Source organism: Theobroma cacao, chromosome 2 (genome assembly GCF_000208745.1).
Source record: "Theobroma cacao cultivar B97-61/B2 chromosome 2, Criollo_cocoa_genome_V2, whole genome shotgun sequence".
NCBI classification, from domain to species: Eukaryota; Viridiplantae; Streptophyta; class Magnoliopsida; order Malvales; family Malvaceae; genus Theobroma; species Theobroma cacao.
This window is the reverse complement of record NC_030851.1, coordinates 16,075,718-16,138,494: the sequence shown is the minus strand read 5'-3', so window position 1 is coordinate 16,138,494 and position 62,777 is coordinate 16,075,718. Positions and strand designations below refer to the sequence as shown.

The window sequence follows — 62,777 nt, the reverse complement described above, 5'->3', positions numbered from 1 at the left end:
CTGAGGTGGGCTTTTTGAGTGCACTTCACGTTAACCACCACGTGAAGTGAGACTCAGTCAACGCCAAGGAACGACTGCTTTTTTTTTCAAAATAAAGACAAGTTTTATGATTATATAAAATTTTTCACAACCTTGGCGGACTCTGTTGGATACCCCTGGTCCAGGTGTCTCCAAGTACAGGATTTGGCATGAGCCAAGTTTTGATAAATTCACGAGCCATATTGATTATTTGGTTGAAATGAATATTCGTGTTGTGAAAAATTTGCTGAAATGAATTATTTTTAATTGTCTCCCTTTACTCGCCTTTAGATTATTTAGATGGTGTTTGTTTACTCACTGAGATTTTATAATCTCACCCTTTTTTTTATCCTATCATTTCAGGCCAGGTTAGCTTGTAGATAGCAGACATCGTCGAGAACTATAGTTGGTCATACTACTTCAAAAACTGTAGGTTTACTATCTTTACTACTTTTGTTCATTTGTGGGCCTACGTAGCACTGTAAATTAAATTTCATTCTTTGGTTTTCCATATTATAGTTTGTATAAATATATTTAACTTTTACGCTACTAAAAATCATTTTCAAAATACTCTATAAATATTAATTTGTAAAAAAATAGAATATTTTGTCGAATATTTTTATTTTATTTAAATGGTTATAATTCCATTTTAAATCACGTTTTAGACATTCAAATTTAATTTTGAGTTCAAAATATGCACTTCTCGCTTAAGTACTACATTTTGGTCGAATTTGAAATTTTTGACGAAAAATGATGAAAATGCCCCTATGAAGTGAAATTTATTTTTTCACTGTTTTAAATCGAAAAAAGGCTTAAAAGCCTCTAAAATACGACATTTGGCAACGATTAACCACAGGGGAGATAAGAAACTGATACGAAAGCCTTACGAGGTCTCGATATGGTATTCGGGGGATGAGTGCCTATTGGGACATTGCGACGGTTGTCACGGACTCAAGGATGGTTCCGGGTCGTGACACTTAAAGGAAGGAATGTCCCCATTTCATGCATTGTAACGGTTTTTGATGGCATAAATGTAAAAGCTCGTTAGCTCTTTATAGGGGTTGAGCATTTGACGGATTGTTAGGGTGTCTCACTAGTCAAGGTATGTTTGTAGCTAACCATCTAAGGCTGCCCTAATGGCCTGACAATTGCGCATTGGTACTCTCAATCCCTTTGTACTTACTTTCAATATTAATAAAACATTTTTCTTTTATGTGAATACAACGGTTACATAAATGGTATTCACTATGTCCTATGATTTTGCTATTAATTTTTTATAAACTAACTCATGGTTATTATTAGTGTTTACTCAAATATAATCGAGTTCTTAGCTGACTTGTATGAAAGCGTCCACCCAAGCACTGCATGGGTTATTACGAACTCTAAGGGTACTAATGATGTGCCACTGAGGATAGTGGGCTCTTATTTAAATGGGAGAAGATGTCACGGTCCTAGTATAGAACCATGTGAATCTCACTTCGAAGAATATATGCTCCCAATAGGTAAAGCCATAGATCTCACATCGAAGAGAAACTCCTAAAGGAGAGCTAAAAGAGGATGTCATGGTCTTAAAGGGGAGCCATGAATCCCACATCGACTGGGCATTTAAGGGTTTACACTACCTTCAACCAGTGAGGTGCTTTTTGTGGGATAAAACTGTAAGACCAGTGGGCCAAAGTAAACAATATCTCACAGAGATTGGTATGGACCGTGACAGTTATCTCATTTCTCATTAAAAATATGTAAAAGTCAAGACAATTAATTAAATGATAGATTTTCTCACTTCCCTAATTACGTGACTAATAAATCTCAATTTTTTTATCACTTCCCAATTTCCACAATGCTATTAATTCTCAACTATGCCTCCTATTTCCAATCAATTAACGTAATATGTATTTAATGATCTCCAACAACTATTTTTTTCTTATATATAAAATCAATTTTTTTTTAATTTATAATATAAAAATTTAATTAAAAAATTTGCATTTCAAAAAGTTAGAAGAATAAAATTTTAATAAATTTTTTTTGCTTAATTTCAATAAAAAAATGTTTCATTTGAATATTTACCTCTAGGCCTTTGAGGTTATTAAACCAAATTCCCACAATACTATTAATTATTAACTATGTCTTTTATTTTCAATCAATTAATAGTAATATATGTTTAATGATCTTTAACAACTATTTTTTTTCTTATATATAAAACCAATTCTTTTTTTTTTCAATTTGTAATATAAAAATTTAATTAGACATTTTACACCTCTAAAAGGTAAAAAATAAAATTTTAATAAATTTTTATCTTAATTTTAATAAAAAAATGTTTCATTTGAATATTTCATTTTAAGTTTTTGAAGTTATTGCTTTTGATATGAATATGTTTTATAGCATTTTCATTGTGGATTTTATTGGTGAATTTGTTTTTAACTTGGGTAGCCAAGCTGAAAGCTGGTTTTGTAATTCGTCCACATCTGCAACAATTATGCCATTACAGGAAGTGAATGTCTGTCACTTATTCGTAAATTCTGTAGGTTTGAGGTCAAAAGTTATTGCTTCAGCACCAACTAATCGACTCAATTCTGTAGCTTTCTGGTCAAAAGTCATGTCATGTAATATTGTTCACGTGTATGTTGACATAAATTAGTTTAACAGAAGAATTAATAATGCAAGGATTTATTTTTATTACAAAAAAGAAATATGGGAAGAAAGAAAGATGGACCAATCACGAAATTGCTCGCAATTCAAATCACGTGGCATATTGCTTGCAATTCTGGAATTCTGGCATTTTCTGGAAAAAGAGAAAATTAAATTAAATTAAAAAGAGAGAGAGGAAAATCACAATCACTGTTCTAACCAAAAAGGAGTTCTCATTCTATATTTCGTTGGAAAGGGACGGACGATCCATAATGCCGCCACGTAGCTATTGCACTGACATCTGTCGAGAAGGCACGATGTCGACATGCATGTATATTTTGCCTTTACCTCATTTCTCGCTCTTTACAGATTCTCCTCCCCTCTCATCCTATTCCGTGCTTTCTTCTTTCGAAGACAGCTCAATCTTCCATCTCTTCTGAGCTTCATCGGCTATAGTATAAGTTTTCCCTTTTCTTTCTTCACCATCAGGACAGAGTAGTAGGTTGCAGAGAAAGATTGGAAAAAGCATGGCGGATTGGGGTCCGGTGGTGATAGCAGTGGTGCTTTTTGTGCTGTTAAGTCCAGGGTTGTTGTTTCAGTTGCCAGGAAGGAGCAAAGTGGTGGAGTTCGGGAACATGCAAACCAGTGGGATATCGATTCTTGTCCACACTATAATCTTCTTTGGACTTATCACCATCTTCCTCATCGCCATAGGTGTTCACATCTACACTGAATAGACACCCACTTAGATTTTGACCTTTCTCACTTGTCCATGTGGAATTTTCTCTTGTGATTTTGTGTATTAATTATTTCGTTTTAGGATCTCATCGTTTTTGCATCTTTGATTACCCCTCCGATTGCTTTGTGTATTCCTCCTGGTCCTGGGGAATTAATGTAATGATTTGATTCTCTTGGTTGTGATTTGTTCCTGTCAATACACTTTTTACCAGTCATAGAAATGATTGGACAAATAACAAAATTCTGCTTGTCTTGTGACTCTCGGTCGACTCTGCCCTTGCCTTGGCTTGGGTAAGATCGATGTCCAATTACCTGTGCTCTTGCCTGACTACCTAACATCAGATGTTTGTTTTCATTGTGTTAAGCTGACTAGAGTTGACCATTGATCGCTGTCGAGATCAAAGGGGTAAGGGGAGTTTCGTGTAAGACAGCAGGAGCAAAGGCCTATTTAATAGACACCTCACCTGTCCCATAAGATTCTTAAAACTGACACTGCAAACAAAACGAACAACGCAAACGAGTGGGTGAGGGCGAGGCGCAGTAGACAAAATTCGCATGAGCAGGCTGCCAAATTTGGGACACCTGGTACTTCAGATAGGAGGGTCTGTGCACTGCCGCGGCGGCCTAGGCCTGTCAGAGTGGTGAACTTCGTGCACAGCACACAACGAAATAAACCAACTAAAGACGAACGGGTCCCAACTCCCACGCACCATTCTCCACCGCTGCTATCGGGATAAACACTCGACACTATACTATACTAAAATATGACGCACCCAATATTTGGGCATGGGCATAAAGCTAAAAGGCAGTTGATTGTTTAATATGAATGCGCCACCAAACTTCCAAATACTGCCACTTGTACAATTGCAGATGTTCACAAAAACACGAGGATAACTTCCACGGGTAAAAATAAATAGAATAGAAAACATGGACGGCGGCACCGTTAGTTAAGTGAGAACTGCAAATCGACCGTGTCACTAGTAATTGCCCAGAATGGATTCATGCATCCATGCTCCTGATTAAGCCAAACTGGCTCCAACCACCCTTATCATTGAAGGAACCTGCCCCAAAACTACATCTATTATTTGGTCAAGATACCTTGCCATCCAAGAACACCAAGGTACTGTTCAACTTAACTGCTTTTCATTCTTTCTCCAAATTCCACCCCCCCCCCCCCCATTTTTTATTTTTTTTCTTTTATTCCACGTTCTTTTAGATTAAATATTGTGGCAATATGATTCCCTCAAACAAAGAAGAAAGAAACAGGGACTTACCCGATAGAAACTGAATATAGGAAAGAAATGGGAAACAACCCTCCCATTTCTTCTCGCAAATAAGAATACAATACACATGATCAGTTAAATCCTTCGACAAGTCACTACTTCTACTAGACAAAGAAGCCATATCCACATATTTCAGTAACATTTTGAAGCAAGAGTTATCCACATTCCCTGCATTAATAGTCGAAGAAACCTGGTGAATTCCCTTTCCCTGTTTGTAGCAACAGGCAGCACCATTCACAGGAACTCAAGTGCCACTGGATTCTCCAACACATTATCCAACCCTCTGTCTGAACCACTTTTCTCTTCATAAAAGTTTCCATGCTGCAATGTGAAATCATTTTAAATAAAATCAGCAATATATCAGCAATCTCATAAATGATACAAACATTTAATTGATTGAAGGAAACGAGGAAAAAAAATGCAGTCTGTGCGACAATGAACTACATGCTTCTTTTCATCACACAAGTAAATTAGCAGCTCAAACAAAAATCTACTTTTCTTGCCCAAGCTTTTGAAAACCTGTTGTATCATGCAAAACATAACTGATAACAAATGAATAGCGAAGAGCAGATATGTCAGATACAACGTAGTCCTTTAAGCTATTTTGCTGCAAAAAAAAGTTTTATTCATGCAAAGACATGAACCTACTAAAACCTTAACCAAATGTCATACTATTCAACCTGAAGCTTGATTTATCTCGAGTTAGATCCAAAGCTCAAATACAAACTCTGCCAACCTGTTTCAAAACTTCTGCCCAAATTTGATCAACAAAAAATGTTTAAACAAGTCACTGCTTATTATTGTCTTATTCCACCTATTGTCAAAGAAACCCACCAACTAACAATTTGACATATCTTGAACTTGCTAATGTCAATGAGTGTGCTAAAAAGATACTACAAAGATAATGCATTCATTACACTTTTAACCAAGGTAAAGAAAAAATGCAATGTTCTACAACAAAACTTAATATGAAACTATTTGATTAGGTTTCATTACACATTTGGCAGCCGAATTACAGTGAAACTGTCAACTTGTTACTTGAAAAAGAAAATTCAAAATTAAATACCTGAACTACACTTCCATCCATCAGTTTGCACATTTAACTAATTTCATTAGTCAAATGTCTAACATGGACAAATATAACCAATAAACATACACCACATGTACAAAAAAAAAAGCCAGGTCATTTTCTTTTAAAAAAAATATTTTGGAATTAAAAAATAAAAATCTGAAAAAGAAAAAAAATTCAAATGAAAGAACCATCAAAGAGAGAGAAAGAGAGAGAAAGAAAGAATGGGGGAGAAAGAGGAAAGGGGAGAGAAGAGTGCAAAAGGGAGTGGGAAGTGGAGGGGTTGACCGGCACCGGTGTGGGCAGATCAATGCTAATCTGCCAGCTTCAAGACAGATTGGCACTGATTTGCCTTGGAGCGGATAGGTTGGCACCAATCTGGCTCGCAACAGCCTCCCCCTCCCCCTTGCCTTCTCACTCACTCTTCCCTCCCCTCCCCTTCCCTCTCTTCCCAATTTCCCTCTTTTTCTGGTTTTTTTTTTTTACAATTTTTTAATTAAAATTTAAAAAATAAAAGGAAAAAGAAAAAATGATATGACTATTTTACACACAGAGCACATTCTGATTGGATGTTTTTGAACATGTCACTAACAGAGTTAACAAAGGTGCTACCTGCTTAAAGGAATAAAGGTTGGAGTACCTAATTAAGATACCAAATCAACAGTTTCACTACAGTTTGAGTACCAAATTTGTAATTAACCCTTGATTAATTTTCTAACATCTTTTCAGTCAAAACTAAATTTTCCAGCATCACAAGAAGAAGAATTCAGCATTTAATTGCATAAAAAGGTTCTGAAGAAGCATGTACCAAATATCAATGGATGAAGTTTAAAAAATAGGTCAAAGCGGAAGCATATTTTGATGAAGAGTAAACAATATATTTGAAAGCATTCTAAATATTCCCAATATAATATGAAGGAGAATAATCGGTCTCACTGGAGATTCCAGAATCCTGCCAATCATGTGATTTTGGCCAATGAAAGGTTGAGTTGCCTCTGACGGATAATTAAAATAACACCAAAAAGAGAGTTGTGCTTAAGCTCTTTTTTTTCTAGTTTCTTAATTTCCACAGGTAATCTGCAAATTCTGTTTTTCCATGTTTGATGCTTACCACTCACACTATAGTTCATCATTATTTGAGTAAAAATCAAGCAATGACCATGCATTCTAAAACATCTGATGCTAAATTTTAATGGAACAGGTGAACAACCATTTAGCTAAGGCTAATAAATCATATTTATTGCAAAGAAATGCAGGGAATGGAACAGAAGAGATTTAATTCCCGTTACCAGAAGAGATAACTAGGGGAAATATGAGATTTGATTCACACTAATCTATTTACAACTCTAAGATAAATTACATGCACTTTTTTGCATTATTTATTGATTCAGCTAAGATTATGAAAGAAACCCCCAATCTCCCAACCCGCAATTCCTAAAGTACATTGGTTTCATGGTTTTGAAATCAAAGTCACTTGTACCAAAAAGAAAAGAAAAAGTCGCTTAATAAAGGAATCCAATCACTTTGGAAATCAAAGACATGATAAAGGAGCCTAGGGTATGTTTTAGCTGAATAACTTTTCAGTTAATCGAAATAAAAGGAGAACCTACAATCAAACACTTTTTTTCTCCGTAGTTCTTCACAAATATCCAACACAACAACCAAAGAGATGACAATAGTATTAAAAAAAAAAAGACAATCAGAATATAACAAAAGAAATTTATCTCAAAGATTAAAGCACCAAATTAAGAAATCAAAGGTTAAAAGTCCTAATATAAGACAAAATTAAATGTAAAAGACACCATCAACACCAATATTTAAAAAGATAGCATTTGAGAAAATTAATAAAAAAAAAAAACAAATTACCAGGAATATCCTTTCGCGGCGAAGGAGGAGCCATGGCGTAACAAAGAATAGAACGACCTAACATGGAAACCGTGGAAACAATACCAGCAACGTAAAAAACCATGACCAAACAAAGAATCCAAGGCATCAACATGAACCCTATAAAAAAAGTAACCGATCCACACAGCATCAACGAAACCGATATCCCTAGCATCAGCCAAGCGAATCCCGCCGGCGATATCGTCGTCGACGTCGATGTCGACGGTGGATGAGGCCTCCTCGCCGGTGCCGGTGCCGGTGCCGGTGAATGGTCGGAGAAAGGCATCGGCGTCAGCGGCGATCGTAGAAGACTCAGAACCAGCGCCGACAGCTCGTAGAAAACCCTTGATTGTTGATCCTGATGTAGATGATTTTGCTGTTGTCTTCTCATTTTTTGTTTTCTCAAGAAAAAAATCCTACGGAAAATCAAAGATAGAAAATTGACTAAACCCTATAATCCGAAGAAAATGAAAAAGATTTCAGATAGTAATAGGATACTTTGGTGTTTTTTTTTCTTTTTTTGCTAGAAACGAGGCAAATGGATAAACTCGGGGACAGTTATCTAAACCGCTGTTTGATTGGAAAGGAATAAACAACTGGGGAGTTCTGACGGGCAAAGCTTTGTTTGTTTCTCAGGCAATTCTGGAGGGAAACCAAAAAGAAAGTGACGCGGCGGTGCTGTTATTCAGATTAATTGGATTTTTCGGAAACCGAAAATGGAAAGGTTTTGAAGCTTGGATTGAAAGAAAATTAGAATGGCATTGTTAATGATCACGCACGCACGCACGCACGATACCTTTTTCTTTTTCTATTTTTTTTTTAAGAAATTTGAGAATAATAATAAAAAAAGAACAGAGACTTTTCTAGACGAGGATAGGTCCAACCGTAATTTTGAGCGCGTGTGTTGAAAACTCTCAATGGATCAGGGCGGACGTGGAAGTCCAACGTGGGGACAGATGACGTGGACCTTATCTTTGAACTTTGCGGTGGTCAAGCAAATTGTTTAAGCGCGTGGGGCTGTGAATTACTGTAAATTGCTGCTTCTTTGGACAAGATTGTGTGATATCATCAAATAAGAAACTAATTTTGGGCAGGCATTACTTGGAGTCAAATTAGGTATTTTTAATTATTAAGTAAATTACCCAAAAAAGAAAAGGGTAAAACTAAAATTCAATCCATCTTTTATTTATTCTAGTTGTTTGCTATGCCTATAAACATAGAATAATTTTGATAATAATGTACACAGTTGTTGGGAAGGGAGACATGGAGTAATAATTTGATGACATGGTAGGATCTAAACGTAGAAGCAAAGAAAACGGTATGCCCCGCTGGAATTGAATTGTCAGGGATGACGTCTTACGTGTATCATGGACATGCCAATCTTTTAAGTCTCGCTGCTGAAATCATTTAAGACTAAAAAAAAATGAAAGCCTTGACTTTTTTTATCAGCAGTGGGCGATGGTAAGTCCTTGTTTGGTGATGTATGTGTTTTTTTTTTTTTTCTTTTGTAAAATTATAAAAATATTAATAAAAAAATATTTGGTAATTCTGTATTTGTTTGTTTTTAAAAAATTGGTGAAAAAAAAAAAAAAAAAACATGTTAAATCACTTCATTTCAACTAGGCCACTACCAAACCACCTATCTTTTTCCTTTTCTTTTTCTTTTTTTCCTTTTTTCAACGACAACACCTTAAATTCTTTTCTATTTTTTTTGTTTAATTCATTTGCTTTTCCATCTAAGGTGAGTTTCTTCGTATCTGATCTACTACAGGTGACTTTTTTCTTTTTCTCTCTTTTCATTCTAATTTATTTTACTTTTTGGGTTTGATTTATTTTTTAGGGAGACTTTAGACTCTTAATAGAATAATATTTCTTTTTTTTATGTCATTTTTTCTATGAATTATGATAGTTACGTTCATGTTTTCCTGTTAAATCTAAGCATTTAAGATAAAGACGAAATTAGAAATTTTTTAAATATTTTTATGTTTTTATTTTCTAAAATTTCTTGTAATAGAAATATTATCAAACGTGTTTTATTTTTTACTTTTTTAAGAAAATGACGAAATCAATATTTTTGTTTTTACTTTAAAAAAAAAACCTATGTTAGTGTTTGTTTGATCTAGTTTTTTTAGTTTATTTATCTTTTAAAAATAAAAATTAGGTTAAATAAGATTTCAAGAAACTTTTAAAAAATAGAAAGTAATTTTCTCTTCTTTTTTTTAAAAAAAAATAGTTTTTTTGGAGAATTTTTTTATTCTAAAAACATCTTCATCTATTAAAAATAATTTCAACATTATCCTCTAAAAAATGTCTTCATTTATTAAATATCAGTAATTTAAACCAAAATAAAAAATATCATCATTTATTAAATATTTAATAATTTTAATCAAAATTAAAACTTATATAAGTTATTTTACCAAACAGCTTATTTATAAAAAAACTTATAAAAATTAATTTATCAAATATTTTTAACTTAATTTTAAAAAATATTATTTTTTATAAAAATTTTACAATAGCTTTTAAACTAAAAAAAATCAAGTTAAAAGTGAATTTTATTAATTGGGATCTTCAACGTGATTTTGTCATTTAATATAATGCTATGATGCATTATATTATCATGGTCCTTTTTTGTTTAATAATTTGGTAGTAACATTATTTTATAGTGTATAATGATAACTTATGGGTTGATAATTAGACACGTCGTCTAAGCACAGGCACAGCTTTGAAATAATTATTAATTAAAAATGAAAAATAGTACTCAAAAGCATATGGGCCATATCATAATAGGGATTGGCATCAACAAATGTAGAGTGGAAAGCCCAGGCCTTTTCTTTTTCTGGTCAAAGTCCTAAAACCAGATGCCTTTGTTTATGAATCTCACCTCCAAAATTTAAGTTACCATTCCATACGTTTACTTAAATTTTATTTATTATAAAATATTTTTAAAAATATTTTAATTATTTAAAGAATATTTATTATTATAATAATATCTGGATCAGTTCGAATCAGACTTAAGTCTAAAACATTTATCCAAGGTCCAGCTATAGTTGGGCCCGCCCATGGACAAGTGTAGAGTGAAAGAGATATATCTTGTACATAGAAGGTGTTATGGATTGGATTTTACAACGGTAAAATATGGATGAATTTTAAGTATATAAATATGAATCTTTCACCGTATATATTTTTTAAATTGAGAACGTGGATTTGTGATTTCAAAGTTTAAAATTACACGAGATTAAGCTTAAATTCTAGCTCGTGACATTTGATATTAGAGTAAAATTAAATTTTCATTGATGTGAAAGTTTCATGAGATATACAAAAATCGAGATAAACTTAAAATAGTGTAAGAACCCCTCTTTTCTACGACTAAAAAGTCAATGCAACAAGAGTATTATATAATTTGATGAAATAAAATGTCACGAATCTCACATCAATAAAAAATAATTGAGTGAGTCTTGGATATATAAATATAGACCTTTCACCACCTATCAAGCATATCTTTAAGATTAAGAACGTGAATTTGAAATTTATAAATTTATTTAAACTTTATTTTTAGAATTTAAGGTAACATGATGTTAGTTTAAGTTTCGACGCATAACATAACGTAACATGCTACACTTATGAAATAAGCAAGGTTTTTTTTCTCTTTTATTGTCACTTAAATCATAGAATTTTGTTTTATTTTTTTTAATTTTTAAAAATAAGTAGAAAACAAAAAATAAAAAAAAATCAATAAAATAAAACCCAAATAAACTAATAAGATACAAAAAGCTTACTTGAGCATATATATGTTACGATAATTAACAACTGAGGTTAATAAATAGCAGTAATTGTATTCTTTTTATATAGAATTATTGTAATTGATCAAGTAGTTTCTTTTTATATAGAATTATTGTAATTGATCAAGTAGTTTATCATTTTAAATCAAATATGACTTTACTTTTACTTTATGGTAAAAGAAAATAGTATAGAGTAAGAATTAAATAAAAAATGTTGGTAAAGACAACAGGTTCGACTTAGATAAAGTGTATGTTTTATACATATAGAGACGCATTGGATATTGAGTTCCACAACCAGAAATGTGTTGGTAAAATACTCTTCCCATTTGTCTAAAAAGTATTGGAAATAGGAGAAATGCTAAACAACTATCCTTAATTCTACTATTTAATTACTTCACTTGTGGATATTATTTTGATGTTATCGAAGAAAATAACATCAGCGCTAAATGCGAAATAAATAGATTTACAGATGATTGGGGCGGTGGAGTTGCGAATTTTGAGGAAAAGAGGGCGAGAAAGTTAATGGGTGCATTGGTTAATGTGCTTGAGTGGCTGGAAGACCCAGCTGATCTCTGGCAAGAACCCCAAAAATGACAAAAGATTTGGGTTTAACTCAAAAGCAAAGGAACGGAAAGGGTCAAGTTTTGTTAAATTGTGCTATCGTGAAAGTGATTTCGGTTTAACAAGCTTTAAAAGGAAAACAAGAGAGGGCTAGATCCAAAACAATAGAGCCACAGTGACAGTGACAAGACATTCCCAGCTTTTTCAGATAATGCAACCTAGTGTGCTGTTTGGTTTCCATTGGATAACGCATTTGAACCTGAGCGGTTGCCGGTTGGTAGCGTCAGCGTGACCCTACCTTTCATAAAAGCGCCAAGTCATGCGCATCTTTACCTCTCTCTCTCTCCATAAGTCTAAACCGTGTATCCAAGGATATCCCATCATCTACTAACTTTATAGGAGCCCTACCAGTTTCCGAATTTTCTCGTCAATGCAAAACCAGCACTTTTTTTTTTTTTAAAAAAAGAGTTTCCTCAACTCGTCAAAACGGTGCTTTCCTCAATCCCACATGGCTCGAAATTAACCTGCCTTCTTACCAAAGGAAGGACACGTCAAGGGGTAAGATTCTACTTCTATTACCATCTACTTGTATTCTGTTTGGAACAATCTAGTACACATCGTGTTCCATTGTCCAGTGTGTGGGCACGCACGCAAGGATATAAATAGAATGATCTGGTACTACGATATGTGCACCGCTAGCTTCCACCTATGTTTTTACAACAATATTAGCAATAAATACGAATCGGATTACAACATCAGCCGGAAGAGACAGACACAGATGGGATTGCGTGGGAACATAAAAACTAATGGATTCACCCTGATAACATATAGGTTTAGCTGCACAAGTGACAGATATGCGAGCGAAATCCATGCAAAAAAAAAAAAAGACCGTATTTGAGAGTTTCTCGGATACTTATTACAAGCGGGTGGGAGTTGGACAGCATAAGGATCCAAGGTACTTGACCACAAGCTTATTACGGTGACATAATAATCTCTGCATGCTTTCGGTTGCTTACTTGGTGCTTAAAAGTTGACAGGCTCAGTGGCAGTAGCTCCATTGCACCTTAGAGCCAGGTCCATAGCCAACTAACATAATATTATTGCTATTGAAGCAAGCTAAGCGTTTGCTGCTGTCGCAGATTACCCAAATGTTGGTGATTGCTGAACCCTATCACCACTTCATTCCCCTCATCTTCATTCTTCTCCATTGCTGCACTCTGTAAGTCACAGGAAAACCATCCCAAAACTTGTTCAGTTTTTTTTGTTCTTCTAAATATTTGTTCGTCTGCTTTAATGAAAATTAAGTTGAGAAAGAATAGAGATTAGTTCTGGAAATCTTCTACCTCTCTTTCTAAAAGTTCATTTTCTGCTCTCAGCAACTTTTCCTGCGTGAAGAGGAATTGTCACGGATTAGAACAAACCGAATACAATGAAAATGGTGTTACTCCATGCTGCTAACAGACCTGCACAAACAAATATAATGCTGCTGTTAAAAGTATCAAAGGTAACGTAATTGTACTATGCTCTGTCTCACTATGACATCTTGTATTTTCTCTAGTTTATGGACTATTTTCTTCTCTTTTTAATTTTTTTTTTATTTCTTCACCTTCCTCCTTGCCTTACTTTAGTTCAGCTCCGTTCCTCTACAATTTTCATCAAATTGCTTGTCTGCAAAGACTTATGTCATCAGCTGTATCTATAATTCGGTGTTGACCATCCCTAGTGGATTCGATATGTTATAATCAAGAAGGCTGTGTGTTATTATATTAGGCAGAGCAACTACTTTTAACCATGTAAAACTCCTCCTGCAGAGCAATTACAGTACCAACTCAGTAGATATTTCAAGAGAACTAGGAGTGGCAGGGGAAACTTATAGTCAAATGGTTCTTTTAGTTGAGCAACAAGAATCAGTAGTGGCTTTTGACATTCAGAATCTCAGATTGCTATAGAGACTAGTCTTGCAACAAGTAACCAGAAAATTAATCCAAAGGGGATATGATTGTAGGTGTGTAACTGTTTAACCAAAGATAGTTTGGATTCATCCTGTTATAGAACTTCTGGGTTGCAAAAGTTGACAGCATGAAATTGTAGAACTACAAATCAGATTATCTATATGATACAGATTATGTGTTATGATGCTGTACAGTGTATAATGTTTGATATGGACATCTATCGGCAACAGACTTGGTACAAATTCTTTGGCAAGTCTTAGAATATGTAAGAACACATCCTCCAGGTTCAGATCTGCGGGGAGATTATAAGAACTTAGACAGCTGCATATGATGTAGCAGGTCACTATCTATTACATCTAATCTAGGTCCTATAGATCAAATCTATATTGACACTCTACACCAGGTGTGAAGCCAGGAATTTTGGCTTGGGGGTGGGATAAGAATAATTTGTTTAATTATAATTCAAAGAGAAGAAAACAATAGTAAAGAGAGTCTCTTCAATAAAAAAAATATGATAAAAAAATACCAAATTCAAATGAAATAAGTAGTAATTAGTTGTGTAAATCATATAAATACCTTTTTGGTAACTAAAATAAATGTTAAATAAAGTTTCAATCCTTTTAAAAAACTAAAAGTGGGGGTGATAGATAAAAAAAAAAGGAAAAGAAAAAAGTTGTGTGCATAGCATAATTGATTTTGTATGCAAAATATAGCAACTAAATTTTCTTAACTAATGTATTTTCTTTCGTTACTATTGATACAATAATTGATGTCAAAATATTATTTAATTCATTTAAAAGGTAACTTGTAATTTAAGCAATTAAATTTCAAGTATAATGATACTTACATAAAAAAAAGTTAAAAGAAATGAAATTTAGAACTACAATTGTTATCAAATTATAAAATTTATCAGATGGGAGGAGGAGCATGGTACAAATTTTTGTGGGGTCCCAAATTCAAAATATGCCCATTTCACTTTAGCAAACAAGGCATTAACCAGGTATTTCAAAAGCCAAGCCCCCCGCCGGCTTCGCCACTGTCCGCACCCCACCCCCCCTCCCTCTTTTTAAAGCAAATCTTAAAGTCCTTTTTGAGGATCTTGAAAATGTTAACCTGAAGAGCATACAAGCAAAGTTAAACAGGAAAGTTTCTGTGAAATCGAGAATAAGGAAAGAGACTTGTTGCAAACAAAACAATTCTGCTGTGCGTTCAAATATGATCAAGCATAAGGCACATGGTCCATAGAGGGGCAAGGGAGCGACTGTTCATAGTTTTAGGACTGTCTTCAGAGCTGTAAGATTCCATGTCATGGTCTAAGTTAAATGGATAAATAAAAGATAGTGAGCCAACCTAAATGAAATCCTGAGAAGGGTGATCTAGAAATGGTCCAATCATGTTTCACAGATATGCTGAAAATTTTCTAGTATGCTGGTTGCTAACGGCTATATAAGTACAGTTAAAATATCCCATACTTTTGACAACATTATTAAATAATAGAAGCCAACAGGATGTTCTTCAAAATTCTGGTAAAGCTAAGAGGTTCACGGTAAAATTCTGACTATAACCACAATGGTTGCGTACCTTTTCCTGGAGGGTCATTATGGACTCCATCATCAATTGTGTCTGCAGAAAAAATTGATCAGGTCAGAATCTCAATAAACAAGACGCGCAGGACAGTCCCAGTATCACATAGCAGCATTCTTGTCCAGGAAAATCAGAAGCAAACAAAAGATTTCACCTTTGCTATGCATAACACAGATATTACTAGAGAAAGCCACTTAAAGTTCTTTACTGCAATAATTTTCAAATGCATAAAAAGTCAATGATGCAGTAGGTCTTAAGCAAACACTATTCAAATTTTTCCATACACTCTCTTATGCAGAAGAAAGCCTATCCCGTAAATGAAAACATAAATACTTAGGGTGATTAAGTGGTTTCTTTGGTTGGTAATCATCTTTTAGATTCTCTTGACATGCCAACTTGCTCAATTCTAGAATCTTAGTTGTCTGGTAGATCATAATAGTGAAAAAGGATCCTAGTAAGTGGTCAGCAAAAGTGTTCAATGTGAAATACTTTCATTGTATCAACCTCGTAAAGGTGGTTGAACATCTGTCAATATTTATGGATTTTAACTTACAAAAAATTGTTCTTATAAAAATGGTTTTTTAACTTCAGAGACAATACAAGTACCAGCAGCAAAAATTCACTTATAGGGGCTGCTAAACCATTTTAAAAAAAAAAGAAAAAAAAACCGAAATACCAAGAAGATTTGCAGGTAGATGAGCTCTGAACATTAACAATGGAGCATTACCTTATCCCAGCGGGTAGTTCAATAATATGGAAGAATCAAATAGACAGTTAATCTCCTCTACACTCCAATTGTATTGTACAAGCTTGAATGAAAGCTAACAACTGAAGAGAGTAGCAGGAACGTGTACACTTCTCTAAGATAAGAGGTGAGTGCGTAGCTGAGGTTTTGCAAAAGATTTCCAAATTGTAGATCAAAAACATAAGATCTGATTTCTTAGGACAAAACAAGTAGCTTACACAAGATTGTTACCCTGATGTGCCATATTTTCTTCAATACGGGATACTAACCTTTCTAGCTCTTGTTTCGGAAAGTGCCATATCAAGTTGTTTCTCCAAGTTTACAAGGTCCATCAGACTCAGCTGCTCAACATTTGGTTCTTCCAGTTGGCTGTCAAAACAAACTGATATGTCAAACCACAACTCGTATGATACCTTTTAGTATACCAATAAGGATTAAGAAAATCACCTTTGCACTATATGCAGTAGCTCTGTATGTGAACGGAGCTGTAGAAAAACAATTTGGGCTACTTAGTGAATATTGACGAGAAATACCACAGTAGACCGTACCTAGAAGCTCATTGCAATATAATAAGACAAAACTCCTCATAAGCTTGACTAACTGATGTTTGAAGTCCATACTTCAGTTTAATGATTAACTGGAGGACCAATAGGCGTTAGATCATTACATTCTCAGAGATTAGCAGGATCATGTTAAAAGCATATGGAGAACATGCCTACTCATAAAGATAATGGGATGCAAAGTACAAGCAGCATCAATGTAGTTAGAGAACAAATTCACTCCACAGAAACCCTAGATGTAAATGTACGTACTTGTTTGGAATATCCTCTGAACCAAAAATATTACCAGGAGATGTCTAGGTTTATTAAAAAGAATATAAACCTGCATGAAGCTCACATTGTCAATGAGCAAGAAAACGCATATTAGTAAAAATTACAGTGAAGCAAGCTCTGGTTGATTGCTAATCACTATTAAGTAAAGGATGTCAGTATCTATGATCCTATAATTACCAGCATAAGGTCCTATGGATGGCTGATCAAATTATAATTTAGCATAAGGTCCTTTGGAGAGCATGCTGACAAACTGACAATTAGAGTTATTTGCACAGCCTCACATGCTCATGCAAGCTTATGTGACAGCAATTTTGAACAGTAGTAGGGCCAAATTTGATCACACAGTTCAGATGCTTTGTAGATTCACAAGTGATCTATATCCAATAGAACATCTGTAAATCAGCTTTGAAGCCAAGAGCTCTTAAAAAACATGGGTCTCCTATTAAAGGTTTTAGCATTTTAGTGGTGTTCTGGTAGAGAACCACCAGCAACAAGTCAACCCAGAACCTTTTTTGCAGAAGTGGAGTATGAGCTATTTAGTTGATTAATTTTTAAATCATTTAGATGACCTCATTTAAAAAAAAGATATTTTTCAACATGCGGTTGACAGCATTAAGCTCACTGTATAAGGGAGAAGGATCACTTACGGCTTCATTAACATCTTTAGAAGCCTCAGATTCCTGTTCATAGTGACATCGATAACGTTCAAGAATCTTGGTCAAACTGCCAAAAGAGCTGATTGCATTAGTCATTAAAACCAAAAGTAGATCAAAGCTATTTAGTATTTGCATGAAACATTACCAATGGAAAAGTTGTCCAAGCCATGAACATTTTATGTAAGGATTTGCTATCTTATATGATGTCTTGGAGGACAATGCTACAAAAGATTTCAACAACAGGAGCTGTATGAGGCAACCATACTAACAGCTTTTAACATTTATGTGTATGTTCGCTGGGGAATATTCACACATTGATGTTTGACAGAAAAAAGGGCTGATTAGGCAAAACAAACTAAGGTCTAAAGCAGAGTAAATGTAGTACTTGGAACACAATGAAATAAGTTTTAGGTATAAATTATTGAATACAAATGAGCTCACAAGAGATGAGTCAACAATTAATGTAAAACCAAAAGACCAAAAATAGGGAACCAGAAACATAGTTGCTAGCATCACAGCTTTAGAAAGTTCCTTCAATCGGGGTCCTGATTCACTCCATTCAGGGAAGAAATCTATGAAGGTGCATATAAGTCTCCCAATCTGCAACATTGGATAGCTCTAATGGATGTTGGCACCAATAAGGTTCCACCAGCTTAAACCAGACAATCATCACCATAATTTGTCTAACCTTCATGATCAAGTCATTTATACTTCAAAAACAACTCTTCAAACCTATATTTAACAGAATACAACTGCCCACACAAAGAAAGAAAACTGGAAGAGTGGAAGTGATATTGTGACAGTGTTACTAGCTAAGAGATGACCTCCTCCCATGGTACCAATTTCCGCTTGAATCATCCCTCAAAGTCAATCTCTTCTACTCATGAAAAATTGATCTAACACACTAGGGTTCCACATCCACCCCTCTTTTCCCAGGTTTTCTTGAGCAAGCCACTTAAGCAACCAAGCATAGGTACCATCGACTACCATAGGTTTGGTGTGCCTTTTTCTCCTCTCCTTGATTTTCGATATACTGGATACCAAAGAACAATGTCAATCCTAGTTGTTTCCTCAAGAATCACCATATACCACATTCTCATAACACTTGCAAATGCTAAGCCAAAAAATTTAACTTGCTGCCATGTTGTTAACAAAAGATTCTAGGCTTTGATTCCTAAGTTTTATGGTAAAAACAAGATGAGAAGTCCACCAATGATAGAATCTCATCCACATCAAGCATCTGAAAGTGAAGCAATTTTCCCCATTCAACTATGGAAATCAATGTGGGAATCACCTACTTGACAATGGAAGAGGACCAACCAACAAAGACAAACCTTCCATTGATCATTCCCACAAAACCAAACAACCTATTGAGCAGATATGGCTTAAGAAGTTCGCCAAGCAAAGGCCCAAATGTAGAAGTTAGGACCAGACTTCATATAAGTCCCTTGTTGCAATAGTTTTTGTTCTCTATGGGGATCCAATGCGCCCCCATACGCAACTCAACATAAGCCTACTAGATTTCACTCACTCAATGCAATAGTAATTGTCGCCATTTTCCTTTTAGAAGTCTGATAAAAGAGCATATGACAATCAAAAGTCAAAGGGGTAATCACTATCATGTTTTAAACCATCACCCAATTATAATAACTCTATATCAACTCAAGGCAAAAAGTAACAAAAGTCACTAGATTTAGTATTCAAAAGGATTTTTTTGTTCTACGAAATGCCCCATTGTAAGATGTTTAAGGATGTTATATCAATTTAACAGATCAAGCAACAAAACTATTTTGTTAGTTATTATCAACAATAAACCATGGTTATCAGAACTGAACTGGTTCAACAACAGTCAGATTGGCCAACCCAGTGACCCGACCCTTGACCTTGGTCAGTTCTTTATTGGACCGTTAGCAGTTGAACTAGAGAAACTCACATTGGCCAATCGGGTTTATGAGAAAACTGGTGACATGATAGGTTTTTTATTGACCTGAGTTGATTAAATATGATTTTTTAAAGTCATACCTAATTTAATTTTTTACATACTAATTATTGATTCTTTTTTCATTTTTAATAAAGCATTATTTTATGGAAAAAAGTTAAAAGAAAAATACATTACCCAAAGAAAAAATGTAAAACAATCTTTATAAGCTCAACTCTCTTTATATTTTTTTCAATGATAATGAATATTTCTAATATTTACACAAACTCCACCCTCCTCTTAAACCTTTCAAAACTCGCATATCCTACAACCTAACCTCCTTATTGCCCTTTTACTAAATTCTCACCTATACTGCCAACTCGATTATGTCTGCTATTGATAGAATAACGTATATAACTTAACATCTAACACAATTTGTTGCTTGTGAATTGCCATCTAGTTTTAAAACTATCTCTAGCAAAGCCCTGTATCTTAAATTTTTGTTCTTGTATCTTAGATTTAGATAATGAGACAATTGCACCTACAAAGTGGAAAACCGACAATAAATACCATCAAACAACTTGGGATATGATATCATGTAAATGTATTCAACCGAAAGCCAATAGGAAATCACTGGAGAAACCTAACACGAGTATTAGGCTGTTATAGAATCTCAATCTCAACCATAGCAAAATTAACACCACTTAACACTAACGTCTCTTTTCTCTGGTAGAGTTCAAGTCCATGTACTCACCCACTCCCCCAGTCCTAAAAAAAAAGTCCCAATGAAAACAAAAAAAAGGAGGCACTCTTTCAACTAGCCTTTTGAAAAAAAATTACTCTAAACTCTAGAAAGAATAATAGTTAACATGATATTTTGAGTGCAGTCAACCAAATAAAATATTTTCTTCAATATGGGTGTCATAATATTTTAAAATGTTTTAAAAACAAGAAATGCCAAAGAATTACACAATCTTTTATAATAATCATATTATAATTATTTTCAAAATCTTACTCATGATATCAAGCACATTTTTGACTCAGCAATCATTATTGTTATAGTCACCACAATCACATACAACCTAAATATGTTCCATTTAAATTAACTACCAAAACTATAATTGTTTCCTACTAACAATATCACCATTTCCACCAATTTAGGTAGGTCCTTACAAGCTTTAACATATTTAATATTTGACTACCTTTCAACAAGATATTTGTTCTTCCTTACCACATTACCACTTATAGCTTTAATGGTTAATAGGATTTCCATAAACAAGTGGTGGATTTTAAAAGTCCATATGTTTGTTACTAAGAATAAGAAAGTCAAATATTAAGTAAAAATGTGTAGTTAAAGACACACATGGCAATTACTTAAATTCACTTGTGGAATTTTTTAAGTCCACCACTAGTGTATAGGGTAATAATCTTTGTTAATAACCCATTAATTCTACAATCACTACTACGATTACCACTCCAACATCATCAATCCACCAATCTTTTTTGTAGCTCACCAAAGATATTTTTACTATCATCTTCATGTATTGTTGCCTCCTACATAACTACTTCAAACTTTGCTACCTTGACTGTTATCATTTCCACATCCTATCAACATGATTACATCTTTCATAATTCCAATCGTTGTGTAGTTTTCATATTACTATACAAATGTTCTTTCTTCCAATTTCATTAACATAAATCAAAATTACAAATTCTATCATGTGAAAAATAAACCATAGTAAAAAGCAAATAATGTCAAAGTTTACAAAGGCTCCATTTGAGTATCAACAAAGTAAACATGCCAATGTTTATATATGAACTTTTATTGTGTTATAATATATATAAAAAGTGATATATGTATATATATATATATGTAGGAAGTGAAAATTGATCTCATGACAATATTTAAAGCATCCACTTGTGATGATGCTACATGTATTTCCCATGCCTTTCATTTCTAACAAGTTAACATTTGGATCATTCTTGGAATTCTCAAAATGGTTTTACTTAAAAGTTAATATAAACATTTAAGGATCTTCAACATAATGTGTGTAGCTTATTTAGCCATAGTTTAATAATAGAACTAATTTCTTGATAATAATGTACTTGCTTTAAAAAATTTGGCTACAATGTGGTTAGGCAACCTTCGAATTAGTGTATGCTCAAACAATGTTTACATAAAAAGAAACAAAGAATAATTCATCTTCACAAGGTATATAACCAAAGAAAATCAAAACACTAACTCAAGTAAAAATCTATAACAAGCTAACTATCTTTAGCCACCATCACTTTATTTCAAGGCTTAGAAATCATGACACCAAGCTTGTATTGCCACACCAGAGGTCATCCCAATTTTTGATGACCTTTTATTTCCTCTCATGAAGTTCACTTTGCCTTGTTCCACTCCTTATCAATATTAAGCCCATAAGCTGAAAACTTGCATAACTAGCTAGCCATCAGTGTGTTGTGTTTATGAACAAAAATTCACACAAATATAAACTTTATTGACAAAAAAAGCCTATTTGTTGGCGGAAAGTCATCGATTTATCTACATAGTAAATATGATCATAAGCGAAGGCATATAGTTTTCTAGAGTTACCAATCTATCAAACGAGAAAAACAATGATTTTAAGATTTTTTTATATAAAGAATCTGTAAAAAGATTACACTGATTAAATCATAACTATGAAAATAAATTATCCTTTTATTAGTCAACAAATCATTCTCTAAGCCTTTGACACTTAGTATGATCTAGTAGCTTCAATGAAAACATGTGTAATACTTATAAATGTTTTACTTTTACATTACATATCATTTACCTTCCTATATAAAATATAAGATTTTCTACTTTTTTACTATAAATTTGAGATTAATTCTTTAAACATTATTTTACTTAATATGCAAGAACTCTATAGTTGAAGAAATAATAAACTAACAATGATTAGCACTGTTTCTTTCCTACTTCTCCCTTTCAAAATGATTTTTTATTTTTTGAAAAATGAAAGATGGATATAATAATGGAGAAATGACTTGAAAGATCATCAATCAGTTCCTAATAACAATTAATTTACATCAAGGAACATATATTTTAACCTTAATAATTGCTAAGAATACATAGGAAATTTTAATTCAATATAATTTTTGGAACCCTTCTAATTAGGGAGAAGCAATTTATTTACCAAAAATATATATTTTTAATGTTATTTATTATTATTGCTTTTGAGTTCACTATAAGAGTCTGTCACATGCAAGGCTTTCCTTTGATTGTTTGCACTCTATTTCTCAATGTTTACAATTCAAGTCTTTCTAGCTGTTTTAATATGAAGTTTAAACATAAATTAGTTGAAACCGAGTTCAAACTTGTGAGCCACATTGAGTCAAACAATGTGTTTAAACTTAGATTGATTCTAAAATGGGCATATTTGCTAATTTGAGTTTCAATTTGTTTGCTTATTTTTAGAGTAAAAGAAAGAAAAAAAACCTCAAACCAAACAAATATAACTTATATGATACTGATAAGGTGAATAATTTTTTTGGATCCATCCCTAATTCGATCCATATAAATTGGTGGTAAAACATAAACATGATACTGTGTATGTTGATGAGTCAAACTTAGATGGAAAAAATCTGCCAATGATAGAAGCTATATTGATTGAAGAATTACACTAATACCATTTTAATAGATTTAATAACTGAATCAAAATGATTCGAAGGATAATCGAAACGTAAGCGACTTAGAAGGTTAGCAGCCACAGTTAGAATTTATCTATGTACCCTGCCTCCTGCATTTCCCCCCTCCTTTTATTCTCTTTCCTTCACCTTGTAGTTCCTACCTATAGAGTGATCATAGATTCTCATAATAACATACCCATCCATGAATTAAGACCGTATCAAACCTTTGACTTTAAGATTTGCTTCTACGAGTTCTAAGGTTTTCACATCTTATATGAAAATTGTGTAACTAGACAAATTATTGAAGCATGCAAGTCCTTCATGTGAGCCTCAAACAAGTATCCCTAATAATGGACATATACACTTAGTACATTTACAATTTGTAAAATAAAGCATTTTTTACTTTAGAACAAGTGAATTTTTAAACACTATCCCTTGGAAGTTACCCTATGATATTGCATACTTTGAAGAAAATAATTGGGTTCTATAAGCACCTATTTTCTATTAAATTGTTTTAATCCTACGAACATTATTATGCTGTTTTATGATGTAATAATATGATGATTATTGATAATTATATATAATATCATTAAAGCAATTATTAAAAAATTTAACAATTGGTAATGATTATTGATTTTGTAGTTCACTTTTCCTTACATATATTTTAAAAATATTTTACCATTACAATATATTATACTTTTTGGTCATGAATAATCATTTTATTGACCTTATAATTTTTTTTTCAAGTAAATCACATATTGTCAATCAATGACTTGCCAAGTATGTTTGTGAAAAGTTTGCATGATTTTCGTTCAGAATTAGTTTTATGCTAAATGCTTGAGCAAAGAAAGTTTGGAATTCTGATATTCTTTTTGAGTCTAAATGTGGACAAATTTAATTAACTTGCTGTGTAATTAGGTTATGTTGCTCTATTTGATTATGTTAGCATTATCTTGTTTTCTTTTTCTATGTTAGTTGCATTTTGTTGGAGATAGCCTAATGCATTGGCTTATTTGTGATACTTATATCTTCATTACATATTATTATTTTACATTTTAAAAAAAAATTTCTTAAACTAATTTTAACGTCATTCACAAATTTATAAATGGTTTCAAGAATCTTCCCATTTTAAACTAAAAGAGAACACTTATTATGACCCAATAATTTTACTTGACTAATAAATATCACCTATTAAGTTTGAGATTCCAAACAAAAGCCCACTTGACTTGGCGTAATTTAAATCTACTTGGATATTTCCTTTTCCTTCTTTGAAACGCAAAGTTGCTTGTAATCCTAACCTAAGCTACATTTATGTAAGTTAACACCACATGACATTGAATTGAAGAGACAATTGAACAATCATCACCATTTCTCTTTCTTCGTTGACAGCACTTTTTTTGATAAATGATGACAACAATTTTCCATCTCTTCACTACAACCACAACATCTTCGTCATGTACAATCTCAGGTCCAATATAAAAATTTTGCTTTCAACTTATCTAGTATGTTTAATAAATGCCCAATTATATCTTAGTTTGTATATGTATGACACCTATAAAACACATATGCAAAGAATGGAGCCATATCCATGCTTTAAACACCATCATTTGATGTTTAAAAGAATTTCAAAATATTAATTCATTGAGAAAAAGTCGAACAATTATGTAACAATCTTGATCTCAACTTGGCATTCATATCTACATCTGATGAAAATTGTTGAATAATTAAGCATTGAATTAGAACTCCAATGTTTAGAATTTTAACTTTTCTTTATTCGAATTTTGGAAAAGGTATTTCTCTTTGTGTAGCATTAATGGATCATTCTTCAATATCACTTTATTTCTTCCACCTACCATCGTTGCATCATCTTTCACTTTTATTGCATAACCTTACATAAATTGACACCATTTGGCTCTTTGTGTAGCATTAATGGATCATTCTTCAATATCACTTTATTTCTTCCACCTACCATCATTGCATCATCTTTCACTTGCATAACCTTACATAAATTGACACCACTTGCCACCATATTGAAGCCAAAATTTAACTATTGTTGCTGTCATCAACATCAACATTTCTCTTTCTTCCTTTGCGTCATGCTTTGTGAACAAGTTACTTTCATGAAAGGTTATTAAAATTACATACTTTTCTTACTTTTCTCACTAAATTTTAACTCGTCACGTATAAATCACGAAAATTTTCATAATGTACAAAAATATAATCATTTTAATTGATTCTGTTTAAATCCAAGACAAAAGAATGATGTGACCACCAAATCTTCAATGCCATTTTATATAACATTTTTTATATTTTTCCTTTTAATTCTTAATTGCGAAGAAAAAAAATTAAAGAAGTGTTGAAAAAGAAAAACTTAGAAAATAAGTGTTTTAAATGCCTAATATACTTTTCTTTTAATTTGTATTTCACATTACCTAACATTGATTATTTGACAACCACATTATCTCTCTCTAGTTTTTCACAGGATCGACTTCTTGGGATGCAATTGAGGTACTTCCAAGTAATCTATTCAAAAAGTTGGAAAGTAGATAATTAACAATCAAAGCTCCATCTAAATTAAAGAGGCCAATGAAAAGGAGTGGTTGACAATCAACGAGGAGGTGATTAATTTCATGGGGGAATTCTTTTTGTCATGCTCATTAAATGGTTGCATCAAAGATTGTTTAACTTATTCCGAAGGCACCAAATCCATCCACCATCAAAGACTATGGACTTATTAGTTTGGTTGTAGTGTTTATAAGGTTGTTGCCAAGGTAGTAACAAACCGCTTGCGGCAAGTTGTAGAGAAGATGTTGGGCGAAATTAATTTGATTTTATCAAAAGAAGGCAAATTATTGTTTGCTCACTAATTACAAATGGGATGATAGACTTTTTGAATTCAAAGTTGATTTAGAAAAGACAAACGATAGCATCAATTGAAATTTTTTGGATTTGGCATTGGATGATTGGATCAAAGTGGAGTTAAATAATGTATTTCTTCAACCTTAATATCTTTGTTGATTAATGGGACACTAATGAGACAATTCAAAAAAGAAAGGATTGAGATAAGGTGCCAATTATTACTCTTCCTTTTCAATATAGTAGAAGATGTTATCAGTTGTTTGCTGAACAAAGCGATAAGCATAGGCCTTTGCAAAGGGTAGAGATTTATACAAATGGATTGGAAATTTCTCATCTCTAATATGTAAATGACACGATGTTTTGTGAATCAAAATTAGAGTGTCTGATAAATGTCAAGAGAATATTCAAATGCTACCAAGTCATTTTGGGGTTAAGAGGTTAATTTTCAAAAGAACATCTCTTCAGTGTGGTAAGAAGGTTGTTAAGGACTGGCCAAGTGGGATATCATTCAAGGTAGAAAGGTCCACATATCTTGGGCTACCCTTAATTGCAAGCTAGAACTCCATTAAAGTGTGGAAGCTGGTTATGGAGAGATTCGAATCTAGACTTTCAAGTTGAAAATCGAAAGTACTTTCCATTGGCAAAAGGGTAATAATCTTACATTCCATCTTAAGGAGCTTATCCATCTACTATGTGTCATTGTTCCAAATGCTCAAAAAAGTGAAAAATCAACTTCATAAAATACAAGGAAGATTCTTTTGGAATGGGTTATCCACAAAGAGGATAATGCTTGATGTTGATTTGTTGGCTCCATTAGTTTTTGATGACAATAAAACATTCCTATTCATTTGTGTCTAACATCTTTGCTTAAGTGTGCAGGACAAAAAATTGTATACAAATAATAAATCAATCCGTCAAAAGTGTATATCAAAAATCATATGAATTAGGAAAAATGACTGCTCAACAAAAAGGAAGGTCCTTAGTTGAACAATGAAAAATATTGGTTGGCTAAAATTCAAATTGAAGAAATGGCAGGCTGAAGAGTATTAAAAAACAGAACCAACTTAATCGACCAAGAAGTGAGTTAGTTGACTAAGAAGCTACTGCCAGAAATATGGACTTCAAGGCAGAACCAACTTAGTCGACCAAGAAATAAGTTAGTCGACTAAGTGTTCTCTGCTAGAAACTGAGGCCAGAAGATAGAACCAACTTAATCGACTAAGAAGGAAGTTAGTCGACTAAAAGCTATCTGTCAGCAATTTGAACCAGAGCACTGAAAGACAGATTAACGGCTAAAACCAACTCTCAACTATTTTCAATGGCCATAAACTGTCAAACTGCCATCAGAGTTTTTTCTTCAAGTATAAAAGGGTCTCCCAACGGTTGGAAAACATATAAAGAGAAGATAGAAGACTTCCAAGCAAAGAGAGCTAAAAATTCAGCAAAAATCTCTTTGCACTTTACTGCACTCAATGCTCATCCTTGTAATTGTGTTTTGCACTTCAACTTGTACCACTTAGATCAACTTTGTGATCATAGGTACACTTTTTTTTCATTTCTCTTTATGTCCTTAGAGTGAAAGGGTCACTCTAAGGGGTTCAATCAAGCTTGGGTTAGCTTGGTTGAGTGTAAAGGTTCTAACTTAGCCTTGAAAAGTTAGGTGTTGGGTTATAGTTGAGCTCGAGAAAAACTATTGTGAAAGATTTTGGCTAAGCCTAATAAAAGCCATTGTAAAGTTTGGTGAAAGCTTGTTAATTTCACCGGTTCTTAGTGGATTGGTTAGATAATCAAGGTAGTGGATGTAGGTCTTGGACCGAACCACTCTAAATTCCTGCGCATTGTCTACTATGTTTTTATTTTCATTGCTTTTCAAATTAGTTCCTCCTTTTGTCAAGAGTCAAAAAGTGCTATTCACCCCCCTTTTACCACATTATTTGGGACCAACAAGTGGTATCAAAGCCTAACCCGTCATTAAGGTCTAACACCCTTGGGAAGATCCAAATGGCTCAACTAAAATCAGTAGTTGCTGAAGGACAATCAACAAACAGACCACCTTCGTTTGATGGCTCTAACTATCCTTATTGGAGCACTAAGTTGTCAATATATATTATAACAATTGATTATGAGATGTGAGATGTCATAACTGATGGACCATTCATTCCCTCAACTTTAAATATAGTGACAAATGAGATGATCTCTAAGCCAAGGTCTGAATGGACCGAGGTTGAAACTAAGAGAGTCCAAACAAATTTTAAGGCTATCAATACATTGCATTGTGCCTTAACTCCCACCAAATTTAAAAAAATATCAAGCTATATAACAACTAAATAAGTGTGAGATAAACTTAGGATTATCCATGAAGGGACTTCTCAAGTCAAGAAATCCAAGATAGCCCTCTTGACCCATAATTATGAAATGTTTAAAGATGAAACTTGATGAAGATATTACTAGCATGTTAAATAGATTCACAAACATCACAAACAAACTTAGTCAGCTAGGCAAACCAATACCTGAGCATGAGATTGTTAAAAGACTTCTTAAAAACTTACCAAAAAATTAGAAACCTAAAGTGACTGCAATCTGAGAAGCCAAGGACCTAAATGTTATTACTCTAGATGAGATTTGTGGTTCTCTCCTTACTCATGAACTAGAACTCAAGGAAGAGGATGAAGAAGATAGTAAGGAAGCAAAAGAAAAGAAAAATAGCATTGCACTAAAAGCTAGCACTCTTGAAGAAGAGCTAGAAGAGCTATCCTGTGATGATGATGAAGAGTTAGCACTAGTTGCAAGGAAATTCAGAAAACTTATGGACAAAAGAAACCAAAGATTGGCTAGAAAAGGGTTTAAAAAAGATCAAGGTTTTTCATGGAGAACTAGAAACAAAAATGACCCCAACAAAAAGAGTGAGCTAACTTGCTTTGAATGCAAAAAGCCTGGACATTTTAAGTTCGAATGCCCATTACTGAAAGATGAGACTCCAAAGAAAAACAAGAAATCAAAGAAGGCAATGGTGGCAACTACTTGGTTAGACAGTGACACTTCAAGTTCTGAAAGTAAGGAAGAAAAAGCTGAGAAAAGAGCAAACCTGTGTTTGATGGCACAAGATAATGAATCTGAGGTATCCTCATCCCCCTGTGATATTTCTATTGATGATTTATAAGATTAGTATGAATGCCTTTATGATGAATTTGAAACTCTTTTCAAAATACAAGACTTTAAAGAAAAAGACTGCATCACTTGAAAATGATTTGAAAAATATAAAAAAAGAGTTCAACTTTGTTTTTGAGCAAAGAAATTTTTTGCAAATTGAGTTAGAACACTCAAACAGATTTTGAAGTTTTAAAATTAGAGCTGGATAATAAATCTGAAGCTTTGCAAAAAACACTTGATGAAAACACATCTCTCAAATGTTTAAAAAGGGAAACATCAAGTAGGAACACATTTTTGAAGAAAAATTATGATAATGCTTTATCTAGATGCTATAGTTGTGGAAAACATGAACATTTATCATATGATTGTTTTAAAAAAATGATCCTATAGGTACCCATATTGCAACTTATAAAGAAAAAGTATCAAGGACCCATCAAGGTATGGGTACCTATAAAGAAAAAGTATCAAGGACCCATCAAGGTATAGGTACCCTAAAAAAACAAAAAAAATATGGATTCCAAAAGGATCCTATATTGCAACTAAGAATCAAGGACCCATCAAGGTATGGGTACCTATAAAGAAAAACTGAATTAGATTTTGTAGGTTAAGCTGCACTTAAAGGAGACATGTTCAAGAGCTCAACTCAAGAAGAAACAGCCTTGGTATATGGACAGTGGCTACTCAAGACATATGACAGGAGATGAAATGCTATTTGCTAAGTTAGACAAAAAAAAAGGAGGAAGCGTATCTTTTGGAGATGATTCAAATGGTAGAATCCATGGTATAGGAACGGTTAGTAAGAACTCTCAAACTCAAATCAATCATGTGTTATTGGTTAAAGAATTAAAACATAATTTATTGAGCATTAGTCAATTGTGTGATAAAGGATTTAAAGTATGCTTTGATTCAAATAAGTGTGAAGTGATAGATATAAGCACCAATAAAGTCTCATTTATAAGAAGAAGATTAAAAAATATGTATGTTGTATTTCTTGAAGATCTTGAAATGAATTGTGAAATGTATTTAATGGCAAATGCTGAAAATGATAGCTGGCTATGGCATAGGAGACTAGGTCATGTAAGCATGCATACAATGTCAAAATTAATCAAGAAAAATCTAGTTGTTGGACTGCCGGATATAAAATTTGAAAATGATAAAATATGTGATGCTTGCCAACTAAGAAAACAAGTTAGAACATCCTTTAAGACTAAGAAGATTGTGTCAACAACTAGACCTCTTGAATTGTTACACATTGATCTATTTGGTCCAATAAGTACAACTAGTTTAAGAGAAAAATCTTATGGCTTTGTGCTAGTTGATGACTACTTTAGGTACACTTGGGTTTATTTTCTTGCTCATAAGAATGATGCCCCACCAGCATTTATAAGTCATTGTAGGAAAGTTGAGAATGAGAAAGGATTAACCATAGTTAGTATTAGGAGTGATCATGGAGAAGAATTTGAAAATGATGAATTTGAGAAATTTTACAATGAAAAGTGATTGGGTCATAATTTTTTTGCACGTAGAACACCCCAGCAAAAATGGAGTTGTAGAGAGAAAAAATCGAACCTTAAAAGAAATGGCTAGAACTATGTTATGTGAGAATAACCTGTTAAAATATTTTTTTGCTGAGGCAGTGAACACAGCAGCATATATACTTAATAGAGTTTCAATTAGAGCCATGATATCAAAGACTCCATATGAACTTTACAAAGGTAAGAAACCTAATATTTCACAACTTAGGAGTTTTGGTTGTAAATGTTTTGTGTTAAACAATGGAAAATAGTCATTAGGCAAATTTGATGCAAAGAGTGATGAGGCAATATTTTTTGAATATGCATTAAACTCAAAGCCCTATAAAGTTTTCAACAAAAGAACTTTAACTGTTGAGGAATCAATTCATGTAGTTTTTGATGAGTCCAATGCTTACAAAAGGAAATCCATGCTGATGATGATGGTGTAGAAATCTTAGAAAGGCAAATAGAATAAATGAGCTTAGAGAACAATAAAAATAATGAAGAAAGCTCACCTAGAAAAGAAAATGAAACTCCACCTCTAGAAAATTTGCAAAGAACAGAAATTCAACATAGTGATCTTCCACGGAGTTGAAGATATGCAAAAGACCATCCACAAGAACAAATCATAGTTGACATTTCTCAAAGAGTTAAGATTAAAAGAGCAACAAGAAAGACCTGTGAGTTTTCAGCTTTCATATATCAAATTGAGCCTAAGACATTTGATGAAGCAAAAAAAGAGGAAAGTTGGATATTGGCCATGCAAGTGGAACTTGATCAATTCAAAAGAAACCATGTGGTCATTAGTCTCTATGCCTTTAAACCACCCTATTGTTGGAACAAAATGGGTGTTTAGAAATAAAGTAAAAGAGCAAGAAAATGTTGTTAGAAATAAAGCTAGGTTGGTAGCCCAAGGATACAACCAAGAGGAAAGAATTGACTATGATGAAACCTTTGCATCGGTTGCTAGAATTGAAGCCATAAGATTGTTGCTTGCTTTTGCATGCTTTATGAATTTTAAATTGTACCAAATGGATGTAAAGAGAGCATTTTTAAATGAATTTATTCAGAGGAAGTGTATGTAGAACAACCACTAGGATTTGAAGACTTTGAAAAACCAGATCATGTTTTCAAACTTCACAAAGCCTTGTATGGATTGAAACAAGCTCCTATAGCTTGCTATGAGAGGCTTTCGGAATTTCTAATTGAAAAAGGATATGTTAAGGGTAGCATTGATACTACATTGTTTATTAAAAGATACATAAAGGATTTAATCGTTGTTCAAATTTATGTGGATGACATTGTATTTGGTGCAACTAATGAGGCTTTATGCAAGAACTTTGCTCAAGAAATGTAGGGTGAATTTGAGATGAGCATGATGGGTGAGCTGAAGTATTTTCTTAGTCTTTAAATTAAACAAAGCGAGAAAGGAATCTTCATCCACCAAGAAAGATACACTCAAAACATGCTCAAAAGGTTTGATATGCTCAAGCTGAAAATCCATTTGTACACCAATGAGTCCATCCACCAGACTTGATTTAGATGAAAAAGGAAAGGATGTTGATCAAAAGCTCTACAGAGGTATGATCGGATCATTACTCTACTTAACAACAAGCAGACCATATATTTAGTTTAGTGTGTGTTTGTGTGCTAGATTTCAGTCACAACCTAAAGAATCACACTTAACTGCTGTTAAGAGAATTTTTAGATATCTCTTAGAAACACAAACCTTAGGAATATGGTACTCTAGAGAATCATTATTTAATCTTGTAGGCTATTTATATGCAAACTTTGCAGGAAGCAAAACCGATAGAAAGAGCACTAGTGGAACATGTCAATTTTTAAGAAGTATGCTAGTATCCTGGTCAAGTAAGAAACAAAATTCTGTAGCACTCTCTACAGCTGAAGTAGAGTATATTTCCTTAGGTAGTTGTTGTGCTCAGATTTTGTGAATCAAACAACAACTATGAGATTTTGGAATAACAGTACATAATGTACCAATTTTCTGTGACAACACAAGTGCAATCAATATATCTAAAAATCCTGTGCAGCATTCTAGGACTAAGCACATTGAGATTAGGCACCATTTTGTTAAAGACCATGTAATGAAGGGTGATATTAAAATTGAGTTTGTGAATCTTCGCATCAATTAGCTGACATCTTTACCAAACTTTTACATGAAGATAGATTGTGAGATTAGAAGAAATTTAGGGATGATTAATATGCGGAGTTGTAGGTAAATTTTTAACTCATACACATAAAATAGAAGGCACTTAGTCGACTAAGAGAGATCTTAGTCAACTAAGAGCATTCTGTCTCATTAAATAATAAGACTCAATTAAGTTAAAGGCAGGAGGAATAAAATATGAGAAGAAACTGCTTACCGAGAATTAAAATAGAGAAGGAAAAACCGCCCAAACCAAAAATAAAATTAGGAGACAATTTTTGAATTTTGAAGGGGAAGTTACTAACTGCACTTAAATAGGGGGAGTCCGAAAGTTTTTCTTTTGGAATTAAACTACTCTCAACCTATTTTCTTTACATTCTCTCTTTGCTAAAACCAACGCCTGAAATTGAAACCCGCGCCTCTCAACCATTCAAAACCTTGAGTCCAAAATCATCCAAACTAAATGATGAAGTTAGGAAAATCTCAAGAACTTCTGGAGAAGCAGAAAGGTAAACGACCGATGGAAGAAAGTCTGAAAGCTGAAAAACTGAAGAAAAAGAAGAGGATTGAGTCAAGATCTATAAGTAAAGAATCTGAAAAATCGAAGAGCCACAAATTTGAAAAGAAGAAAGATAATAGCAAATCGCACAAGAAAGGTACTACTTCATCTTCTAAATTCAAAAATAAAGTACATGAAGAGAGACTTAGGAAAATAAAGAATGCACCTATCACTTGTGTAAAATATATTGATTGGAAAAGCTTTTGTGAAATGCCTGAAATCCTGACAAGTCTATCAGATTATTTTGAAGAATTAAAATTGAAGGAGTTCAACATATTTAAAAACCGATCATACAGTGCTAGTTTAGTTAAAGAATTCTATTCGAGTATAGTTGTTGACAAGGATGAAGTGGAAAATCTTGATGACTATTCTGATGAGGGTCTGAATGTGCTTTTGAATGGGAAAGAATTTACTGTCGCTACTGCAGATTTAGGTGAACTTCTTAAAATAGAGTGTAATGAGGGAGAATTTGAATTCCTTGAGAAGTATGACCCCTCATTCTTGTGGAAAGTTATCACAGGGAAAAGAGAAAAGTATTTTTCCAAGAGTAATGTCGGGCTTATTACAAGTCTTCAAATAAGGATTCTACATTACTTTGTTACCGCCAATATTCATGGCAGGAGTGAAAGCCTCCAAGATTTATGGCTAATGGAACATGCATTTAGTGGTGTTGCACTTAATCTGGGTAGGTTTATGATTGAAAGAATGAGGAGAGCATGCAGACTGGAGAAGATAAACTTGCCTTATGAAAATATCATCACTTCTCTAGTGCAAAAGAAAGGAATTTAGAGTTCTAGATATGAGGCAAACAAGGTCAAAATCAGAGACCAAGCCATTTATCTAGGATGCTTGCCTAAAATGGGGTATAAACTCGATGGAGAAAGATACATTAAAACCTCCAATACTGGTCTAGAAAAAGAATCCTTCTTATCTGCTCAACCAGAGGCAACACCATCTCAATTCTCCAATGAAGTAATCTTTAATCTGCTAATGAGAATTGATGGGAAACTCACAAATCAAGGAGCAACAATTCAAAAAATTGAAGAAAGGTTAACAGAAATGGAAAGCAAAATGAAAGGAAAAGAAAAAATGCCATCTGAATCAACTACTGCAGACAACTCTGCAACTCCTAGCCTAGCTCCAGCAAGACAAAAAGCTGAGGTGCAAGCTGAAGGTCATGAACCTGAGGTGGAACAACAGAAGAAAATCCCCCTCACTTGAGCCTCAGGACAAGGAAGAATCAGTACAAGGAACCGAGGAGCTTGGATCACTTAATGAAAATCTTCCTTCTGAACCCTAACCTCAACCATCTCCTCCACATTCTGAAGAGGTTTCAATCATGGGACTTTTCCATCAAATGGTTCAAGAGGAGCAAGCTGAGAAAGAGGTAGCTAAGGCAAAAGCTCAGCAAGCAGCATCTGCATCAGCTCCTACTGTAGAAGGGAAACTTGGAAAAAGAAAAGCAAAGACCACTACTGCTCCCCAAGTCAAGTCCAAACCACCTAGCATGGGCAAGAAAACAATGGCAACTAAAACAAAGTTCATCAAAAGGAGGAAATCATCCAGATTGGTTGAGAAAGCCAAGCCAACACCAATCTGCTCTCCTCAAAACCCTTTTGAAATTTCATCCCCTGAATAATCCCCTGAAATATCACCACCTCAACCATCTCCTTAACCAGAATCCTCTCCTCAACCCCTCAATGTCAAATACTACACTGATGATGAATCCTCTACGTCATCATCCTCAGAAAATGATTAGGAATTGATGATGACAAAAAGGGAGAGAAGTGTGGTAAGGACCTTGGGGGAGAAATTATGGAAAGATTAAGGGAAAGATTAGGGGAGAAATTATGGAAAGATTAGAGGAGATAGGAAGTAGAAACTATCTAGGGGCAATTTCAGAACATTAACTGTTATTTTTTAGTTATTTGTTGTTTGTGCCCTTTTGACAATTGAACACTTGAATTTAACCTTGTTGTTTATATTTTTGTGTGTAAAATGGAATGCTAATATGTTTATGTTATTTAGTTATTGATGATTGAATATTTGATGATGTCTTACTGTCTATGGTATTTTTACTACTGTTGATAAAAATCTGGTGCTAAACTGATATTGGGATAGTATGTTGATGACTGACTTTTATTATGACATTGTGAATGGATTGTGTTTGTGAATACATATGGATGCTAAGTATATTATATCTGTTGAATGATGAATGGCATAGACAAAATCTGATAACAATATATTGTTGACAGACACTGCTGAAATATTGATGATAATCTGTCAACATTCACCTGCTATAAATCACTTTATATTTCTACATATATATACTTTGAATGTATAGTATCATTTTCTATATGACATGAATAAAATTTGCTGGAATGAATAAGCAAAATAAGCACACACTAAGGGGGAGCAATCTTCATTTTTGCAGAATTAAAAAGAATAAAAAGACATCGTGCTTTTAATCAAGAAATATTTTGTCATAATCAAAAAATGAGGAGATTGTTGACTTCATTAGTTTTTTATGATAATAAAACATTCACATTCATTTGTGTATAACATCTCTGCTTAAGTGTGCAGGACGAAAAATTGTATACAAATAATAAATCAATCCGTTAAAAGTGTATATCAAAAATCATATGAATGAGGAAAAATGATTGATCAACAAAAAGGAAGGTTCTTAGTTGAATAATGAAGAATATTGGTTGGCTAAAATTCAAATTGGAGAAATGACGGGCTGAAGAATATTGAGAAATAGAACTAACTTAGTCGACTAAGAAGTGAGTTAGTTGACTAAAAAGCTACTGCCAGAAATCTGGACTTCAAGACATAACCAACTTAGTCGACCAAGAAATAAGTTAGTCGACTAAGTGTTCTTTGCCAGAAACTGAGGCCAAAAGACAGAACCAACTTAATCGACTAAGAAGGCAGTTAGTCGACTAAAAGCTCTTTGTCAGCAATTTGAACCAGAGCATTAGAAGACAGATTAACGGCTAGAACCAACTCTCAACTGTTTCCAACGACCATAAACTGTCAAACTGCCATCAAAGCTGTTTCTTCAAGTATAAAAAGGTCTCTCAACAGTTAGAAAACATATAAAGAGAAGATAGAAAGCTTCCAAGCAAAAAGAGCTAAAAATCTAGCAAAAATCTCTCTGCACTTTACTGCATTCAACGCTCATCCTTGTAATTGTGTTTATCACCTCAACTGGTACCACTTAGATCAACTTTGTGATCATAAGTACACTTCTATTTCATTTCTCTTTATGTCCTTAGAGTGAAACGATCACTCTAAGGGGTTCAATCAAGCTTGGGTTAGCTTGGTTGAGTGTAAAGGTTCTAACTTAGCCTTGAAAAGTTAGGTGTTGGGTTATAGTTGAGCCCGAGAAAAACTATTGTGAAAGGTTTTGGGTAAGCCTGATAAAAGCAATTGTAAAGCTTGGTGAAAACTTGTTAATTTCACCGGTTCTTAGTGGATTGGTTGAAAAATCCTTGGTTAGATAATCAAGGTAGTGGATGTAAGTTTTGGACCGAACCATTATAAATTCCTGTGCATTGTCTACTCTGTTTTTATTTTTATTGCTTTTCAAATTAGTTCATCTTGCCAAGAGCCAAAAAGTGTTGTTCACCCCCCCTCTAGCACATTTATTTGGGACCAACATGATTGGGAGTCTAACTACAAATACAAGGATTTTGGTGGATATTGTCATTGACAAATAGATGAAAAATAAAGCGTTACTCACTAAGTGGATAACTGTTACTAAAATTGAGAAGTAGTAGTAAAGTATTAACACTATGGATGAATATTATTAGACCACTCATTCTAGATGAAATGTTCTTTCCCATTGTGAATCTGGCTTGGGATAGGTGGTGGGGAATGAAAATACTACATCCTTCTAAAGGGGGCAATGGATTGAAGGCAAGCTTCTTCAATAAAGGTACCTAAGGATTTTCACGTTAGCAATTAAAAAGATGAGAATAAATTCGAGGAATGGAAAAACATTGTTCGAAGGTGAAAGATTAAGTTGAGAAGGAACCCTTTGGATTGGGAAATAGAGCAATGGAACCATTTAGTATAGTTATTACAAGAATTTATGTTGATTCAAAGATGGAAGAAAAAATAATGGGGAAAGGCTCAGCAAGTGGTAGTTATACTACCAATTCCTTTTTGTAGACCAATTATGACAACCAACAATGTGAGACTAGACCATTGGAAGACGATATGGGTGAGACTTATGGATCATAAGTTGGAGATCTTTGTATGGCATATATTGAAAGGAAAAGTGGTGGTAAAAGTGGAATTAGCTAAAAATAGAATGGGTAAGCAGGAGCTTGACGATATGTCCACCATGTAATAAGAAAACAAAATTGGTAAGTCACTTATTCTTCACTTGTGTGGAATCATGAAAGATTTTGGCTAAAGTAGGGTTAACGTGGGGAGTTGGGTCAGTAACCCCTAAAAGATGCCATTCCTTTCATTTTGGTGTGGAACGACATGCAGTTTTCAAAAGGAAATGGGCAAGTAAGGCGCATGGCATTCTTTATTATGGCTCTTCCACAACGAGATTGCTTTTAAAGGTAAAATGTGAGATGCCTTACAACTTTGTGAAAATTTGAAACTAGGAATTGCATGGCAGATTAAAGAAAAAAAGTTAGATTAGAATGTTTAGGCTTTGGATTTGTTTTGATCGCCCACTCTCGCATTAATTGCAAAACCAACCAAAGAAAAGAACACAACGTACACATTGAAAAAACCACCTCATGGGTCATTGAAATTCAACGTTGATAAGGTTGCAAGGAGATGCCCATGACAAATTGGAATAGAAGGTGTGTTACGCAATGAACCATACACTATTTTGATCATTATTTTGATCATTTTCTTTAAAGATATGGGGATACAAGAGTTTAATGGTGCTATATTATTGGCCATGGAAAAGGCTTTCACCATTTTTACCATTTCTAGATAGGTTGATACATAAGATTATTGTGTAAAAGTGAGTCAAGTAATGCGATGAATTGGGTTAACAAAACCCTCAAAAAGCTCCATGGAGGATGAAGAATCGCAAGTTGCACATAAAGTAACTAAAAGATAATTAAAAAGCTAGGACATCTACCATATGCATTGAAAAGCAAATGAGGTTGTCAATAACCTTGCAAAATTGTGGACTTCAAACAATGAATGATCTCTAACTGGTGTTCTAACTAGAAATTGGTCTAAGATTTACTATAAGTCCATCCTTGTTAGAACGAATTGTCTATTTATGATTCATTGCCTTGAACAAAATAATTGCTTTACTTGTGTTACATGTTTGTGCTTTAAATTCTATTATGCTACATGCATCATTGAGGTTTCTGAGTCTTATATTTCTTTTACATTTTTAGATTTTGCTACGAGAAAGATGGGCTTTGGATGATTGCATCAAGGTGGAGTTAGATGATGTATTTCCTCAACCTTAATCTTTGTTGGTTAGTAGGACAACAATGAGACAATTCAAGGTGAGGAAAGGATTGAGATAAAATGCCCATTATTACTCTTCTTTTCCAATATAGTAGAAGAAGCTTTCCAATGTTTGATGTGTTGGCTCCATATGTTTTTGATGATAATAAAACATTTCTCATTCATTAATGTTTTACTTCATTATTTAAGTGTGTAGGATAAAGTAAATTCCCTCAATGAAATGAATGATTAAAAACAAGATCATATAATAGAGACTAATCAATAAAAATGGGAAAGATGAAAAGAGCTAGTGAAGACAAAGCTTTTGTAATTGATTATCAAAAGGCCTTAATCAGTTAAGGAATAACGGGGATACAAGTTAAAGCAAAACAGAAAAATTTTAATAAGTTAGCACTAGGCTTAACTAATTAAGATATTGCTGGACAAAGGAAAACAGAGATGTACTAATCAATTAAGGCATGGAGTTAATCGGTTAGAGCAAAAGACTTGAAGAATCCCTAAGTGCCAAAATTTAAATTCAAAGTGATGTTGACCATTGAATGAAGCCAAAATGAAGAAGTGCAAATTTGAAGAATTTTTAATTGATTAGAGCTTGTGTTAATCGGTTAAGCTAAAGGAAGTGAAGCTCTAATCTATTAAAGGAAGTTAAGCTCTAATCTAAGCTTACGTTGTAAAAGCTTAGTGGAAGCTGTTAATTCCATTGGTATAGTGAAGTTGGATTGAAAATCCTTGATTGGAATATTAAGGTAGTAGATGTAGGTCAAGGGGACCGAACCATTATAAATACTCTTGCATTGTCCACTTCTCTATATCCTTATTTACTAGTTATCTTTTAACTACTACAAGCTTTAAATGCTTCTTCTTTCAACTAGTTCAAAGTTCTATAATTTAAAAAGAACTGATCTTAAAATTTGGACTGTTATTCACCCCTTTCTAACACTCCAACAAGACCAACATGATGAACAAAGTGACATGCATAAGCCTTTGCAAAAGGTAGAGATTAATAAAAACAGATTGGAAAGTTCTCATATCTAATATGCAGATAACATAATGATATTCTATGAACCAAAATTAAAGTGTTTGTTGAATGTCAAGAGAATACGAAATGTTACCAAGTCATTTCGGGGTTGGAGATTAATTTTCAAAAAAACAATCTCTTCAGTGTGGGTATTGATAAGGAGGTCGTTAAGGACTAAAGAGATGGGATAACATTCAAGGTAGAAAGGTCATCCACAAAGAGGAAATACTTAATGTTGATTGGGAGTCTATCTACAAAAATAAAGATTTTAGCGGATTTAGAGTGATTGATATGCAAATGAAAAACAAAGCACTACTCAATAAATGGATACCTATTACTGAAATCGAGAAGTTGTAGTATGGCATCAACATTGTGGATGAATATCGTTAGATCACTCACTTCAAATAGGTTTTTTCCCATTGTGAATGTGGCTTGGGATATGTGGTGGGGAACAAAAATAATTATCCTTTTGGAGTGAGGAATGGATAAAAGGCATGCTTTTTCGACAATATACCCAAGGATTTTCAAGTTGGCAGTTAAAAAAAGAGGAAAGATTAAGGAATTCGAGGAATGGAAAAAGATTGTTTAAAGGTGGAAGATTAAGTTGAGAAGGAACCCTTTTGACAAGGAAAAAGAGTAATGGAGCCATTTAATATGGTTATTACGAGAATGTTTAGAGATGGAAAAAAATAGTGGGGAAAGGCTCACCAAGTGGCAATTATTCTGTTAATTTCTTTTATAGATCAATTATGACAACCAACAATGTGAGACTAGACCATTGGAAGAAGATATGGGTGGGACTTATGTCTCATAAGTTGGAGTTCTTCGTATGGCAAATATTTAAAGGAATGATGATAGTAAAAATGGAATTAGCTCATAGAGGAGTGGTAAGTAGTAGCTTGACAATATGTCCATTATGCAATAAGGAAATGAAGTCGATAAGTCATTTATTCTTCACTCGTATGGAATCATGAAAGATTTGGGTAAAGTGGTGTCAATGTTGGGGATTGGACGAGTAACCCCTCAAATTGCCATTTTTTTTTTCTTTTTGGCATGGAATGACATGCAGATTTCAAAACGAAATAGGCAGGTATGGTGCATGGCATTCTCTGTTATTATATGCTCATTGTGGCTCTTACACAAGTAGATTGTTTTTAAAAGTAAAATGTGAAATGCTTAACAACTTTAAGAAAATGTGAAACTAAGAATTGCATGGCAAATTAAAGAAAAATGGTTAGATGAGAATGTTTTGACTTTGGATTTGTTTAGGTGTCCTATTCTCACATCAACTGCAAAGCCAACCAAAGAAAAGAACACAACTCACCCATGGAAAAAACCACTTCAGGGGTCACTAAAATTCAATGTTGATGAGGATGTAAGGGCATGCCCATGGAAAATTAGAATAAAAGGTGTCTTGCACAATGAAACAAACACTATTCTGATCATTTTCTCTAAAGATGTGCGCATCCAAGAGTCCAATGGTGCTAAACTATTGGCCATCAAAAAGGTCACCATTTTTACCACCGCTAAATGGGTTGATACACATATACTTATTGTGGAAAGTGAGTCAAGTAATGGGATGAATTGGATTAAAAAGCCCCAGGAAGCTCTATGGAGAATGAGGAACTATATATTGCACATAAAGTACCTAAAAAATAGTTAAAAAGGTATGACATCCACCATATACATAGAGAGGCAAATGAGGTTGCTGATAACCTTGCAAAAAGTTAAGTACAAAGAATAAAGGGTCTCTTACCAGTGTTTTAACTGGAAATTGGTTTGAAGTTTATTAAAAGTTGATCCTATTAGAAAAGAATTGTCTATTGAAGATCCATTGCCTTATAACAAAATGATTGGTCTATTTGTGTTACATGCTTGTGCTTTAAATTTATTATGCTACATACATTGTTGAGGTTGAGCTATAAGGATGTATGTGATGGAAGGGCGGTATGGCACTGCTTGGTGTTGTTCTACTGCTAGATGCTTGAAAAGAAAGAAAGTTGTGGAAGGTGGGATAAGCAAGACATTTAGTGTGTGTTGAAGCTACAATTTCAAGTGTGGACACTCATGACCAGATGAAAACCAGGAGAGAGCAAGGAAAGTGTAGCTTTTTGGTTGAGTAGTTGGCAAATAGTTTCAATGCTATTGTGCTTAGGCATTATGCTAGAGGTGAACTTGTTTTGTGTTCATTTACCAATTGTTATTGTGTAACTTGCTGGGGGAATTTGTTGGGTGTATTAATGCCTTTTCTCCCCACTTTGTTTTGATTGGTTTGAGCTCCGTTTATAAAGTTATTAATAAGAGTACAACTTTTTTTTTAAAAAAAATCTCCATCTAAATTTTGCAAATGTCACGATTCTTTATCTCCCCTAATTATTTTGTTATAACTCATTCTCAAACTTTTTCTCCATTGGTGCCTTTGCTAAATTCCAATAATTGTTTGTCATGTCAATATCTACTTAATAATCATCAAATTATTCCCAATATCCTTATTTTCCTACTAATTAAATCCAATCAACTCCCTAGTTGCAACTAAATTGACTGCTCACAAGAACACACAAAAATGAAATTACATGTCATAACATATAAGCTCACTTACATGAAAATTATGACCTTGGCATCCCAGTTACCTCGTTGCAAACTTTATGAAACTAAGTGCACTTGCATATCCTTTTAAGCCTAATATACTAGAATGTCATCTTGGAAAAGTGCACTTGCATACTTTTTCTTGAATAGTAATTACTCAAACACTATTGGCCTACATGCAAAAAAGAATTTAACCATGGGAGAATCCAGAAGACTAGATTAATAAGTTCTCCTAAAACAATTTATGTAGTTTAAATTTCACCGGTATTACTCGAGACCTATAGTAGAGCATAGCATAGGATGACACAGCTTTTTGCAATGTGATGATATATCCATCCTCTCTTTTCTTATTGCTTCAACAGAATCACAATCTGAACATATATCTAGACTTCCCTAAAACTATTTAAACATCTTTTCCTCATCTCATGCTTAACGGAGATACTTGATTCCCCTAGTAAGTGTATCTAAAAGCACCTAAGTCCAAATTCATCATCTACTTCAATCCTTCACATCCTTCATTTCCACCTAAAGCTAGGTAGATCCTCTACCAAATTAATTGCATTTCTCTTGCCGTGAGCCAAGTTCTCCTGCAGACTTCCTCTTGTTAAACCCATTACGAATGGCTCTTTCGTGATATCCTTTCACTTGATGACAGTCCCCAACTTATCCTCAACAAACGTCTCTCATGTTTAACGTTTCAGTGGGTCAACGTTAAACGTGGCAAAACTTTATCAGCACTGAAGGGGACAGGCAATGGACCAAAGCGCTTGGTGTTTCGCTATCAGAGAGAAAAAAAAGCCAAAAATGCTATACAAATAGATTGCTTCCTAAGACGCTAAAATGAGAAGGAAGAGACAATATCGTTACGTTGCATAAGAATATATCATGAGTCACTAGAAAAGCCCAGCAACACAAAAATCTGCTGCTGGCATCTTCGCGGTGACTTTAATCAATTCGATCGGTCACATACACGTGGAGGAAATACAGTAAATAGAACGCTACAATATCATGCAGCAGCAGGGAAAATCTTCGTCTACGCAGAAGCAAACATCATAATATCCTAAAGCAATATCTTTCAAAAAAAAAAAATCGTAAAGCAACAACTAAAACTGCCGTAAATTTTGAGGTTTGAACCACATTTTAGAGCAACTGTGCGTGAACAAAAATAAAGTTAAAAATAAATCAATAAAAAAAAAACAAGACTCTTTTAGATTATAGTTACTAATTTTATATAAGAGCTGACTTGAGCATGGGAAAGTACATACAAAAGATAAAACTAAAGGATTTGGGCTTTTAAAGAAAACGGACTCGCTTTTGGAGCCATTCCAGGCATAAAATAATGGAAACGCGCCTAGTTCCTAGAGATAGAAGCAGCTCTACATCCCTAGGGACCAATTAAGGCAATAAAGAAGACAAATATGAATATATATATATGAACAGAAAAAGAAATAAATGCAAAGTCGAATACGTACACTAACAAAACAAAATGGGGGAAAATCAACTTAGGTAGCACTAAAATAGTAAGGTTTCAAAATTGTTTGAATAATCTCTGACTTTCCGTTGACTCATTCGAAAACCAAAAGGCAGAGCAAAGACAGAAGGAAGAGAGAGAGAGAGAGAGAGAGATAACAGAGTGACATAGAGCGAGAAGAGCGTACCCGTCGGCGCTAGAGAACTCGTAGAGCCTGCCGCGGCTGGAGAAGATAACGAGAGCGATCTCGACGTCGCAGAGAACGGAGAGTTCACGAGCCTTCTTGATCAAGCCGGAGCGGCGTTTCGAAAAGGTGACTTGGCGACTGCTCTTATCTTCGATTCGCTTCATCTGCACCTTCCTCCTCCCCATTCTCGGACGGTTTTTGTCCTAATTTTTTTAAAAAAATTGTTCTTTGCTTTTTTTCTATTTTTTTGCTTTTTGTTTGTCTTGCAGGGAAAAGGAGATAAAGAAGAGGAGGAGCAACGCAGGAAGTTAATGGAATAATTGATACGGATGAGTTACTTAAAAAGAAAAATGAGGGGCCAAGGTGGAGTAACTTAGTAGCAGTATTAGAAGCAAGTTAAGTCGGTCGGTGTGCGGCCTTGATAACGGAATCGCTATGACACGTGGCTTGCGTGCATGTCGTCTTTCATTGCGGCTGCTTTTTCATTTTTGGGTGGTTTTTGGGGAGAGACCATTTTCCCCTATTGGCGCGCCTATTTTTCTAGAAAAAGGACTAACAAGTAGGAAATGTGCTACGACTGGGCCGAGGAGTGAGGCGCACATAAAACAATATCTTTTATATTTTTGTGTTGTACAAACTCAAAGATTGACACACTATTTTAGCCTAGGTGAAATAAAAAACAAAAGTAATCTTGTTCATCCAAAAGAAAATCTCATAGCAATTATCCCAGTCCTGAGCTGAACCATGAAAACTCGAACTTTTACCACATCAACCAATCCAAGTTGAACAGTGGCTCTCCACAGAGGCGGAGGGAGGGGAGGGGGGCTAGTAGGGGCCCCCGCCCCCCCAATAATTTCAAAAATTTTTAATTTTTTTTATTTTTTCAAAATTTAATAATTTCACTCTTATAAATTTTTTAAAATTTTAACATATTTTTATTTTTTTTGAAATTTTATAATTTTATCTATATGATAATTTTTTATTTAATGAGATGTTTCACAATAATTAGTTAATAACTAATTTTAATAAAATTAAAATAAAACCTATTACAATAGAATTATTACAAACTCTACTTCTTCAAAACTTCACAACAAACCCATCGATCTTTTTTCTTTTACCCCAAACACTATAAAAACAAAAAAAAAAATTTCTTTTACACTTTTGCTTGCCAGCATTCAATTTTTATATTATGATAATTGGTAAGTTTGATTTATTTACTTATTTTATTTTTAATATTTTTATTTTTATATTTTTTTTATTTAAGAATTTCTACTTGATGATTTTGATTTAGGATTTATTATCTTAGTAATTTTTTGTTGAAGACAACAAATCAAGAATTTAATTAAGCACGTAAAGTTAATTATTACTTATTTATTTAGGAATTGTTTGATTGCTTTCTTCCAAATTATTGGTGTTATTTTTATTTGTTTGGATTCTTGTGAATAATTAAGTTTTTAATTCGGGATTGCTACCTCATTGATTTGTTTAAAGATATTGTATTTAATTTTTGTGATTAATTTTAACAAATTGCTTCCCATTGAATTATTTATTGATTGCTTTTAATATTTTTTAATGGATTGCTTTCTATTAAGATTTTTGTTATTATATTTGTTAATTTTTGTTTGTTGTTAAGATTTATCTAGAGATTGGGATTATTATCATTATTAAAATATTTATGATTATACTAGTTAATTTTTTAAGTAAATTATTAAGATTGATTTTTTAAATGATTTTTAGAATTTATTTAAATAATTTTTATATGAATTTTTTCGTCTAAGTTACTTTATATTGTCTTTCACTTTTGGCCGCCAAATATAAAATCCTAACTCCACCACTGGCTCTCTCGGAAGTAACCAAATGAAGCACAATCTATTGTACTCATCTTTCCAATTCTATAAGCTTAACCTCCTACTTTCTAAAAACAACACCTTTTTTCTCTTATACCTAATTCCCAAAGCATTCCAGATTCTACAAGCTTATTCTACTGTTAACATAATTAAAACGTTGTCATTACGATGTCCTTTGAAGATGCATGACACAATTTTCCTTCTTTTTTTTTTTTCTCTAGTTAAGCATGTTTGGTTCGCAGAATGAAATAAAATAATTATTTTGTAAAAATAGAATAAAGAAAGAATTATTTAATTTATGGAATGTAATAGAGTAGGGATTGTTATTATAAATTTGATGTTTGGTTGGTAAAAATAATTTTGGAGTTATAAGGGAATAGATGATAAAAAGATAAAAATACCTTTTGTTATAATATGATTATTTATTTTTACTTTATTTTATTTTTTAAATATTAATAATTTATAATTAATTTAAAATATTAATAATTGATAATTTAAGTATTAGTATTTATTCATAATTTAATCATTTAAATTTAGGGTATTAATATTTATTTATAATTTAAATTTATTATGATTAAAATATTAATAATTTTAAATAATTTCATTTTTGTAATATATAATTAAAATTTAACTTTATTTTATTTTTAAATATTAACAATTTATATTTAACTTAAAATATTAATACTTCATTTATAATTTAATAAATAAAATTTTAAAATATTAATATTTTATTTATATTTAAATGTTATTATGATTAAAACATTAATAATTTTAGTTAATTTTTAAATTTAAACTATTATTTTTTATAATATATAATTAATATTTGATTTTATTTTATTTTTTAAATATTAATAATTGATAATTTATATATTAATATTAATTATAATATAATCATTAATATTTTAAAATATTAATATTATATTTATAATTTAAATGATGTTATAATTAAATATTAATAATTTTAATTATTTTTTAACATTAAAATATCATTTTTACAATATACAATTAAAAATTAGAGAGAAAGAACAAGGCAGGGAATGAAGGGGGAATGAAAAGAGAGAAAAAAAAAAGAAAGTTTTTATGTAGGTAAGGTTGTAAGTTTTTAAACTTGTAAAGAGCATTTTGATCTTTATGATTTTTTAAGATTATTCTTCAATTATGAAATAATTAATATCATAAGAAAGTTGATATAGCTATTTCTTGGTTTTAACTGATTTTGGGAAATAACCATTTTAAAAGAATGGCCATTCTTTAAAACATTTGACATCCAAATAAAAAACAAATGTTCTTTTAAGAATAGACTCATTTTAGTTATTCTCCCAACCAAGCATGGAGTTTGTTTCTCTCCTTGAAATCAAACCTCTCTTTTCTCCTTTACTACTGGCAACCGCCATGAAATCCCATGCCATGCCAGTGTCTTCCTTTTCCTTTCCAGGAATTATTTTTGTTTTTTTTGTTTCTATTTTTCCCTTCAAAGTGGATGGTGAGTAATGGCAGTGATTGACTATTGACTTTGTGGGGAGGAGGGGATAGAAAATATCAAAGCACAAGCCAGAACTTGGTTTCTTGCGTCCAAGCGGAGGTGGGGGATATTTGACAACCAAAAAAGAGTCCAGGACAAATTGATCCCTCAGAGCCCTTAACCACGTGGGCGACCAGAGAACTGGGCCACAGCTTTCCGTGCGTATACGGCCGACCATTATTTTGCCTCGTGTTGGGAAAATAATTAAGCTATCCTTGTGTTGCTATTTTTCTCACTTAAGCACATTCATCAAGCCCCTATTTCAAAAAATAGTCTAATGTTCTTTTTCTTTATCAAAAAAGAAAAAAAACTCTACTGTTAAATGTAGTATTCGTAGTCATAAGTAATTTGATGATTTTGTAATTTTAAAATTTTCAAAATGATAACAATACTATGCATTCTTCATATATATTTTCCTTTAGCTTGAATTTTAGATAACAATAATTGCAACAAATATGAAATATATATTTTTTTGGCTTAAATAAATTTATAATTGAACAAATATTTAATTTGATTTTTATGCTTAACATATTGGCACATGTACATGATGATCAAGTTTGTGGTTCATAATTATAATTTTAATTCAATTAATGTTTAATAATTTTATTTTCATAAAAAACTAAAATTTAATAAATTTTAGATGTACTGTTAGGGTAAAAAATCAATAAATTACCTATTAAAATTTACTAAATAAATAATGAGATGAATAAATAACTTAGGGTTTGTTTGTTAATCGTAAAATAATTTGCCAAGGGAAAATTTTTTCTGTGTTAAATATTTTACAAGAAAATTTAATATTTTCTATTATTTGGATAATCTGTTAAAAACATTTTCCGTTGTTTGGATCATCTTTTGAAAAATATTTTTCTCCATCACTAAAATTTTAAAAATTATATAAATACCAATTCTCTAACATCTTTAGAAGTATGAAAATATTAATATTCATTAATTATATATAACATCTAAATTTTAATTTGAACATAAAAATATGATATAATAATAAAATACTTAAAAATCTATGCATCAATCAAAATTAATAATCTTGCATAATAAAAACATTCTACATTAATAATAAAACATATCATTAATCATCCTACAAATTCATATTGGATATATAATTAAAAACATTAAGAAAATATCCAACAAACATCTTACAAATATTATCCAAAATAATAAAACCTACTAGTAATATAATTAATCATTCTACATAAACTTATTAGTAATATAAAATCATCCTTCATAAAACCTACTAGGAATATAGTTAATCATTCTACATTATGGTTCCTACATACATAATTAAACATCCTGCAATGTCTAACACACATCCTGCAAATCATAAAATCTAATCGTTAGTCCCTCGAAACATGATTTTGTCTAGCCAAGCTGTTTTTAGATTGTCGCTTCTGACCATGAATGCCTTTGCTTGTTTCTCATGCTCCATTAAATAATCAAATGCAGAGATAAGAAATTGCTCATCATATCCATCCATGCTCATCACTTGAGCATAAAAAAGGCTATCATCAATTTTATCATCACTTAGCCTTTTAATAGCAGATGCAATGTTTCTCAATTTTTCTAACATGAATATTATGTTGTCATCTTCAAAAGAATGTCTGCATGATCATTTGCGTCTAGATCGTGGTAGTGAAGTTTCCATTAATGAAGATGACTGCCTTCCTCGCACCTCCATATCAACATCTTTGTCCAAGTCTACAGGCATTGCATTAGCTTTGGTATGAGTCTAAAAATCTATATCAGTAAATGATTTGGCGAAGCTCCCAGTTGCCATATCTTTTCCAACGACTAATGCCATTTCATTAAACATGTTAATCTTCTTGTTGATGAAAGGTTCACGCTTAGAATGTACTTGGAATTATATATAAAAAAAGAATTAACTTTTTAATATACAATATGAAAAGTGTATAATAAAATTTAAATAAAAAAGAATTAAGTAAAATATATACAAACCATGACTTCATCATCATACACTTGTCTGTCTGCAGTGAACATTTTTAGGTTGTCATCCCATCCAAATCCACTCTTGGCTAAAATTTTTTTGATAGTATTCCATTTATTTTTCACTATCCTAATATGATTCTTCGCATAGTTTTGTTTCACATTGAACATTAAAATTTTCATTTATAGCTTGCACTACTTGAGTGTATGGGAAGGCATTAAAGATATTGGAAGGCTTGTTTCCTTTTTGAGCCTCATCAACAAATATCTCAAGTAATATATGCTCCATAGGTTTTGTTCACCAAAATTTTTGGCTTTACCATCTTTAACATAATGATTTATATTTAAAACAAATAAGTCACAAAAAAATACAATAAATAATCATATGTAAATATATATAGGAAACCAATAATAAAGAAAAAAGTACATAAAATGTTAATAGCAACTTAAATGTTCAATGCAACAATTTCAAACAAGTAAAAACATACATAATATAAAACTTTAGCAACATATCAATGTTCAAAACATAAATTAGAAAACAAACAAAAAATTAAAATTACATTCTCCTAGCCCCATAATCAATCACATAGCATGTGGAATTTCATCTCTTTTAGTCATCTATGCTCTAGTTGCTTCTCTTTCTTCATGAGCTGTTGGAACAATTCTTATTCTTTCAGACTTTATGTCATATAATGATAATTGATTAAGTAAGTCACTAGGATCAACTCTCATTATGTGGTTATCTAGGATACAACAATATAAAATGATATCGACTTGCATGTCATAATTCTAAAATGGTTTGGAATCTAGCATGCGAAAACATTCCTTCAAAATCCCAAATACTCATTCAATAGTTGTTCGCAATGATGATAAGCTAAGATTAAAAAGTTCCTTCTCATTTTCAGGACAAACATTACTAAACTTTTTTAAATGATATTGAACACTTTTATATTGACTTATAATTCCATTTCGAATGCCATATCCAACATTAGCAAGATAATATTTGCCTACAAGTTTACAAACATTATATTATTGCTAAATAAATTAGTTATCAAATGAATGATAATTCTTAAATTTTTAAAGTTCATTATCTAACCTTCTGGAATTCTAAATCCTCCTAGCCTTAAAAGTGCATCACTCGAAATACAACAATCATGTGCATTGCTTTCCCAACTAGCAAACACAAAGGTAAATTTAAAGTTAAAACCTATTGCAATTAATAAATTTTGTGTGGTTCCCTCTTTTCAACCACGAAATCTTCCTTGAATCTCAAGTGGCACAAATGCATGAACATGAGTGCCATTTAACGCTCCTACATAATCCTATTATTATCGTACAATTTAATTATAAATCTTTTTTATAAAAATAAAAAGAAAAGAAAAGAACTAACACATACTAATTCATACCTTAAAGTATGGATAAAATTTGTGATTATTCCTTATCTCAAGTGGAGTGGAATCATCGGGTAGCCTAATCATATCCTTATGTAATTTCAATATGGCTTTCAAGACAATTCTAAAGTATCGATGAATCATCTCAATTGATCTAAAATATCTCGATCCAATCACTCACAACCTTACCTTATGACTAATTATTTGTAAAAATATAATCACTTGTTCTTCTACAGACACATATCTACTTGATTGTAACAAATTGTTCCTACTAAAAACGTCACACAACTTAAAAAATGCTAGTGCTCTCATCCTAATTTGGTTTATATAATGGAGATCACCTTTATATAAAATATTATTAATGCACAACACTCTATTGATCTCGATTGACACTAGGCTCACTAGGTATATGGTTTCTAAATCTATATCTTTTAATAAAAATAACTCTGAAAGCTAATACCGATGCAGCTACACCCATAACTGTTGCGTGCAAAGATTTTGTATCCATCTACAAGACATAAATATAATATCACACACACATACAAACACACACACACACATAATAAAATCACCAAACAAGGAATCATTAAATAGACCTGTTGGAAATTACACCACAAAATAGGGGACAAGAAGGAATAAGAACCCAACAAAGACAAACCAAATTAGGATCTACAAAGCCTTGAACTCATGCTGGTCATTGGTACTTAATATTCCTTTTTAAACCAATACTTTTTGATGCATAATTTGAAAAAATCAAGATGAATTAGCTATTTAGGCTATTTATCTCCATGAATATAGAATAAACTCCTAGTGACATGAGAATGAAAGTGGTTCAAGAATCTGGGCAAAATCAAAAGATAGAGAGAGAGATCATACAACCATTCAATCTCTAATATTAATCAAAACTAGGATGCATTACCAATTTATAGATTACTCAACATTCACTCATAACATAGACTCAAGTTATATACTATTTCAACCATTTCAAACATACTGATCACATTTAACAGTTAATTAACCAAAATAACTTTTGATTGCATATTGAGTTCTTTTAAATAAAAAAGAAAAAAAAAACAAAACAATACAAAAGAGAAAAACACAAGGTGGCAAGGTGTAACAGAATGCAAAGCCAGATAAGATAATAAGAAAATTCTTAGAAAAATATGGATTTGTAAAAACTTACTTATTTTTCTCTTAAGTGGATATATTTCTCATATTGCATCATGGTGCAAACTAGAAGATAAGGATTCTCATATCAAAATTACCAAATGCAGCTAAAACTTGGGGTGGAGGGGGGAACTACTTGATAAACATTGAAAGAACCACAAGTTCGTAATAAATATTGAAAGAATATAGGAGAGGGAGGGAGACAGAAAACGAGTCATGGATCATGCATACACCATTTAAAATTACTACTTTCTCAAATACTTACCTTCAAGTATTGCTAATGCCAACATGACACTAACTAGCATGCATAAATGATACCAAAAAAAAAAATTGTAACTGACTTGCTAATTGTAACTAAAAAAAAAAACTTAAAGCCTTAGATTCCTCTCTGCTCCTAACTTTCAAATTTAGTCAAACTCAGAATAAACTTGTAACTTTAAATAGAATATCAACATTCAACCAGAAAAGATTTTGGGTTAATTGTTGAAACTACAAAGTCGTTGACTTTCAAACATCCAAGTGTCTTATGAAAAATTGTTTCAATTCCAAAACTCCAACAACCACATTATTTGGTTAATAGTTTAATCCCATAATCACATCACCAAAATTCCTAAACACAAGCAAAAACATATGCAATTACAATCACTTCAAATGAAATTTCAGCTTGACTTCAAATGAAAGATTATGTAACCTAAGCCAAAAATCATAACTAGCAATAAGCAGATTTGAAGAATATGAAAAATACCTAAATACCTAGCAACCAATCTTTATATAACTTGCAACTAGATAAAGTATAGACACTTCAAAAATTATAGATCCCCAATATTTTTTGCTCAATCATACATAACCTAAGGAAATTTCACATTTGAGAGGGAAAAAGGAAACCAAAGCATAGTTGACTGAAAGAAGAGAGATTTGCCATTGGAGGGAGCTTTACCACCGTCGATGGAGGAACCCAAGGAGGAAAAATGGATGGTGAAGAAGGGATGACAAAGCTACGAACTCAAGCTTTAGGGTAAAAGTTTTTTATTAACAGTAGTCTTTTTTTTTTGCCTTAAAGAAATTGTCTTACATCCCTCAAAGGTGTAAGACAATTTTGGGAGTCAATGTTTCTTTTACTTGTTGACTTGTAAAACATTTTCTTTTGGAATTTCATTTTCAGTCCTTTAAACACCTATATGTCCAATAAATGTTTTCTGAAAAAACTTTTACTTCAAAACAAAAACACCCTTAACGTCAATTGAAACTGACCGTAACTAAACAGAATTAGGGGGATCAAAAACACGAATTGTTACGTATGTTCAACTAACATAAACTACTTGCAAAAATTTCATTGTCATTGTCCATGTGTTACCACATGTTATTATATTTAATGACAAAATTTGTCATGTCTAATTATCCTTAAGATACTTAAGTTTTTTTATTCTTAGTTTTGTCTTTTTCTTTACCTTGCGCTAGGTCGACAACATAAGTAGGCCAGTTTCGCCCCTCTCACTTGAGCGGCAGGAGCCAAATTTGGCCACTAGCTAATAGCCATGAAAAGGAGAAGGGACTATTTTGAAGGGAAGAAAAAAAAAATTTGTTCACGCCAACAATGATACATAGTAAAAATTTTCCTCATGGCATTTGTTAGTTTCATTTACAATAAACTAGTGTATACTTTTGTGTCAGGGATTATGCCATTTTCACTTAAGTACACAATAGTTCATGTAATGCTTGTGTGGATAGTTCCACTAAGCTAGCCAATTGCTCGATTATATCTGAAAAGCATGAATAATAGCCACAAGTTAAGTCATGGAAAGCAGTATTAAAATCAAAGGGCATACCGAATGCTATATATGCAACCATCAGTGTTATATAAAAGAAAATGTTTTATTAATATTACAAATAAGTACAAAGAGACTAAGAGAAAGAACGTGCCATCATCAGGCCATAGGGGTAACCCTAAATGGCTAGCCACAGAAACACCTGAACCATTAAGACAACCTAACAACCTATTGACTGCTCACTCTCTATAAAGAGTTTACAAGATTTTACAAGTATTTCACCAATAGCCATTACAATGCTTAAGATAGGGACATTCATTTCTTAAAGGGTTTTTCTCCCTTAAGACTTAACAAGTATTTCTAGAGATGTTACCAAGAGCCATTACAATGTTTGAAAGGAGGGATATCTCCTTTAGAAGTACAAAAAACTTAATCTCCTAAGGAATTCTACCTTATTATAGCCTTGTACAAGGTTGGCTCATGACAACCTCCCCCACTCAATCTGTTGACGCCTTTGTTAACTGGTTGGCTTAGAATTCTTCAATCTTTTGCTTGAAGGTGCGGAGATCGGCTTCCTTCTCCTAAGTGATTTCATCTGGCCATAAATTGTCCCATCTCACTAAATACTCCTATGTTGATCGTCGATTGATTGTCGTCATCCTTCTTGCCAAAATCTCCTCTACTCTATGTTGTGATGGTGGCTCTCGTAGCTTGACTCATGTTTGCATCTATTAGATCTGCATGGAATGGCTTTAGGTTATTGATGTAAAACACGAGGTGTACCTTCATCCACTTGGGCAGATCAAGCTTGTAAGAAGTTTTCCCCACCTTGGCCATAATTGGTGTTGGGCCTTCATGCTTCTGCACCATTTTTCGATCTCTTTCCCTTAAGAATTGAAATTGTTCGAGTACCAACTTCACTAGTATCAAGTCTCCTACCTTAAAGTGTTGCTCCTTTCAATCTTTATCTACCCATTTCTTCATGCAGTTTGAGGCTTCCTCTAAATAGGCTTTGACGATTTCAGTGTTTTATCTACACTCTTTAGCAAAGTTGAATGCTTGAGGACTCTTCCCATTATATGATTCCATTTAGGTATGGAGAAGTCTAGGTTGTTATTTGGTGATGACTTCGAAAGGGGTTTTATTAATGGCTGAGCATTTTTGAGAGTTGAAACATAGTTTGGCCACATTTAGCAGGTAAGGCCAATTTTTTTGGTTTGCCTATACAAAGTGTCGCAGATATTCTTCTAGTAACCTATTAAAGCATTTTATCTAGCCATTTATTTACGGGTGATAATTGAAAGAGATGTTGAGTTCTGACCTTAATAGTTTGAAATTTTTTTTTTAAAAGAAACATGTAAACCTTAGATCTTTGTCACTGATAATGCTTTTAGGAACACCCTAGTATTTTACCACATGTTTAAAAATCGTACAACCCGTTTCTTCTATTAAATCAAACTTTTACACTGGGATGACCGTCGCGTAGTTGGAGAAATGGTCCACCACTACCAAGATCGTTATCATATCTCCCACTTTAGAAAGTCTTACTATGAAGTCTAGAGAAATGTTTTCCCATGATTTGGTTGGCACTGGTAGAGGTTCGAGCATTCCCGTCTGTCTCTGTTTGTCCATTTTGTCTTGTTCGCAAATGAGACATGTCTTGGTATAATCCATCACATCTTGCTGCATATGAGGCTAATAGTAACCATGTTTGAGTGGTGCAACGGTTCGTTGCCAACTTAGGTGTCTTACCCAAAAGGTGTCGTGACATTTTCACATCAACTTCTGTCTCAACTCTCTCACTCTTAGAACAAATATGCATGGTTTTTTGTTAGCAAAAGTTTATTTTTCACCCAAAAGTATTTTGACTGTCCACTCTCCATAAACTTCATGATGGCGATTGCTTGGGGATCTTGATGCAAGTTTTCTTTAATAAGATTATGGATATTTGTGGTCACTTTGCTGGCTATCATTGGCACTATCACCCTAAGAGTTGTGGACTCGATCTTTCTACTTAGGGAGTTTGTTACATTGTTGGTCCTTTCGATTTTGTGCTCAAAGGAGAAATCAAACTCAGCTAGGAGCTCTTTCCATCTCGCTTTTGTAAGTTTTGGTTGTGTGAGAAAGTGGCTTACAGCAGTGTTGTCAATCTTAACCACGAATTAAGATCCTAACAAGTAGTGTCATCACACCTCGTAAACAATGAATCATTGTTAGTAGTTCTTTCTCCTATGCCATGTATTTTCTTTCTACTTCGTTCAGTTTACATCTTTTAAACTTAATTGGGTGTTGTTCTTGTAACAATACTCCTCTGAGAGCAAAGTCTGATGCATCTGTCTGTACCTCAAAAGGCTTTTCGTTGTTTGGGAGGGCTAAAATAGGGTCTGTCATCATTACCTTTTTCAAGCCTTCGAAAGTGACTTGAAATTGTTGTGTCTAACTCCACTTTTGCTCATTCTTGAGTAATTTCGTGAGTACCATCGTCTTTTTTGAATAGCCTTCCATAAATCTCCGGTAATAAATAGCTAGCCTTGAGAATGAGCAAAGTTCGATTGTATTCTTAGGAGTCGCCCATTCCTTAATGGCCTTCACCTTCTACATGTCTATTCAAGAGTGACCCTGCTCAATGATATGACCTAAAAACTGAATTCGAGTTTGTGCAAAAGCTCACTTCTTCCTATTCATATATAATTGATTATCCCGAAGCCTTTGAAACACTTTTCGCAAATGTTTTGATACTCCTTCAGTGTTGAGTTGTATATGATGTCGTCCAAGTAAAGTACAACAAACTTGTCCAAATAGTCATGAAAAACCTGATTCATCAATGTACAAAATGTGGTAAGAGCATTGGTTAGTCCAAAAAGTATAACAAGAAATTCAAATGCATTATACCGTGTGACACAAGTGGTTTTCGATTCATCCCCATCAGCAATTCTAACTTGAATATAGCCAAACTTAAGATCTAATTTGGAAAATTACTTTGCACAACTCAACTGGTTAAATATATATATTATTAGAGGAATATGATATTTATTTTGTACTTTGAACTTGTTTAGAGCTCGATGGTCCACGCACAATTGTAAACTTGTTTCCTTAGCTATGCTAGCTTTGGGGGAGCCATCCTATATGATACTTTTGCTCACGGCTTAACTCGAAAGTAGTTCTATCTCGTGATCAATTGTTCGTTGAGGTGGTAGCGTTTTATGTAATTGTTTTGGTATCATATCCTTACATTCTTCTAAAACTAACTTTACTCCTACAAGTACTAGATCATGGCTTTCTCCACCTTTGTAGATCGACACCGCCATGTAGGACAATTTTCCTCTTTTAATTTGTTATTAATTTGAATGGCTGATATAACCTTCTTCCTACTCTTAGGTAGAATTGTAGTTGATACCACACATGGTTGTCCTTTAAAAAACATAAAGTAGTCACAGCAAATGGAATGGTCTGTGCTTTTGTCATGAAATCTAATTTAAAGACAAAGTCAAAGTCAAAATAATCTATTGTAGCTACAGTTCAATTTACACTCTTTTCCCAAGAACCAATCTTGATCTTCACATTTTTTGAATTCCCCACAATAACGAAGGTTGGTGAGTTAATTGCTTTTATCTGTCCAAAGTCTTTCTTAACCTTTAGATTGCACCTCGTTGGGGCTCCTTCTCCATCTTTTTAATCACGTTTGTAAAGTGTTGAGGAAATGAATGAAACCCATTCATGCCGGCTCTTCCTCTGTTCTTCGACTATGGTGTGGGGTGATGGTGTCTCAACATTGCCAATGCATATCCCATTAAGAGCTACTCGGTGAGGATAATCAACTATTCGATGTGGTTTTTTGCATAAAAAACAAGATATTAGAGGTTGTGGCTTGAAGTTCCACGACTTGTTTGTTCTCAATTGGGGTGAGTCTCTAAAAAGTGGTCTCTTGTTGCCTCCTTCACTCGAGGGTCTGTTAACTCTCAAAACTTTTATCCCATTGTTGGAGCTAGAGCTACTGGTCCTGGATAAAAGGTATTTCTTTTTGTTAGAGTTTTCATTATAATCAATAAGGTGCTTGGTAGTCGTCATTGCCGAAGTCACATCCTGTACCTTCTATCACTATAACTCCGTACTCGACCATGGTTTGAGACTTTTGAGGAAATAGAACAATCTATCTTTTCGTTCATATCTCTAATATTTAGCATGAGAGTATAGAAGGTCCTGACAAACTCCCGCATTGATCCCATTTATGACAACTATCGTAGCTTTCGCCACGCCATATACTTAACATTCTTAGGTAGAAATTGGTTCTTCAGTTCTTGCTTGAGGTCTGTTCAAGTGTTGATGCAGCACTCTTTATCAATGAATTTTGGAATGCCACCATAACTTTGCATCCCTAACAAGATACATTGAAGCCATCGCCACTTTATCCTCCTTCGACTTGGTGTGCATAGCTCGAAAATACTGATCAATATCAAAGAGGAAGTTCTCCAACTCCTTAGCATCTCTGGCCCTTCATATTGGTTGAGCTTTGGCACTTTGGCACTTTGGCACTTTTACCTTGATCTCTTGAGTTTTCACTAATATTACCTACAACAATAACCAAAAGATTTACCTGAGCTTTCAATTTCCTAATCTTGCCTTGGAGAGTGCTTAACGCATCCCTGGTCTCATCATTTAGGGTATTAATCATCTTAGATAGTTCTTACTAGACAATCTCAATTTCATCTATTCGCTTTCGCAGGACCATCTGAGCTTTTACTGCAGTTGTTGTTGATTTTGTATACACAAGTATACGTATCGAACAAGTTGTATAGTGATAAGTAGAGTATCGTTCCCACGGAGATTTGTTTCTAAAGTTTCACTAAGTACTAAAATTATAAAACAAATTAATCTTATTTAAGTAATTCAAAAATATAAGAAAAACTAATTAAAAATAATTAAAAATCAACACTAAATAAACTAACAAATTAAATAAGTTAAGAAAAACAATATATTAAAGACCTAGGATTATGGGTTTATTCAACATTTTATCTGATACCAGCTTTTCTTATCATTTATCTTTCTTGAGTGGCTTGACTAACCTATAATCCAAAGCTATGGACAAGTTTCCGTTGAGTTGCTCATATAAATACCTAACTTAATTAGTTCACTATATATCTATAGGAATTAATTAAATTAAGTTCATTAAGCAAGTGTCCTAATGTGGCTATGTATGGCAATTGGCGTATGTCTACTCGAATTGCAAAGCAGATCACCTAAGTGACATAAACATACATTATTCAAACCTTAGTCCAATCTAAAATCTCTTTGTCGAGTCTCATTAGATTCACAAATCAGTTAATTGTTGGTCAAGCAATCAAAAGCATTAAGAACATATTTGAATCAACACAACTACAACCATTCATGATAAATAAAAAAGAAACTAATATTCAAACTACATGTTGAAATTCACCACAATCCTAGAAAGATAATTTAGCTCATAATAACAAATAAAAACAGTATCCAAAGAAATTTAGCCATGAATCAAAGTCAAAGAAAATAGGAAAAACACAAAAGTAGAGAAAAAAACTAATTATTGAAGCTTTATGATCTCCATTCTCTCTCAAATTCTTTTGTTTTCTTACTTTGTTCTCGGTTCTAAATCTCTAGAATAGTTGGTTGCTGCCTCCTCCTTAAAACCTTTGAAAAAGGTTCTTTAAATAAGCTCTAAGTAACTTAATTTCCAAAATCCCGTCAAATTTTTATTTTTAGAAAATCGCCCAGTGTCGCGGCCTTGATTTCTTGGAGCTGTGGTGCTGGTTTTTTTGCTACAGTAGTGTTGCAACGCTACTTCTCCAGCACTGAGCTCTCGAGAAAATTGTATGGTGAGCTTCTTTTCACCAGCGCTGCAGCTTTGTTCTCCTAGTGTTGCGACGATCTATCAAATTTGAATATGATTTTTACTCTAATCTGGTGTGAACTGGGAAAAGTGATAAACATAAAAGTTGTAGCCCTATCTTTTCAATTTCCAATGATATGCTCCAAATACTGCATCATATTCAGTCCATGTATATTGCTATAGTGCTTTGAATTAGACAAATATTTTGACCATGATCCAATCCAAACTGGGTGAAGTATCAACATAAAAGTTGTATGCCTTCCTCTTATAAGTCTATTGGTTCAAGAATCACTTCATTTGGAGTTCTTTATACAGAGATATGGTCAAAATACCGCAACATATACAAATGAAGCCATCACCATACTTGCATGGATTTTCATCAAATGAGCCTTTTTCATCAAATTTCTTACAAAAGCAATAAGAGAAATTACCAATACTACTCTTAATGTAATTTAAAACAAAATAACATAAAATTTAACTTAAATAACTGAAATTAACTACTAAACACGTAATCAAACTTAAACTAAAAAAACACCTTAGATGCTACGATTCGAATCTACAATCTTAAAGATCTCACTATTTAAGCCCCCAAAATGTGTCAAAATAACTCTATATAATAGAGTTATTAGCGACCACTGCAACCTATAGGTCATTAATCCTCTTATGGTCCTTTGGTGAACTTCGCGTGGTCACCATGTTTGCTTTTTCGCTCAGCACGTCTCATTGTGCTCTGATACCAACTGTTACGGATTACGCCCTCTTCACTTAAGTATAGGATAATCTGTTCGACGCTCGGGTGGATGCTTCCACTCAAGACAACCAATTACTCAATTATATCTGAACAACATGAATAATAGCCACGAGTTAAGTCATGGATGTTGGTCCTTAGGTGTGTGCTAGAAGGGGGTGAATAGCTCTTTCTAAATGTCACTAATCTTAACCTTTAATTTTGAGCTTGTTAACGGTAGATGATAAAAATTTGAAAACTAGATAGAATGATGCTTTAAAGGAGAATGAAAAGAAAGAATAAAAGAGGGTAGACAATGCACAAAGATTTATAGTGCTTTGGTCTCTTTGACCTACATCCCTTATCTTGATCTTCCAATCAAGGATTTCAAATCAATTCACTAGAATCAGTGGAATTCCCAAGCTTCCACTAAGCTTTTACAATGGCTTTTCATAGGCTCAACCACAACCTTGAACAATGATTTTTCTCGAGATCAACCAAACCCCTAAAACTAACTTTTCTAAGGCTAAGTTAGAACCTATAATAGCAACCAAGCTAACCCAAGCTTAATTAATCCCTTTAGAGTGCCTCGCACACTCTAAGTAATCAAGGAGTATAAATATGAAAAAGTACCTATGATCACTAACTTGATTTGAATGGTACAAGATGAAGCGGTAAACTCTATTACAAAGATTAAAGTGAAACATAAGAAGATTGAGAGAATTTTTGCTATTTTTGGTCTCTTTTTGTTTTTGAAAGCATATCTTGATATTCTCAGTTGTTGGAGATGTCTTTTATATTTAAAAAATCAACTCTGATGGATGTTGACAGCTTAAAACCATTGGAAACAGTTTAAAACCCTTTCTAGTAGTTAGTTTGTCTTCAGACATTCAAATTCAAATTCTCTGACAGTGAGCTTTTAGCAGGCTAACCATACTTCTTAGTCGATTAAGTCTTCTCTGTCTCACAATTTGCTTTACTTTGTTAATTGGTTAAGTAAGAATTTAATCGATTAAGAGCTTATCTTTAAGCAGCCAACTTCACTTTTGAATTTTAGTGACTAACTCCCTTGGTTACCTAGAAATATTGCCTCATCACTTTTAGCATCAAATTTTCCAAGAATATGTTTTTCATTGTTCAAAACAAAACATTTACAACCGAAACTTCTAAAATGAGAAATATTTGGTTTTCTGCCTTTGTATAATTCATAAGGAGTTTTAGATATCATGGCCTTTATTGAAACTCTATTTAGAATGTAGGCTGCTGTATTAACAGCTTTTGCCAAAAAATACTTTGGTAAATTGTTTTCATAAAGCATGGTTCGAGCCATTTCTTTTAAAGTTCAATTTTTTGTCTCAACAACTCCATTTTGTTGAGGTGTTTTAGGTGTGGAAAAGTTGTGATCTAACCTTTTGTCATTGTAAAAATTTTTAAATTCGTCTCCTTCAAACTCACCACCATGATCACTTCTAATGCTGATAATGAGAAGTCTTTTTTCCATTTTGAACTCTTTTATAGTGATTTGCAAATGTAAGTCATGCATCATTTTTGTAAGCAAGGAAGTAGACCCAAGTATATCTGGAATAGTCATTAACTATCACAAAACCATATGACTTGCCTCATATGTTGGTTATGCTGATTGGACCAAATAAATCTATATGTAACAATTCAAGAGGTCTAGAAGTGGAAATAATCTTTTTGGCTTTGAATGATGTTCTAACTTGTTTCCTTAATTGACAAGCATCACAAATCTGATCATTTTCGAATTTTATTTTAAGTAATCCAATAACCAAATTTTTTCTCATTAGTTTTGAAATGGTATGCATGCTTGCATGTCCAAGTCTTCGATGCCATAACTAGTTATCATTTTCATCATTTACCATAAGACATGTCTCACAATCTAGGTCAAGATCTTCAAGAAATATGACATACATGTTTTTGATTCTTTTTCCTATAAATGCAATTTTGTTGGTACTAATATCTATAACTTCACATTTATGTGAATCAAAACATACTTTAAACCCTTTGTCACACAATTGACTGATACTTAATAGATTATGCTTTAAGCCTTTAACAAACAGAACATGATTTATTTGAGCATTATAATTTTTACCAATAGTTCCTATACCATGAATTCTGCCTTTTGAATCATCACCAAATGATACTGTACCGCATTTTTTCTTATCCAGTTGAGCAAATAGCATTTCATTTCCTATCATATGTCTTGAATAGCCATTATCCATGTACCAT

At 33.0% G+C, this 62,777-nt stretch overlaps 3 protein-coding genes and 2 long non-coding RNA genes across 6 annotated transcripts in view; 3 read left to right on the top strand and 2 right to left on the bottom strand.

Moving 5' to 3' along the window:
• Positions 1-1,237, top strand: part of LOC108660964 — a 2,486-nt gene extending 1,249 nt beyond the window's left edge. The window contains exons 2-3 of the long non-coding RNA XR_001926764.1: positions 382-447; positions 875-1,237. This is a non-coding gene — a long non-coding RNA (uncharacterized LOC108660964). The remainder of the gene's footprint in view (positions 1-381; positions 448-874) is intronic.
• On the top strand, positions 2,764-3,632 carry LOC18608966. The gene has a single exon (XM_018116138.1). The coding sequence runs from the start codon at positions 3,174-3,176 to the stop codon at positions 3,381-3,383; it is 210 nt and encodes a 69-aa protein (XP_017971627.1). The 5' UTR covers positions 2,764-3,173; the 3' UTR covers positions 3,384-3,632.
• Positions 4,638-8,411, bottom strand: LOC18608965. Its single transcript, XM_007043896.2, has 2 exons — positions 7,603-8,411; positions 4,638-4,988 (listed from the first exon to the last, which is right to left on the bottom strand). The coding sequence occupies exons 1-2, from the start codon at positions 8,009-8,011 to the stop codon at positions 4,972-4,974; spliced, it is 426 nt and encodes a 141-aa protein (XP_007043958.2). The 5' UTR covers positions 8,012-8,411; the 3' UTR covers positions 4,638-4,971.
• Positions 12,647-44,654, bottom strand: LOC18608962 (agamous-like MADS-box protein AGL27). Of its 2 annotated transcripts, XM_007043892.2 has the most exons (7): positions 44,292-44,649; positions 17,722-17,797; positions 16,689-16,726; positions 16,511-16,610; positions 15,494-15,535; positions 13,304-13,345; positions 12,647-13,177 (listed from the first exon to the last, which is right to left on the bottom strand). In XM_007043892.2, the coding sequence occupies exons 1-7, from the start codon at positions 44,474-44,476 to the stop codon at positions 13,064-13,066; spliced, it is 597 nt and encodes a 198-aa protein (XP_007043954.2). In that variant the 5' UTR covers positions 44,477-44,649; the 3' UTR covers positions 12,647-13,063. The 2 variants fall into 2 exon arrangements, with proteins under 2 accessions (XP_007043954.2, XP_017971774.1); XM_018116285.1 differs by lacking the exon at positions 12,647-13,177 and having other exon boundaries at positions 13,335-13,423; positions 44,292-44,654.
• On the top strand, positions 13,356-14,093 carry LOC108660975. Its single transcript, XR_001926810.1, has 2 exons — positions 13,356-13,464; positions 13,589-14,093. It is a non-coding gene; the product is annotated as an uncharacterized LOC108660975 (long non-coding RNA).

Bases quoted from the DNA above. Each gene is read 5' to 3' on its own strand.
- LOC18608966 (XM_018116138.1), top strand. From the start codon at position 3,174: ATGGCGGATTGGGGTCCGGTGGTGATAGCAGTGGTGCTTTTTGTGCTG.
- LOC18608965 (XM_007043896.2), bottom strand. From the start codon at position 8,011: ATGAGAAGACAACAGCAAAATCATCTACATCAGGATCAACAATCAAGG.
- LOC18608962 (XM_007043892.2), bottom strand. From the start codon at position 44,476: ATGGGGAGGAGGAAGGTGCAGATGAAGCGAATCGAAGATAAGAGCAGT. The intron at 16,727-17,721 runs GTAAGTGATCCT...GTTTTTCTACAG, and splicing joins CTAAAGATGTTAATGAAGCC to CTCCGTTCACATACAGAGCT. The intron at 15,536-16,510 runs GTTAGTATCCCG...TTTTTTCTGCAG, and splicing joins CCGAAACAAGAGCTAGAAAG to ACACAATTGATGATGGAGTC.